The following is a 72089-nucleotide window of genomic DNA, read 5'->3' as shown; positions in this document are numbered from 1 at the left end:
ACTTGTGAATAAATGAGCTGATCCCACCAGACTGATGTGTCATTGCATGTATTATAATAACATTGATTTCCTCATTAATGAAAATATTCACTTACAGTAAGCCCCAATTAGTTTCAACTGGTCATCCAGTAATTGCAGCAGTGATATTTTTTATCCAAAGTAGCTTAAGTTTGACTGTTTGATGTAAAATATGACTATGTGCAAGGCAGAGTCGTCTTTTGTCCCATTGTGTTATGATATGGCCCTAATCCAGTATAGCAGCCTATCTTGCATGCATAATAATGAGTCAAAAATCATATCTTGGTGTAGGCATGTTACTTGTGTATATGCATATCAAGCATTGGCATTCTTAAGTCTCATCAAGTCTCATTAGCTGATTATAGCCAAGTTATCGAGTTATTTTCCCGCCTCGCCATGCGATGCACCATGCTGTCTGCATGCATTATCAATAGTAGCCTATACTTTGATTGGTGGTGGCAATTTGGGCATCATAGATATTTTTGGTAATAATAATTATATCATATTAAGGCTATAGCCGTTTGCCCACGATTGCCCCTTCCTATATCTTTTTTTTTTTAATAATAATTTTCTTTTTTTCCTCTTCAAACTAATGTTTTGTGGCAATGTGACTAATCAAATAACGGCTTTTATGACCAAGAAACTTCAAACCAAATGTGACTTTATTCCATGGGGTGTATTTGAAATATTTGATTGCAGTCTGGAGGCATATTTTCATATAGATGATCTAACATTTGATCTGACATCTTAACTCATTATGTTCTCCTGCATGTTTGCCGCCTATTTACGCCAAGAGTAATGAAGGGACTACATGTGCTTAATATATTAAAGTATTCATACATGGTCTAAGTAATAGGCCATGTGTTCTCATAACCTTTTAGCCTAATTGTCTTTCTGTACATCATAGCCTATACATTATACAGAAATGTAAAAACATGCAATTCGCAAACTATATTATAGAATAATAATATACATCATTGGTCAACTTGTCGGTTCGTATAGCTGATATTCATATAGTATACTGATACATAGAACACGATTTTGTTTATTTCAGAATTCAGATGCACGTGTTTAGGTATATAAATAATTATCCTATAGATTAGCCATAATTAGCCTATCAATAACTCGTATAATTTACAATAGGTTACTAAAATATCCATAGACTGCGTCTTGGATTTTAAATAATAAATTGCTTTGAAAATAGAATTCCCACGCCGCACGTGGCCCATATTCTATAGCATTTTCTATTTCTCCGAGGAAATTTCCCCGTGAATTAATCTGCTCTGCTGTTGTGGGATTAGCAATGTGCACAACAATGTGGAGTGGGCCTCGCGTCCAGCTGTCGTTTTTGAAGCCCTTTGATTCGCGTGTGATGATTTTTCATATAGCATCTGGAGATCAATTATCCATTCAGGCAGTGGTTGGGCAGAGATCATAGCTGGTCCGATATGAAAGCTATGTTCAACGGAGGGCTATAATACCAACCCCGATTATGTACAAATTTAGCTAATTTTCCGAGCGGCATTTCAAAGACAATTGTTTCAATATTATCACCGTTTTAAAAGCCTATTATGCCTATGAAATCCGTTGTTTCGAAATAGACAATCTAATCAGGCCAGTCATTTTAATTTCATTTAATTTTGTTTTTTTTAATAGCATTACTGCAGTCATATTGTTACCTCCCTTCATAGTCCGAATCCTCTCCCATTATCCATAATGATCGTCTTCGGAGAATGCACGCAGGAGAGAGGGGCGTAATGCAGCCACGATCCACAGGGATCCTGAAGAGCTTCCTCGCAGCTGATTGGCTACTGAGTCCTGACTCTTGTTGGGATGGACCTGTTGGATAAAAGGACCATTTTCTAAAGGGATCTCGTGTGTTACACTGTAGTGGATCATGCACCAGGGACCATCCTATATGAGGCGGTAAAATAGGAAACAGGCTCATGATCAAATACACCATGACAGGGAAACAAGGCGCTGTGCTGTCGGAAAGTTTGAATATATCGAAGACATCTCTGGGCGCAAACGGGGGGAATAATAACAACCACCTACAGTCGAAGAGCAGCGCGACCCATCCGCCCAGATGCACGGGGTTCGGGATTACAGAGATACTGGGGCTCAATAAAGAGCCGTCCGCGGCCCCGAAGACCGCCCTGGAGTGTCTGCCGGCCGGGGCGCACCTGCTCGCCGCCAGGTCCATGCTCGGTCCCGCTGGGATCGGAGTCGGCATGGGAATGGGATTAATCGGCCCCGGTGGGATTCCGTCGTTCTACAGCCAACCAGCGTTTCTGGAGGTGCTGTCGGACGCACAAAATGTTCACCTCCAACCCCACCACAGATCCAGAGGACCTCTGGACGCCAGCCAGTCTGCCAGTTCAGGTGCAATGACTTCCGACTATAGGCTTATTAAAATGGTAGTTTAAGGTGTTGTTGTCTCATGTTATCACCAGCATTAGGCCAATCTTATACACTGTTTTGCATAGCTTCATTTGTGTATGTTATTATTATTATTATTATTATTATTATTATTATTATTATTATTATTATTATTATTATTAGGCTGTTCTTATTTTGTATCATGCCTGGAATGTTTTTGAGGCCAAATGATACAATCCAAAATTGGGCGTGTTGGCCTAATACAAAATACGAATATATAGTGTTATGCTATGCTGATTGTAAACATATTTAATTGGAAATTAGAAATGTATCTAATGGTAAGTGTGATCTAAAAGCCTTTTTTTAATCACAGACTCCGAGGATTTGTCATCCAATGAACGAAAACTCTCAAAGTCATCAATAAGTCAGAGCAAGAAACGGAAGAAAAGACGTCACCGGTTAGTCACGGTTTTGTTTTTGATTCTATTGTTTTTCAGAAAATATTTTGTTTTGATCTATTTAAAATTAAATATAGCCTTTTTTCCTCTTAAAAGACGAGCAAATAAGGCTTGACTGTGGCTTGTAGGCCTGTTGCGTTTTGACCAGCTGTTTTATTTTTTTATTTTGGGCTAGTTAGAAATAGCCTACCAATAAATAGTCTATCAATAACTGAATAATAAATTGCCAATGGTGGTGAGAAAATGTATTGAAAATGTATTGCCACACGTATAGCCTATTCAATTATACGCCTGTTGAGGTTAATCAGCTCATCCACCGTTGTCTGATGCAAATAAAATGTTGAGTTTTTGTTGTTCTTTCGTCCACATTAATCATAGGCTAATAATGAAGATTCGTTGACACATCATTCTTGGATTCAAAATGTAATCAAAGATTGCATGTATTTTTTCTGAACTTGTATTTATTTGTTTGCTATTCGCGAGTATAGTCATTCTATTTACTGATTTATTCTATTGTCTTTCTTTTTTTTCTTTAATAAATTGTATAGATTGAGAGGTTTCACTCCTTTTTGACTGTTGCAGGAGCAAAATATATTGCTTATTTCCATGTTGACAAAACCTCTTTAAAATGGTGATTATTTTATTTTGCTAATTATATAACATAGGACCATATTCACGTCATATCAACTGGAGGAGTTGGAGAAGGCCTTTAATGAAGCGCATTACCCGGATGTATATGCACGAGAGATGTTGGCAATGAAAACAGAGCTACCTGAAGATAGAATACAGGTAGGTTATTTTTTTAATTGCTTGCATTAAAAAATTATGTTTAAAGGTTAGCCAATTTTTTTTCTTTAAATTCAAAATCTTGATATCCTACAACTGTGTGATTGCCATTTTTTGTGCTGACCCTAACCTATTTTATAATAGTAGGGGAGAGCAGGGTCGGTTGGAACAGGGCGACGGTTGGGATGTGTCTTTTTAGCTATAATGTATAGCTGTGACTATGCCATTCACTATGCAGTACGCAGCTACACCCTCTTCACAGACCTTCTGCCTGTTCCTCATATTTTATTATGATTTTGTAATTTACAGCTTTGTAGTACATTTTTGCCTGTTCTGTTATTTTTCTACTACCATACTGTGTTTTGTCATATCTCATACAAAATACATATATGTGGAAAGCTTATTTTCTGGCATCATTTGATGTTAGTGTTAGCTGTCTGGGTTTTTGTTGATGGTGACTCTGAGTGCAATGTCTGCTCTCCATGGAACAGTTGGGACAATTAACCAGGTCATTGGGACAGCATTGTGACTATTGAAAATGACTCCTGATTTTTTATTATTCAATTAAGATACTAATAATGATTTGGAAGTGGTTATTATGGTAACCAGATCCAGCTAATAAGTGTCTCACAAATAAGACTCAAAGACAACATTTTGTGTAATTTACATCAAGATATGTGAAATAATTTGACAAATGTAATATATATTTCTTTTTCAAAGGAATACGTCAACAAGTTATATTATAGGTCCAAATGTATATTTCAATAGCTGTTTTTGAGGTCGAAACAAGGTGTTGCAACCGACCCTGCACTGTCCCAACCTCCCTCGTGAGGAGGCATTTTGGGGAAATACACTTCTTGTATACAAAATTGTGCCTTTCACGTTTGGGCTCTAAAAAACACAACAAATTGTTATCAGACACCTGTTTTGACCTATTTTCATTCCTGTTCAAGTATTCTGTGAGTATCATTTCGTGTATACAAGTGTCCCAATCGACCCTGCTCTCCCCTATTTAATCAATTGCCAATTTAACCTACAACTTTTGTCGTCTATCCTCATGGTGGGATTGTCATGGATCCGTTGATGTTGTTGGTTTCTTATTCCTGCGAGGCTAATTATATTGTGTCTATTGCTTCTGAAGAAAAAACAAAAAAAATGATAAAGGTTAGCTATTGCATTTGAGGCTATTTATTTTAATCATATTGGGCTTTATTCGTGGTATGTTTTTATTTAATTAATTTATTTATTTGTAGATCATTAACATTATTGTTTTCGTTTGTTGCGTTGTTTTTCTTATGCATACCAGAACATGTTCAGTATGCAAAACACGTGTTTCAAAAACACGTCGAATAAAGAATCCTTTGCAGAGCAGAGTGACTCTTTGCCTAGTATGCACTTGACAAAATAGTTAGCCCTCTAATGTTCGGGGGGGGGGGGGGGATAAGTGAGCCCACGTAAATCGATCAATGATGCTCAGTCCCTGTCTCAACAAAGACACCTCTCCAGCAGCCTCGCCAGAGCACATAATCTCTCATCAGGCCCAGTTGAATGTGAAACAATTTGTTCTCGGAGAAGAGCACTAACGACCTAATCAAGCTATCAAGGCGGAAGAAGATTGCAGTGTGACCTGGACCATCCATCTACCCCGGCGCCTTTTAATTTCCTTCTCATTACGGCTTCTAGCCGCGAATAAATAATAAAGGAAATAAATAAATAAGCCCTTGCTTATTCCAATCCTAAATAAAATTAACACCCAATTTTCTCATTGAGTGTAATTAGTTAAATCAGACGAGCCTGTCTCGTATCGGGGGTTTGGTGGGGGACTGGCTCGAGACGTGGGGAGTTCAAATGAAATAACTACATTGAATTTATTAGCACGGGTCAATAGCACTGCTCCCTCGAGTCCCGCTAGTTTAATTTCCCGTGATATTTGCCCGCCTGCCCACCATCGATTGGGCCTGAAATTAACTTATTTTTCAATCAGCCTCGGCGTGCCCTAGGGGTCGCTCCTCGCAGCTTCCACACCGGCTTCCTTTGAGGGCCTGAGAAGCAATTTCTCATAAAAAAATATCTTGTATGAAATAAGGGTTATCATCAGAATTACCAGGAAAAAGGCTTGAAAACGATTTTGATCATTTTCTATTTAATATCTTTCCCCCTATAGAATTATCTTGCTGTCCATCCTTTTTTTTTCTTTTTTCTTTTGCACTCCAACAGAGAGGTGGCCAAGTAGACTGTTTAACAGCCCTGTGTTGTGCTATGAAATCAATTTGGCCTCTCACTGAGCTGACAGATAGCCTGGGGGCCCCAGGCGGTTGTTGGCTCTAGCCAAGTGAAGTGTCTTGAAGTGTCAAACCATCTATATGCCGCCACCGGTTGCTGGATATAGGCCTTGACAGGAGGCAGGGATCCTTCACACCTGTAGCCAGTAGGCCATGGGAAATCAATGGACTGAATCAAAGCACAGCAATTTTTATCTTAAGTAACTCCCGTCACACTTGAGATCTCATCGTAAAACAGCTGAGATACACCTCCACTGAAACGCAGACGCTGAGTCTTCGCGCTGAAACTCGCTCAAAGACCTCGGAATACACTGTAAAAACTGAGCGTCATCTGGTCATTTTTAAACTGTCAGCTAATTTTATTCAACCAAAACTGTGTAAAATGCAATTCATAAATGGTTCAAATTCATTGAATTCAGCTCAATTTGATTTCAAACGGCGCATAGTCTTTTTTATTATGTATAGGTTACTAATAATTATTTAATAAATATTAATTAACCCCAATCCCAGTTTTTACAGTGTAGGTGTATCTCTTCCCTTCCCTTGTGTTTAGAGAACTAAGCAGAAACCGGATAGTTGTTTGTGGTGTTCGAGACAGACGGTGACGCCGGTATACTAAACTGGATATTACTGAAGCCAAAGAGTGTTGATGCATATCTGCCATGAACTGATGTCTCCTTGGGTCTCAGGTCTGGTTCCAGAATCGCAGAGCCAAGTGGAGGAAGAGGGAGAAGTGCTGGGGGCGCAGCAGCGTCATGGCTGAGTATGGACTGTATGGGGCCATGGTGCGCCACTCCATCCCCCTGCCGGAGTCCATACTCAAGTCTGCCAAGGATGGCGTCATGGACTCCTGTGCCCCGTGGCTGCTTGGTAAGGCTTACTGACACACTGCTCCTCCAAGAAGCTTAATGCATGTTCACCACCACCACTGCTTATAGTTATTCTGGCTGGGTTCTGGCTGAGCTTTATTAAGATGGCCCCCTCGTCTTTGGCTATCTTCAGAGTATCTGATTTAAAGTTCATATCAACGATACTTCATTATCACCATTTCACCGTTCTGTAGTTCTTAGTATATAATCAGAGCTTGTTGGCATGAGCTTGCATATTGATGCACTGCCGTGCCGAGATGCAGCAGTACCGTTGACATTCTGGCCTCATTTGGGCTGATGTCTGCATGTGGATGTCCTCATTTGTTGAGCATGTCCCTTTTCAGGAAAAAAATTATTCCTTGGAAAATAAATTATGATGCATAAGATGCATTTTTTACAGTAGACAAAATACTGTCACCAAAAATATCTACCTGGACCATGCATTGCCATCCTCCATTCGAACGCTATGTTCTAAATCAGACCTATTCTTTGCTTACTATTTTCAGTACAAGAGGGCTTTCCAATCAGCAGCCGCTATTCTAAATCTGAATACCCGCAATTCTTTGCAGGGATGCACAAAAAGTCCATGGAGGCGACAGTTGCCCTACCGACGGGGAAGTGCGACGCGCCCCAGCAGACCACCACTACGAGGGCGGAGGAGAGTGAGGCGGAGGAGAAGAGGGCGGAGGGCAAGTCTTCTATTTCTAAAGAGGAACTGAGAGAGAACAGCATTGCCGCGCTCAGGGCCAAGGCACAGGAGCACAGTGCCAAAGTGCTGGGGACAGTCTCTCGCGACAGACTGCAGGAGGGCAAACAGCAGGAGAGGCCGGCCACCGAGGAGAAGCCTGTCGCTCCTCTGAGTCCAGCGGAGGAGGCCAAAACCCTGTAGAGACCCGCGTGGAGCTCTTTATGGACCGCGTCGCTCTCATGGGGCCACGCCAGGAGTGGCCTGACCGCTTTCAGCTTCTGTATGGACTTGCCTAGATTGATCAGAATTCACTGTCCTCCCAGGTCTGTAACGTGTTGAACTCATCCTAGATCACTCTCGATTACCCCCCCCCCCCTCCCCCATTACTTTGGACTTCCTTTAAGATAGTAACTGAATTGGCCATTTCTTGTTCACTACTCTGAGGAAAACACCAAATGCACCTTTTCTGTTTGACTCCCTAACTGTCACGCGAATACTGTCGCTTTATGTGTTGTACAGCGAGGCATTGGTTTGAATGGGAGTGCAGAGAGTCAACGATGGTAAAGAAAGTTAACGATGGTGTATATAGAACCCACAACTGTGTATAAAGCCAGATGATTGAGATTCTATCTATCAACAAATGATTATTATGCTGGACCAATTAGGTGATGACACAACAATCAGCAAAAGCTACATTTCATTCATGGCATCCATTTTAGTGTCTTTACTAAATTTTCCTGTACAGTTACTCAATAAACGACATTGGTAGAATGGTGACCTTTCAAAATGAGAAACGTCCCACCGGCAAGACTCTTTTGAAGAGGAAGATAGTATTTGATGTCCTATATATTGTCCTGTATATAATGATAGCTCACTGAAGCACAGTTTGAAATACATTTTCTTGTAGTCTTAAAAATGTGTTTGCGTTTCCATTTAATAATCTATATAATATGAAATACAAAGCATTAAAGAGAAAACCAGATTTTTTTTATGCAGCCTTTTGTCCGTCAGTTCTTTTGTGCATTATTTGACTCAAGCCAAGTGGTCTAAAACTGTAGATAAATCAGCAAAAGCACTAGCTGTGAGGCTACCGACGTCTCTCCTCTGTCTACCACCTGGGCATGTACACAACACTCGGTGGCGCAGTACAAAGCTCTAATCTCAGTATGCAGCGACTGCAGACCGCTGGTTTGACATGGCCACATTGTTAGAGTGACTACTTGTTGTCACTTGATGCTCTGCTGGCCACGCTCATTAGAAGGCGGTCCCCCGGCTGCATGCTTGGTTTGGTCTCTATAATCAGTTGCAGTTGAGAGCCTCCGATCTCAGATTAAACTAGGGGGCCGGTGCTTTGGGGATGGGGATTTGGGGGGGAGAGAGTGAAAGGACCCCCAAGCGGGACGGCCTCAGTCTGCATTCAAATAATTTATAGATAGATGCTACAGTATTATCGGCCTTCGGTCAAGTGGTTTCATCCTCTTACCTAAACGCTTAGCCGGTGTTTGTCAGCTTTATTGGGTAGCAATCTTCGGACCATGTGCATAAAACGTAACAGGCCACTTGAATTGAGCTTTCGGAGGACGTGGACCATAGCCTTAATCTGTGTCTCTCACTCGACATCACATCCTCTATTAGGTACGTCTTAATGAGTTGGACAATTGAGTTCTATTCCAATTAGACAGAGAGCCTTTTCAAAAGGGCAATGGGACGACTGTTATCAGTATGCCGCTGCGCGTCTCGCCGCTGAACGCCTCACAAATTGGAATCATAATGTCACCGGATGGGGGGATTTGGAAAAGGTTGCTAATTACATTGTTGACAGAGAGAAGTATACACTGAGTAATTAAAGATTACTAGGGAATGAACTTGAGACTGTCGGGGTACTAGAGATGTTGACGGTACACTGTGGCCACCTGGGAATGATACTGATTGGTCTCTTATGTTATAATGCGAGAATTTAACTGCTTGACCACTTCAATGGTGTCATTGTCATTAGTTAGCAGTGATATCCTAGAGGTCATTTTGTGAGTGAAAGGTCACCAGTTCACATCCCCCCAAGAAGAGTAAGGATGTTCGGGGTTGGAGTAGCACATTTAAAATGGAATATATTTGAATGCAGAACTTGCTATTTACTGAAGGGTACTGGCTGATTGATTGATTGAAAACTTTATTAACAGATTGCAGAATGGGTACAATACAGTACAGCTCAATACTAACAACTGCTAAGATGATGAAGACCAGAAAAAGACTTTCGTCTTGTTTACATAAGGGTTTTCATTGTCAATTGATCAAGACATTTATGACATACAAGACATACAAATATCGTTTCGTACCGTGTAAGAAAAAGAGATCATAAAAAAATATACATCCAAAGGGGAAGAAACTGTACATTGGAGGGGGTTGGGTAGGTGGGTGGCGGCGCTGGGGGGATTTGCCATTTACCGGGGCCAGTTTCTAATTGCAGCCACCCGTAGGTGCTCTCTGAGAACGGTTTTGAAGGAGGGTAGGGATTCACATTCCTTTACGGCTGTGGGTAGGGTGTTCCACATCTATTCAATAGATAGTTCCATCAGTGAGCTGGATGCAATCCTACCTGGAGGGGAGAGAACAGATGGTGGAGGTAAACGGTACACCTCATTACTTTTACCAAACGGTTCGTGCGTTTTGCGAATCTGATTGGCCACTGACGTTTCTGGTCATGTGACATGTGCGCCCAATTGTGTGACGGCAAGTTCTTTGGACGGTTAAGCTTAGGCGCTCTTTCGAAGTTGGTTAAGGTTAGAGTTTGTCTTAGAGCATGGCGATAGAACGCCAGCTCTGATTCCAAACTCTAACCGTAACCAACTGCGACTCTAAGCTTAACCAGTGATAAACTAGGCGTTAGGTCGTTTTCAGGCTGTTCGACGCGGAAATGGGCTAAGACACTGCTCGTCATGCGATTGGGCGCACATGTCACATGACCAGAAACGTGCATGGCCAATCAGAGCGCAAAACGGGAACGCGGAAACACGAACCGTTTGGTAAAAGCATAGACGCAAACGGTACACTATCCCCCCCCCCCCCTCCCAGTGAGCTGTGGTGTTTCACAAGGAAGCATACTAGGACCGTTACTGTTGCTAATTTATGCAAATTACATGTCATCAGCTTGTGACTGCAACTTGTTCCTGTTCGCGGACGACTCAGCCCTGCTGGTCTCTGACAGAGACAAGTTGCAGGTTGAAAAAGCCCTCAGCTCTGAACTCGGCAGAATCTGCACCTGGCTTGCTGATAACAAACTATCATTACACCTGGGTAAAACAGAATCCATTCTCTTTGGATCAAATAACAAACTCAGCAAGGCCAACGGCTTCTCTGTTACAGTGGGTGACAATATTGTCACAAGGAAAGATGAAATTACCTACCTGTGTTCCATCCTAGAGGCAAATCTTTCCTGTGACAAAATGGCAACCAATGTAATAAAAAAAGTCAACCAACGAACAAGATTCTTGTACCGGATCTACTCTCTGGTAAACAAGAATACCCTGAAGACTCATTCAAGGGTACTACGACTATGCTTGCACCTCATGGTACAAAAGCACCTCAAAAGCCCTAAAAACAAGACTACAAACATCACAAAACAAACTGGTCAGACTACTGCTTGACCTTACTCCTAAAACCCACCTCACCCCTGCCCATTTTGACAACCTAGGATGGCTTAGAGTAGACGACAGAGTACAGCAACTTGCAATGGGCCTGGTCTACAAGATACACTACACCACTAAGATACCCATGTTACGTACCCTCCTCCAACCTCTCCACCTCCCCTTCCCCTTCCCTACTTTCTCTCCGTCTCCTGTCCCCCCCCTCCCCTCGGTTTTCCTTACTTCCCTGACTGTTCCCCTACTGGACTGTATTGGTTACTTGTTACCCGTGGTTTTATGTCCTGCGTATTCATACTGTTGCTTATTCCCTGTGGTTCATTGTTTCTCTGTTCATTTGTTTTGCTCATTGTCAGCGTCTTCGGGATCTTGAAAAGCGCTTTATCAATACAATTTATTATTATTATGTCGAATTACTTCCCAAAGGTCAGTGAATTCCACGACCACAACACCAGCGGGAGTTCCACAAATCATGTTCAACCCAGATTCGGCTCAAACAAGGGACTAAACATGTTTAGCAAATATGCCACAACAATGTGGAACACCCTACCCACAGCCGTAAAATAATGTGAATCCCTACCCTCCTTCAAAACCGCTCTCAAAGAGCACCTACGGGAAGCTGCAATTCGAAACTGGCCCCGGTAAATGTCTAAACCAATGTACAGTTTCTTCCCCCCCGAATGTATATATTTTCTTTTAGGATCTCTGTCTCTTAAACAGTGTACTGTATATTTGTATATCTTGTTTGTCATAAATGTCTGGATGCTTTCAGTTTAGCTGGTCGTTCATACTAATACACATTGGCCGTATTAGGGGGTGGGAAACTGATGGGTGGGGATCGGGCGTTGTGGACAGCGACTCCTACAGGTCGGTTGGTGCGCCTGCGCAGTAGAATCAGGAAGTGTCGGGGGCAGCGTGAGCCTCCCACGCGTTACTCCTCGCCACTGAGAGATCGAGCTGCGCAGGTGAAAAGATGCGACTGCTGTTACCTCAAGTACCGGAGGGGACTTGTGCTATGTATGACTTAGTCCACATTGCAGCCGGCTTGTGGGAGGCAAGAAACAGCGTTCATGACAGGGGAGGGTTGAATTGGATGATACGAAATTGGGATGGGAGAAAATATAGAAAATGGGAGAAAAAGTGGATACAAAAAAAAAACAATTGTGTGTATTGAGCCGTACTGTATTGTACCCATTCTGCAATCTGTTAATAAAGTTTTCAATCAATCAATCAATCAATCAATCAATTGTGGCATAATTGCGAAATGGGTTTAGTCCCTTGTTTGTGCCGAATCTGGGTTGAACGTGATTTGTGGAACTCCCTCTTCTGGTGTTGTGGTCGTGGACTTCACTGACCTTTAGGAAGTATTTTGACAGGTACATGGGTATCTTAGTAGTGTAGTGTATCTTTTTTTTTTTATCCACTTTTTCTCCCATTTTCTATATTTTCTCCCATCCCAATTTCGTATCATCCAATTCAACCCTCCCCTGTCACAAACGCTGTTTCTTGCCTCCCACAAGCCGGCTGCAATGTGGACTAAGTCATACATAGCACAAGTCCCCTCCCTCCGGTACTTGAGGTAACAGCAGTCGCATCTTTTCACCTGCGCAGCTCGATCTCTCAGTGGCGAGGAGTAACGCGTGGGAGGCTCACGCTGCCCCTGACACTTCCTGATTCTACTGCGCTGATGGCCAATGTGTATTAGTACGGACGACCAGCTAAACTGAAAGCAAATGTGGAGCGCTGGGCTCGAACAGGCAAGCCCAGCGTCTCCAGATTTTGTGGCGAGCGCCTTGCCCACTACGCCACGTAGCCGCCCCAGTAGTGTAGTGTATCTTGTAGACCATGCTTATTGCAAGTTGCTGTACTCTGTCGTGGCTAGTATCAATGCTCTCTATTTGGAATCACCAAATAATATTTGATCCAGTCCCCAAGTGATGACTCATTTACGGATGAATAGGCCTGTAGTTTAGCTGGGTCTACTTCACATTGACGTAATTCTGAGTCCGGCTTGTAACAATTCAAAACACACTTTAATTTCTATGTAGCGTTTGGTGCATTTACTTTATAGCTGGAATTGTCATTCACAGAGATTGCCCCTCCCCCCATAACCATATGAGGCTGACTGACTGACACATGGGTTTGTAATAGACTGACCCCTCCACCTCCATAGACCCTCAGTCCAATTCGGTTATTGAGGCCAAGACATATTCAGAGAGGAGGATTATTAATCTAAAGTGCAACGCTGTTTAATCCCCTGAAAGTGGAATGGATGCTTATGATAGATCAGATTTGTCGAAGATCAAGCTGTTTGCGTTGGATATGAGGAGGTCATTCAGAATATCCCTTATGATGGACAGTGTGCACAAGGATCCTTTTACAGAGACTCATAGCTGCTTGGTGGAAACAGAGGCTCATACTGAAATGTAGTGTTACTCTGCCCTCTGCTGCAGACAGAAGTTAGTACAGCTAGGGTTGCTGTGTGGTACATTGTCTTGTACGACTCTGGTGCAGATTAGTTTCCTCATTTCTGGATGTGTCTGAAAGCTCATATTATGAATTATACAGTTTTATTTTCAATTCTGTCTATAGGGATCAGGGAAGGACCAAATTATCTCAAATATTTTATCCACGTTTGAAAAACCCCAGATTGTTCCACATTATTATCTATTTGGAAAGAATGTCTTCCTAGTTTTTAAATTACTGTGTGTGCATCACTTTTTCCACAACTGTTCTGTGTATTTGATTGTAAACAGTGGATTTCATTTCCTTTTTCTTGAAGTTTGATTACAAATATTGTGAGAAATAGTCAAGGCTGTTGGGTTCATTCTAAACTTGTCCCCCATAGAGCCTCTTCCCAAGCATTTACTTTCATCCTTCCCTGTTATTAATTTAAAAAAAAATACATGGTGCATGGTGCTGAATGGAGTATACTGTAGTACATTAAACTATCAGTTGTTTAACCACCTAAATCACCTTTGCGGGGAAATGTGTAAAAGAGGTAATTTCATGTAGGCCTACTACAAAAGTGGCCATATATGTTAAAGAAAAAAACATGTATTTTAAACCCTTACAATTATTTCCATATTGAATAATAATTTGTATACATATTTTTTCTCTCACCAAATTGTTCAATAAACTATTGAAAATGCTTAGCAGTATCTCTACACCTTTACCCTCATTGAGAATGCAAGAATCTGTGAATATGCAAATATGCAACAAAATCCCATTGATATTTTCCTTCAAGAAGTGTTAATACCTACTCTCCTTTCTGTGTATGCTGAAGCTAAAGGTGTCAAGTTACCACATACTGTATTGGACTATGAGAGTCTTTCAGACAACTCAGATTTCAGGAAAGTATAGAGAAACTCTCCTTCCATAGTACCAACCCATAGCTACCAAGCATGCCAGCTTGTTGGGAATGGGGCTAAAGGATCCTCCAAAGTAAAATTCTGACTAGGGAAGAAATGGCATGGCATATTCGAAGGGGTCCCTTGACCTCTCACCTCAAGATATCTGAATGAAAATGGGTTCTATGGGTATCCACGAGTCTCCCCTTTACGCTAATCGCATGCAGTTTTGATCCAAAACCACGTAGATACCCCCAGTGGCCCCTATTAGTATATTGTAGGCCTGTCCCGACAGGATTTGTATAGTCGACTTTGATTGGCCATAATTGTCGACTACCCCCTCCCCGAATGCAAAAGAAATTTAATAAAAATAAATTATAAAGATTAATATTATTATATATTTTTTTATCATTCCATTTGGGCTGTTTGGGGTTGAAGGATGTCGAGGTTTTTTCAATGTATATAATGTATATATTGGGGGAGATGACAGCATCTAAAGGGGCCAGGTCGCCTGAATACTTTCCACAACAAATTTGCGTTTCCGCGTCTCTAATTGGCCACGCGCGTTTCTGGTCATGTGACATGTGCGCCAATCGTGGGACCGCAAGTTTTTGGATGGTTAAGCTTAGGCGCTCTTTCGAAGTTGGTTATGGTTAGAGTTTGTCTTAGAGCATGGCGATAGAGTGCCTGCCCTGATTCCAAACTCTAACCTTAACCAACTGCGAAAGAGTCGCCTAAGCTTAACCAGTGATAAACTAGGCGTTACGTAGTTTGCAGGCTGTTAGACCCGGAAATAGGCGCAGAACTTGCTGTCCCACGATTGGCGCACATGTCACATGACCAGAAACGCGCGTGGCCAATCAGAGCGCAAAACTCGAACGCGGAAACACGAATTTGTTGTGGAAAGCATAGACGTGGCCAGGTCAGAGAGGTAGATGTGCATAGTGGTGGAGGCGGTCGGAGAGAGAGGCAATGTATTTAGCAGCAGACTAAGATAGAGCCCAGGGCATGCCGAGGTCGCCATCAGCACATAACAACTGATAAGAACAGCAGCAGGCAGAATGGTCAGAGAGAGAGTTTGACATCAATGAAACAGACGTTTTTAATGTGTGTGAAGGGGTGAACAGCAGTTGCCATGACAGCGCGTCACATGGCCACAAGAAGAGGGGCGGGGCCTGTCATTGCTATGCCGAGATGATAATGATGATGATGAATATTGTAAATGTGAGTTTCCTTCCGGGTGTAAGTTAGATCTAGACACGAAGCTGACGCGAGCGGACGTGGATCGGAGACTTTTCATCCCTCCCTCACCCTCGTCGGTGGGGGAAGGGAGATGACACATCATCATTAGCTTCGGCTAACGGGAGAAGGGTTTTGGCTAACGACAAGGCCTCAGCCACCATTGGACTAAACAGCAGAAGACGATAGAATAATGAATTTAGTGTTCCATCAAAGACTTTTCACGGACAATAGGAAATGGGTAACATCTGAGGCTTTTGTTTATGTAATAAACAACGATTCCAAGAAAGGTACTACGAGGCCCAGTGTCGAATTCTTATGCTTACGGATTGCATTAAAGGGGGATGACAAAGATTGTACAGCCAGTATGAGAAGACAGAGAGAAATAAACACAACGCAGCAACTACACAACGACAACGATGGAGAGGTGATACTGGCTGATTGATGCAAAACAGTTGGTGCCGTTGACAGCCGGATATTGCTTGCTTTGAAGTTGCTTTGAAGTAAGAGACTATGTGCAGTGCCAAGGCGTGTGGGGGTAGCCATGGACGCGAGCCAAGCCAGCGAGCGGGCCAAGCAAGGCCGGGGGGGGACCAACAACCGACGGTGAAAAGGGAAAAAGTGAGTCTCTCAACAACTTCACAAGCCAATAAAAAATGAACAAATAGTCACCCAATCTTGACAATGACAGTGGTCCATAACATGGAGCCTGAAAGAACTCACGGAAGTCTCATGACCAATAGAAACATGCCCAGTGACGTATTCTATGGCCGGGGAAATCCCGTGACCCACCTGTCCAAATATGGCGTGGGACCAGGGAACTCCCCTCCCCCCCTTTCCCCTCCCTGTGACGCGCTGACCCCACAGCGTGACAGGAAGACCGAAGAACAGGAGGTCCAACCCCCTGGCCAATCAGTAAAAGGGGGGAGGGGTTTATCAGTTCACCCCCTATGACCCCACACCCCGGATACGATGAAAACAACAAGCAGTGCATGATACCAGTTGTCTAGCATGCTACATGAAAAAGCGTATATCCTCTAGGATAAGCTTAACAGTTGCACGCCAGCCACAGACGATAAACTCGTTTGTGTAAAAAACAGGTTTTTATACAAGGCTTTAGGCTCATGTGCGAACTCGCCACCCGCATTTTTATACTTTACCAAGTAAAGAAAAAGAAAACAGACGTTAAAGAGAGGGTCCAAAGACCTCGGTACAAGCTACATATGTGATTACTTCTGTAGGCTAACACTTAACCTACTTGTGGACTCGATGCCATGTTTCCCAAACGTAACAGAATACACACAACCCCCTCAGATAAAAAAGGTAAAGTTCACTCTTACTACTGCAAGAAGAACACCGTCTTTTATGATGAGAGAAGACAAGTCTCTTGACCGAGTGCTAGCCACAGGCCTTGCTAAGCACACATATATATAGCGACCAGAAAGAAAACTGCCAGAAAGAAAACGGCCCTACTCCCTAAGCAAACACACAACCCCACAGCTAGGTGAGGGTTATACATCGTATCCCCAATATATAGTGAATAAACACACGTTTTGTAACAAAAAAACAGTCCCTCACCAGGAGGGACTTTTTATTTAATAACAAAATCATATGTTGGGGGGGGGGGGGGGGGGGGGCAGGGGTAAACAGGGGAGTCACTAGCGGCGCCTGCCACGTGCAGAGCGCTGTTTTCCCCCACGGGGAGCTGGCCCAGAGGGACGGTGCTGGGGAGCCTGGTCACGTCTATCCCTACCGTTCCCTCCGGGCGTGGGGCGACTGGCTGCAGCGGTCGCGGCACTTCCTCCACTCCTGGCCTTCTTCGCTGAAGGCCCAGCAAGGGCGGTGGTGGTGACGGAGGCAACGGTCACGGTCCTCTGCCGGCGTTGCTTCTTCCGGACATCACCGGTGGCATCAGGTCGGGGGAAATGTGGCTGGAGCACGGAGCGCTCCTCCTCCATCTCCCTGCACGCTGCCGTCATCTGCTGCATGGCCGACCCGAATAATCCAGCATCGGAGAGGGGGGCCATGAGCAGTGGAATCCTCCTCTGGTCCGGCACCCGTGCCTGCTCCAGCGAAAGGTGGCGCTGGATGAGAGTGGCCAGGGCGCGCTCCTTCCCGGCGGCTATCGCCTGCAGCTGGGTAAGGTGCAGGATGGCTCCAGCCACCTGGGCGTGAAGGTATCATTGATGGTCATCCAATACCGACCCGCCCACCATCAGCCCCGACATGTAGCGCGCCAGCTGCGCGATGTTGGAGGTCGCAGCCAGGCTCTGAGTCGAGGCGATGTACATCTGGTCACTCCACGATGCCAACTGCCTAGCCGATTTCCCCTGGGGAACCGGCTTTCTTAACGGCTCCCACACCATTTCGGGGCAAAGGATGGATGCCATCGGGCTATCAAGCCGAGGCACCCCGTCCTTAAGCCCCTGGACGGGAGGCTGCCTCGGGCGCCAACGTCCGACGCGGCAGATAGCTGGGCATCTTGTCTCGGGGTCAGAGGTTCTAACCCAACCCTGGAGTACAAGGGACCCCAAGGAGACGCAGTACTCCCTCTCTACTGGGGCTTCGAACAAGAGAGCTCCCACCCCCTCCATGTAATCCTCAGTTTCCATCGGAAATGGAAAAGAGGCAAGAGAACTCTTGTCTGGCTCCAGCACAACACTAAAACCAGGCCGCTCACCCCTGCTGCCCGCCGCCCTACGACGAGAGCGATCCGAGGCGAAGAGTCTGCGACGCAAATCCTCGGCCACCAGAGGAGCTGTCGGCCTTTCGGCCTACTGTCCACTGGCGGGGGAACCAGGGCCGGAACCCGGCCATCTCACAGGAGATGGAGGCTCAACGGCCCCTCGGCGAGGCAAACTCACCACCGGGCGCCGCCCAGGCGCACCTGGCTGCCACGACCGCAGAGCCAGAGACACCCCACAGAGGACGCTGCGATAGTGAAGCGCTGGTGGAGGGTAACGTTGTGAGCGTCTAGACCCTCCGACGGTGAAGACATTATCTCTTAGTTTTTTCGTAAATTTGCGAGAGAGAAAAAACAAAAATACAATGTCAACGTAGCTCCTTTCCAACAACTATTTCGGCACTAAACTTAAAGTGGTGTATACAGGCACTTTACGGTGGTGAAAATAGGGAAGGAGCTGATGGTGTGGCCACGACCCCGCTTATGTAGAGGAGCGGATGTGGGTGTCGCCAGGCGGATGGGTGTGTGCATGTAGAGAAAATTATTCATTATTAGATTGGATAAAGGGATAGTTCCAAGAGAGCAGAGCGTAAGCTATACGATAATATAACATGTATCAGGACATGAAATGCCAAGTGTTACATAACGGATGTGCACAAGAACACTTCAAAGTGCTCACCGGCGTGAAACAGGGCTGCCTACTTTCCCCCTTCCTCTTCCTCCTATGCATTGACTGGATCATGAGGCAAACCACAACCAATAAAAAGACTGGCATCCAGTGGAGTCTAACGGAGCACCTCGAAGACCTGGACTTTGCGGATGACATCGCACTACTCTCACACAACCATCAACAGATGCAAGACAAAACCCAGCTGCTAGAAACAACTGCAGCTGGACTTGGGCTCAAAATAAATGGACCAAAAACTCAATAATATAAGCACGAACCCCATAACCATCGGGGGCCAGACACTGGAAGAGGTTGACAAATTCACATACTTGGGTAGTGTTATAGCTGTGGTTGGCGGGACTGAGGAAGACGTAAGGGCAACAATAGGAAAAGCAAGAGCAACATTCAACATGTTAAACAAGATATGGAAAACCCGAAACATCAAACTCAACACCAAGCTCAAAATCTTCAACTCCAACGTCAAATCCATACTGCTATATGGCTCTGAAACCTGGAAAATCACCACTAACATCATCAATAAACTGCAGACCTTCATCAACCATTGTCTGAGACGTATCCTCAGGATCTTCTGGCCAAACACAATCACCAACATCAAGCTGTGGGAATGCACCAAGCAAGAATCAGTGGAGGTCCAGCTGACCATGAGAAAATGGAGCTGGATTGGGCATACACTTCGAAGACACAAAACCGCAATAACCAAACAGGCATTAACCTGGAACCCACAAAGCAAGCGAGGCAGAGGAAGACCCAAAAACACCTGGAGAAGAGACACTGAGCAGGAACTCAAGACGAGGGGACTGACGTGGAAACAGCTGGAGAGGATGGCTCAAGACAGACGGGGGTGGAAACTTTTCATCAATGGCCTATGTTCCGAAAGGAATAAAAGGCCTAAGTAAGTAAGTAAGTAGGTTCCCATATAGAGAGACAGACACAACAGATGGAGCAAAACACAGGAACAACTTTATTATCAACTTTATTGGGCTCAATAGAACCAAGGGAGTCTCACCTAACCCCATGTAAATGTAGGGTCAAGACTCAAGGCCATGTGGTTCTTTTCATGCCGTACAGGGATGTTATTTTTGAAAAAAAAAAAATTTGGCCAATCGCTGAGGGTAACAGTTATTGCAGGGATCTCAGGATGTCATTGTTGGTGCCAGATCACAGTGTGGACATTTCAGGAATGTTGTTCAGGGTCTTGGGGTCTTTCTGTGGTCTTCTGGAGGGATTTTCCTTACTTTTTCTTTTTTCCCTTTGGTTTTAGAGTGGTCAAAGGTGTCTCGACAATGCACCAGATCTGTGTAACTGATGATGTCAGCCCAGGACTCACTGCAGTGACCTATAGACCTGGGCCCTCATTTATCAACAATTCTTAGAAAGTGTTCTATTTTCGTTCTTAAGCACAGAATTTAGAATGTGTGTACGTACAGAGAAATCAGGATTTATCACACGTGCGTAGACGTGTCCCACGCACACCTGCAAGTACTCTGTGTTGATAAATATCACTTGATCTACGCTCCACGCTCATGCACGGTTTTACGTATTTGCATATAGAACCGCCCGTAATTAACCATATATGGTAATGAAACACCCCCATGAAATGTGGAAAAGTGGACTAAGCCGAGCGAACGCCTGGGAGAAATACGGGACAGGCTGACAGACATGTACACGGTGATGTCGGAAACAGTCGGATATGATATCTATTAACTTCCTAAAGACCATTGCTGCCTGGGCAGTGCAAACACTAATAAAGACCGTTAACCACTGTTTGCCATTGGTGTCATTAATAACCATGCTGGAATATGACTGCTTTTTCTTCGTTTCGTTCGATTAATATCCAGGGATTAAAGTTCTCCGTCAATTTCATTCCAAATCGCGATGGATTTTCCGTACATTTTCGACCTGCATATGATTTGTAGAGGCATACAATCTATTTTGATGTCGGTATTAGGTAGCCTATATAAACAATAATACGAGAGCATATACAAGAACCTTTCTATTCACATAACTGCATTTGTGATGGAGCTTTGACAGCTACATGGGTGGTACAGTAGAATAGAATAGACTTTTAATTGTCATTGCACAGTATACAACGAAATTTCAGGGGAGCTCCCACAGACCGTAGTACATAATACATACATGAACACATAACACATAACACTGTACATAACAGAATATTTTAAATAATAAAGTGCATAATGGGTGGTAATCAGAGATTATCAAGTGCAGTGGTAAGTAACAGTCTATTGCTCGATCCATCTCCAATATCACGATGGACCGTGCAGGTGGCACTTGAATGTGCACAGGGATGGCATTTGTGCGTTTTGTTCCACGCTCCAATTTCGGTCTTAAATTGCGGTACAAATGAAGGAGGTGTCTCGGGTATAGCGAACTCTAGTTCATATCTTTTATGTTCTCTCGGCAATTAGACTGCCCCTCATTCATTCATTCATTCCTATTTGCTATCTCAGAAAACAGTTCCTCGCGGAGCCCAGTCAGTGCACCCCATAGTATTCCGATTATATATAACCCTATATATAAACCATGCTGCATTCATTCGGAAAGAAAGACTTATTCCAAATGCTATATTTATAGGGTTTGACAATAATTACACTACTGTCGCTATTTTACAATGAACTATAATGAATTACGGGTCATACAGCAGAACACGGCAGTGTTGAAACTAATGCACGGAAGCTTATTTCCGCGTTGCAATAATAATATTCTACCACCGTGGGCGCCAGGTACGCATGCTGCGAGCTGTGCGTAGATATACACACAAAGTCAAGCACACGTTCAAATTGATAAGTCCCACACTTTGCTTAGAAATGATCGTACGCACGGGTTACGCACATATCTGTGCGTACGCACCATTGATAAATGAGTTTTTGTCTGCTTCTGAAACCAAACTTTTTTGTTTCATGAAAGGAATTTTACACTAACCTAGGTGTCGTATCAAATAGCTAAATTTTTTAATCAGTGTCAGTAGATACTGCTAAAGCTACAGTCATTGACAACATCTCTGCCAGGTTCCTGAAAGATGCAGCCGACACAATAGAGCCCCTTTTGTATCACATGTCATTAATCTGTCCTTTGAGCAGGGCATTGTTCTCTCTGACATGAAACACTCCAAAGTAATTCCGCTCTTTAAGAAAGCAATAGGTCAGACCCAGGGAATTATATTATTATAGACCAGTCTCCATCTTGAGTGTCACTTCAAAAATCCTAGAAAAGATAGTCCATAAACAGCTCTATGAATACATCAATGACTCACAACTAATGCACAAGTTCCAGTCAGGTTTCAGGAAGTCTCACTCAACGGATTCCTGCTTACTTTATTTAACAGACTTCATCAGAGGAGAATTAGACACGGGGAAGCTCTGTAGAATAATTTGAATAGATCTTCAAAAGGCATTTGACGAACTATCCGCAATAAGCATGAGTCCCCTAGCATCAAAATGGGTTGTCTCCTACCTATCTGACAGACACCAGTGGTCAGAAGTTCAGGGCCATCTCTGCAGAGAACAACCTGTGACCTGTGGAGGTCTTCAGTGTGATTTATATCCGTATGTTTTGTCCTAAAGTTGTAGTTTATGAACAAACACCATCTAAGGCGGCACGTGGTGTAGTGGTTATATTATCGTACTTGGCCATCACGTCCCGCTCTTAAGCCTATCGAGATATACCTCATCTCATGTACCTACTGTACTCCACTAACGAAAAACAAATACGCCCACACCTGCCGGGGTCCCGCCCCTATGGAGGCGTAGCCTATAAGACACTAGGCATGGTCACCAAACACTCTTCCTCTATTTCTTTCCATCATAACGGTCGCAGTGCGCCTTATGTAACTAGTTGTTATGAAAAGATTAGAGAAGTTGCGTAATGTTGAAAGCTTACCGGAGGTTTGCTTACCCCTGGAATCTTCGGGGCATGTTTCAGCGACACGTCGGGCCTATGTTGATGTTTCCTCGTCTGATGGCAGCAGACCAAGGAGCAGCGTACAAGGTTTGGCTATCGGGCCAGCTTGTACACAGGTAGGCCCTGTGTCATCAGGCATTGATGTTGGTGTTAGTAATGCTGTGAAGTGTGTTTCGGCACCAGGGCCGGGGTGGCTTGGTGAACGTTCCACTGCAGTGGACGATTTCCTGGCTATCTTGGAGCATGCTGCTTACACTAATGCTACTAATGCTACTGTTAATGCTAATGTTGATGCTGAAATGGGTCGTTGTTCTAATATTCCCCACTGCGGGACGTTGCCGCTTTTCCCTCCTCTTGCCCGGTTCATTGATGAAGGTCAGTCGGTTGCTAATGTGGGGGGTTTCGCTGAGTCTTATTTACCTTTTTTACGGGTAAAAGGGCTAACAACAGGGTGCAGGCCGAGTGTACCGTGGCTGCGTAGCCAGGTAGCTTTGATCCTGTGTCCCGGCGGGGATGAACGATGTCCCACCCGGCCGATGCTTGAGAGCGAATCGGCTCGGAGGGTGGCAGTATGGACGGATGAGTGGTATACTGCTGCAGGATGGTTTATAGCGGCGGCCAGTGTTATGGCTCAGCTGGCTAGTTTCCTATCCACATTGGCGTCGGGTAGTGGGGCTATGGGTCCAGCCGACGTTGTAAACATGTTGCATGTTTGTGGTGTTATAGAGATCTTGACTCAGTCGCAAGCTATAACTGCGGGGAGGATTAGGATGCTATCAACGTTTGTTGTTAGGCATGTTTGGTTGGAGCACTCTCCTCTTGGGGAAGAGGATAGGTTTTCTCTCCTCACGACTCCTTTTTCCACGGAAAGTCTTTTTGGTCATTCTGTGGAGGCGCAGGCGGTTGTTGATCTGGGTCCCACACCGCCTCACGCTGTGCAGCCAGAGGTGGGAGCACGGCCTCGTCAACAACTGTGGCGAGGCCCTCGACAGGCGGCCATGTTTCCCCCGCCAGTGGTGCCCTGGGCGGAGAGTCAACAGGGATCCACAAGGCCGACAGCCTTGGCGGCCGAGGGATCGGCCATTTTGGGTGTATGCGGCTTGGATAAAACAAGCCGTTGTCATTCTGCTGCGAGCAGCCCGCTCCCCGTTCAATCCTCTCTCTGTTACCCACGGAAGCGGGGCTCTGATCTTTTTCCTTTGGCTGCGGGCCGCGAACCTTCTTTGAAGCGCATGCGGCCCCATTCTTCACTTCTCATGGGGACAGGGGCTGACACCCAGTTGATGGCTGAGCCTGGGTCTGTCCGTGAGAATGTTGTGCTGTTGCGTGGCTCCTGCACCACACGTTGTGTGATGGGGGAGCCTGGTGTTACGGCTGCCACTAGCTACAGTGGTCAGCAGGGGGACTCGAGGCCTCTTCTGTTGAATGCACAGCAAGGGTTACCCCGGCCTCGCCTTCGCCAGGCGGGGTATCACGCTGATGCCTCCCACTCCCGTGAGAGCGGCAGTGGTCTGCAAAGAAGAGGCGAGCGTGATTTGGGTGATAGCAATATCACTGCAGGGCTTCGGCGTGTAGGAGCCCATGGGGTCCTCATGCCTTGCGTGTCTAGCTGTAGAACAACTCCTCAGCATGCGCTAGAGGGGTGTTCAGGGGGGGGTGTGTGTCAACCAGTTTGATGACAGCTTCACCCGTATCAAACCGGCCCTTTCTGTCGGGGGCCCCCCTTAGGTGCATCGCACAGCGGGAGGGACCGGGCCAACTATCTACTGTTCCTTGCGGCCCAGCGTCAGTTGACGGCGGGTGCGCTGTGGGATTATTTTCACATATGGCGACAAGAATGCCGTTTGGGGGGGTGGATAGAGAGAACGTTGAAGGAGGGGCTTGTGTTGCAGTTCGCGCAACCCCAACCTCCGTTCTCAGGTTTGGTGCCGACCCTATTGTCAGGGTCAGCAGTGACAGCCCTGGCCGACGAGATCCAATCTCTGTTGGCGAAGCAGGCCGTAGTCGTGGTCCCGAGAGAGGACGCGATGTCAGGCGTCTACTCCCGTTATTTTCTGGTGCCCAAGAAAACGGGGGGGGGTCAGACCTATACTGGATCTGTCCGCGTTCAATCGGTTGATTGTAGCGAGACCGTTCAGGATGTTGACCGTCAAACTCCTTCTGCTTGCTGTCAGAAGGGGAGACTGGTTCACCTCCATAGACCTGAAGGATGCGTATTTTCACATCCCGATTTTCCCTCCTCACAGGAAGTTTCTGCGGTTCCTGTTTCAGGGCGTAGCGTACGAGTACCAGAGGTTGCCGTTCGGCTATTCTCTGGCTCCCCGCACATTCACCACGTGCGTAGCGACTGCGCTGGAGCCTCTACGTCGTCGGGGAATACAGGTTCTGTTCTATCTCGACGACATTCTACTCCTCAGTCGTTCGGAGGAGGTTGCCAGGTCTCATACCAGGCTGGTGGTGGAATTCCTCACCAGGCTGGGTTTTGCTGTGAACTGGAAGAAGAGTACGCCTCTTTCCAGTCAACAGGTGGAGTACTTGGGCTTGACGTTGAGGTCAAGGCCCATGATTGTAACCCTCTCGGAGCATCGGCGGGTGTCTATCCTTCGCACGCTCGGGGGTTTCCGTCTGGGAGGGACGGTCACGGCGCTGCAAGTGATGCGCCTGCTCGGTATGATGGCATCTGCTCACACGGTGGTTCCTCTTGGCCTCCTCTTCATGAGGAGGATACAGAGGTGGTTTTTCTCTATGGGAATAGATCCGGTGAGGGACAAATGGAAGCCGTTGACGGTTCCTTTGTCGATATGGGGAGATCTCGCCCATTGGAGGAGGCTGGGTATCCTCACCATTGGGGTCCCCATGGGCAGCAGGCGCTCACATGTCACGGTCTTCACCGACGCCTCTCTCACGGGTTGGGGAGGGACGTGTCGGACCCACGCAGTGGGGGGCAGCTTGACGAAGGTCCATGCTGGCCCGTCTACCCCGCACATCAATGTGTTGGAATTGAAGGCGGTCCTCCTGGTCCTCAAACGGTTCGACCACCTGGTGGTAGGCGAGCACGTTTTGGTCAGGACGGACAGTATTACGGCAGCGGCGTATATCAACAGGCAGGGTGGGACTCGTTCCATCCGCCTGCACCGGGCGGCGGTCGAATTTGGCTATGGGCATCTCGCAGGCTGCGCAGTCTGAGGGCGCTCCACATCCCTGGTGCAGAGAATGTGGGCACAGATATGATGTCTCGGGGCGGTCCTCGTTACGAGTGGGAACTCCGCCCCGACATAGTCAGACAGATCTGGGATCGTTTCGGGGAGGCCTCGGTAGATCTGTTTGCGAGCCGACGCTCTCACAAGTGCCCCTTGTGGTTCTCGGTCAGTCGAGCAGATCATCCCCCCTTGGGGGTGGATGCCTTCTCGATCTTTCCATGGCCGCCCGGTCTTCTGTACGCCTTTCCTCCTGTACAGCTGTTGGGTCAGCTGTTGGAGCGGATACGGAGGGAGCGCAGGACGGTGATCCTGGTCGCGCCGGACCGGGGCACGGCAGTGTGGTTTCCGGTCTTGATCCAGCTACTGGTCGCTCCGCCTTGGGTTATTCCTTGGTCGGCGACGGCCCTCTCTCAGCAACACGGGTCGCTGTTCCAGTACCCGGTGTTTGGCCAACGTCTGTTGGTGTGGCTGGTGGGAGGGTAGGTCTGGAGAGGATGGACCCTTCTGTGGTTAATACCATCCGGAATGCGCATGCTCCCTCCACTGTCGCACTTTACGCGGGCAGTTGGCGTATGTTCCAAGAGTGGTATAAGGCGGGGGGCCGGGACCCAGTCTCCTGCCCCCTGGATGCTGTCCTTAGTTATCTCCAGTCTCTCCTTGGTAGACTGTCGGCTTCGACGGTGAGGGTATATGCAGCAGCTATATCCTCCTATCATGAGGGGTTTGAGGGGGATGTCTTGTTCAGCCACCCTCTTGTGAAGCGTTTCCTGCTTGGCGCTCGACGCGTTAAGCCGGTGCAATGCTCTTTGGTTCCGAGTTGGGATCTTCAATTGGTCCTCGTCGGTTGTCCTTGGCCCCGTTTGAGCCACTTGAGCAAGCGCCGTTGGGACAGCTGTCTTTCAAGACAGCGTTCTTGCTGGCTGTCACCTCCGCTAAACGCGTGGGTGAGCTCTGTGCTCTTTCGGTACGTCCAGAGTGCCTGTCTTTTCGTTCCGATTGCGGTGCCACTCTGCGGCCTAATCCTGCCTTCGTGCCTAAGAATATCCGGAGTTCCTTCCGCTCCAGGGATATTGTGGTTCAGGCGTTTCGTCCGCCCCCTCACGCTAGTGAGTTAGATGCGGGCCTTCACCTGTCATGTCCGGTTCGTGCTTTGGGAATTTACCTCAGCCGTACTCAGGACCTCAGGGTTACCGATCAGTTTTTTGTCTGTCACGGTGGTTCTCGTGCCGGTAAGGCACTATCGAAACAGCGCCTGTCCCATTGGTTGTGCGAGGGCATTGCCCTCTGCTACACGTTGGCCGGGCTGGATCCCCCTGGGTGCGTCAGGGCGCACTCCACTCGTGGGGTGGCTGCCTCTGCCGCTCTGCTGGGTGGGGCCTCGGTGGAGGACATCTGTGCTGCAGCTTCATGGTCCTCCCCGGGCCCCTTTGTAAGGTTTTACCTCATGGACATGACCGGGGGTTCTGTCTCCCAGGCGGTTCTGGGGTCTGTGGCCTTTCCTGCTTCCCGTCCTTTGGTAGGGTAGCACGAGTGTGTGGGTATGGGCCACAGTGTGTTATGTCACACGTGGTTCCGCCTGTGCTGTGTGTTCAAGGGGTTCTAGTTCTCTCTTGCTCGCACTCAGGTGGAGTTGACTGCACCCCCCCTTCATTAGGAAGGATGGGGTGACGGGACTCCCCAACCCCTTGATGTGGGCTTACGGGTCCTCAGGGGGTGCATCTGTCGGGCCTCGCGTCCGCTCTACCCCATATCTCGATAGGCTTAAGAGCGGGACGCGATGGCCAAGTACGATAATATAACGAAAGGTTATGTATATAACCTAGTTATAGGAGTACTGGCTAAGCGTTCCGCTCTTAACGGCCCTGAGTCCCTTTTTGAGGAATCTTTTCCTGGAAACGGGTTTTTTTGGCGAGGAAGAGTGTTTGGTGACCATGCCTAGTGTCTTATAGGCTACGCCTCCATAGGGGCGGGACCCGGCAGGTGTGGGCGTATTTGTTTTTCGTTAGTGGAGTACAGTAGGTACATGAGATGAGGTATATCTCGATAGGCTTAAGAGCGGGACGCTTAGCCAGTACTCATATAACTAGGTTATATACATAACCTTTCGTTAACACTGTCGCCTCACAGCTAGAAGGTCATGGGTTCGAGTCCCGCTTGGGGACCAGGTTGCCGTGTTACCCAGGTGGGGTATCTCCCAGGCCTTTCTGTGTGGAGTTTGCATGTTCTCCCCAAGCATGTTCTCCCCTCTTTACTAGAGAATGAAATCAGTGATGGGAGTCCACAGGGGAGATTTTTGGGTCCGCTATTATTTTTTATTTACATTAACGACATGCAGACAGTATGCCATAAGAATCTTTTTTTATATGCAGATGATTCTGCCATCCTAGCCTCACACAAGGACGATTCTAAGCTGCAGGACATTCTTAGAGATGAGTTCAATAGGATCAGGGACTGGCTCATTGCTCAAACTATCTCTTCACACAGCAAAAACAGAATATATAGTGTTTGGATCTCAACATAGGTTGCGCAGGCTCAAATTGCCTACATAGACCTTGGCGGCCAGCACTTTTTAGCCAAATCTTCAGTCAGATACCTTGGCTGCCTCCTAGACAGCAGCCTAAGGGGAGAGAGTATAGTAATAATAACTTTATTTGTATAGCACCTTTCATACTGGGATTGCAGTTCAAAGTGAGAAATCAGTAAGAAATAAGACATACAAGATCTTCAGAGTATGGCTCTCAGCATTATGGGCAAGGTGATTGGGAGAACCAGATTTTTTTGCGAGAAAAAAACAACTATTGGACGCTGTGTCTTAGGCTGCTGGCTAATTCATTGGTTTCCTGTTGTTTTGATTACCCAATGTGTTCCTGGTACAAGAGCCTAACTAAAGCACTGAAGGACAAACTCCTGGGCCCTCATTCATCAACGTGTCTTACGCACAGATATGTGCTTAACCTGTGCGTACGACCATTTCTAAGCAAAGAGTGGGATTCATCAATTTCAACTTGAACTTGACTTCGTGCTTATGTGTACGCACAGCTCGGAGCACACTTAGCTGACGCCCAGTGGTAGAATATCGTTACTACGGCATAAGCGCTCCTCAGTTCTGCATTAGTTTCAAGGCGGAAATAAGCTTCCGTGCATTAGTGTTCAACTTCTGTATGACCCGTAATTCATTATAGTTCATTATAAAATAGCGACAGTAGTGTAATTATAACGGGCTCACACGCGAACAAGAGGTTGGCCTGCTTGTTTGGCACGGGGGGGCAGACGCAAAACACCAACCTCCAAACGCGATTAAATATTGTTTCAAATAAAAAGCGAATTATTTTGTGTCATGTTTCCAAATAAGATTGGTCACGAAATGCTTTCTACTTCAATTTGTTGGTTAGAATAGATGACCTCCGTTGAAACTTCACTGAGACTAACAGTCTATTTGTGAGCTCCCGCTCAGATGTGATAATAATAATAATAATAACAATAATAATAATAGCTTCATTTTATATAGCGCCTTTCAAGAGACCCAAGGTCGCTTTACATAGATAGGGGGGGGGGGGGGGAATGACAAAGTAACAGACATAGTGGACAGACACACAACATATAAATATGATGATGGAATTCATTCAAGATCCTCTCCACCCTCGGGTCTTTGCCACCGGCACGGTCCATCGTGATATTGGAGATGGATCGAGCAATAGACTGTTACTGTAGCTGTCAAAGCTCCATCACAAAATGCAGTTATGTGAATAGAAAGGGATTCCACTAAGTCAATGTTGCGATGCGCATTTGCCTGATACATGTTGTTGCTGCATGCCGGGAGGAAGGCGATGCTGAATGTTTTCAATTCATTAAATAAAACGGATACTTTTTGCAAGGGTTTACTGACTGTCATACAAATAATCAACCAACTACATACTGTAACTTTTCAGTGCACGTTCTTATTTACATTGTGACAACAGCCTTGTGAGTTCCCGCAGTGACCCGCACACAGACATGATGGAATTCAAGTTCAAGTTTGTATTGATCACATATAGGCAGGCTACACATGGCGTATAGGCTACATCATTGGCAGTGAGATTCATTGTTCTTGTATATGCTCTCGTATTATTGTTTATATAGGCTACCCAATACTGACATCAAAATAGATTGTATGACTCTAGAAATCATATGCAGCAGGTAGAAAATTTACGGAAAATCCGTCGCGATTTGGAATAAAATTGAGGAGAACTTTAATCCCTGGGTATTAATCAAACAAAACGGAAAAAGGCAGTCATATTCCAGCACGGTCTTTATTAGTGTTTGCGCTGCCCAGGCAGCAATAGTTAATAGATATCATATCCGACATCACCGTACGTGTACACGTCTGCCAGCCTGTCTCATAACACGCTTCCCTCGGTTTAGTCCATTCTTCCACATTTCATGGGGGTGTCCATTACCGTATATGGTTAATCGGGGCGGTTTTGGTATGCAAATACGTGAAAGTGTGCACGAGCCTCGGCGCAGGGCCAAGGTGATATTTATCATGACAGGTGTGCGTAGAACCTGCGTACGCACGTGTGGTAAATCCCGTTTATTTTGTGCGTGCACTCATTTTTTTTTTTTTTTTTTTTTTTTTTGTCTTTTTCCCCCTCCATTTTCCTCCGATTTTCTCCCATCCCAATGTTAGTCGTATGCCAATTCCCAGTCCCTTCCTGGTCGCTGCGCTTTACCCCCCACAGTCAGATCATTTGGGAGAGTGGAGGCTACCACGTGCTTCCTCCGACACACGTCCAGCCAATCACCGCTTCTTTTCACCTGGCAGCGCGGATTCTCATTGAGAGGGCGTAGCGTGTGGGAGGACCACACTATCCCCCTCACGTCCAATCCGCGCTTAGCAGGCGCCCCGACCGAACTGTAGGAGTCGCTGTTTACAACGACCCGGACCCACCCCGCCAGCTTCTCCCACCCTCTGATACAGCCAATTGTATCAGTGCAGACGGCCAGCCAAGCTGGTGACAACCCCGGAGCTGTGAGCTGGATTCGAACAGGCGAACCAAGCTCACAGCTCCGGGGCTGGTGACGAACGCAATCTCCGCTCGACCACCTAACCGCCCTGCGTGCACTCATTCTAAATTCTGTGCTTACGTGTGGAAATAGAACATTTTCTACGGCACGTTGATGAATGAGGGCCCAGATCTCACAGAACAAACTGGTCAAGGTAGTACTAGGTTTGGGCCCCAGGGACCATGTAGGAAGGCAACAGTTCCGGCCCCTAGAGGCCAGGTCGATTCAGTTCCAGCTCAGGGTGGTCCATAATGTGTACCATGGTAGGGCTCCAGGGTACTTGGCAGACCACTTTAAGAGGAGTGGAGAAGGTCACAGTCACCACACCAGGGCCAGTCTAACAGACCTGTGCCTGCCCAGATATAAAACAGACCTGGGCAAGTGAGCCAATAACTTCAGCGGAGCGGCAAATTGGAATAGGCTGCCGCCACATATAAAGAGCATAGCTAGCCAACCTCTTTTTAAAAGGAGGGTCAAAACGTGGCTCACAGACTATATTAGTGCTTAGCCATGGGAGATAGGTGACCAATGGTGGTACCCAGGTGTAGGTCATTGGCACATAGCGAATGTAAGTGGTTATTTAGTCATTACATGTCATATGTTTGTCTGTTTGTTTTTTAAACATCTTTGGGACCATGATGGAATTAAGTGTTTGCACGTTTCACGTCATCCTTTGTGTAACTGAGGGGTACAATTCCCTGACTGTATTGAATAAGTATGGTATCATTAAACCACTACTGCGTTATGTACATTACTACTGGCCATACAGTACACAGGTATATGTGATGAACACCCCCACAATAACACGGCTTCACAAGAAATACTGTTTAGAATAATATTTATTAGAAGAGCACCAAGATTATCTTACATTACTTATCAAGATTGAGAGTTGCGCTTGTAAGGCGAAGAATGTGCATGAATAGGTCAAGAGCGTAAGTCCATGAGCATATTACGCAGGAGATAATTAATACCACCTGTAGCATAAGAATTATATATGGTACACTAGTAGGTCAGCTGGAGATACTAAGGGGGTTCCCTCCGGTTGTAAGCCAGCAGGGGGGAGGAATGTTCGAATGCAAAAGTCTGGATCAACGGGGAATCAATAAGCTCCAGCTACGGGAGGCGATACATTACTCCCTTGATCGGCAGACGAAAGCAGCAGCTATAATCCAAGTATGCGCGACAGCATAGGTGAAAGCCAGCCAGCCTCTCCTAGAGACGGGCTCGAGTAATGCTCCTCACGGGTAAATCCCACACGGTAGTGGGTGTAGACGATTATCCGCTCCAACAGCCACAGGACCAAAATCAATATAATCCAGCCGGAAAAGGCTCTGCATTCACCGGTGTAGATTCTCCGGTGCACGGTACTTCACATTTAACTAGGTCGAACTTGACGTTATTTCACTAAGCTCTGACACTTTACTATCCTATTCGCACGCGGTTCTAAGTGCTCTATTTAGATGCAAGGTTGCTCACTTCACTTGGTCGTTGACTCGTGATGAAGGCTTTACTAGTAAGGAACGAACGATACGTTGAACGAACGTTTTAGGATAAGACAAGACTACTGCTGTATCCACCTGCGACGTATTTATACGTACGGTGAATAATCTAGTGCCAACCTCATTTCTGTCTCGTATTCCTGCGCAAAACTGGGCATGTTGAGACAAGCCTTGGCGGTGGCTTTGAACTCGGCATTGGGGGGTATGGCCGTGGCGCCTAGGGGATCGCTTCCAATAGGAGAACGAATATTATGGTCTGTCCTGTACCAGGTAAAGGGATATTCCGTGTATATGTACAAAGAATATACAAGGGATATCAAACGATATACAAATAGTATACATGGGATCTCAAGCAATAAATATATATATTCGGTTTAATCTGACCCTTTGTAACACTTTGGATTATTTTGTCTTGCAATTTTCCATATATAAAATCAAATAAAATCAAACTGGTGCACACGAGACTCCGGGGACATCCTGGATGAAAGTGTTTGTACGGACAGGTTGTTGGATGTCACACGCTTTCAAATTGTGCGTGCATCCCAAAACACCATTGTTGTTTACAAACGTGTAAAAGGGAATATTACATGTGTGAGCTTGGGAATGGCCATTATATGTTTCCTTAAAGGGGAACTATTTAACTATTTCTTTCACTATTTGGGCACTTTTACACAATTCCTGTGAGTCTATGGAACACCTCTGTAATTCTTTATTTTTTTTATTCATTGTTTTGTATTTCTAATCAACTACTCAAAAACAGCATTTTTCTACCTCAAGATCTTAAGCCGTTTTGAGCCTGGGAGGCCACGGTGGTGCTGCAAGGGGCCAACCGGCAACCGTGCACATTATTATGCAGCTGCGACATCTCTGACATCACAGATCAGCACATTTTCAGATGACTCAGTTCAGTGAGGGTGAATATTGTGAGAGGAGAATTGGAAGAATGCGCCAATATGAGAATTAGAGACATAGATCATATTAATATAAGTCCACATAGCTATGAAACAATGCTAAACACTGAAAAGGCCATTTATAAGATAGTTCCCCTTTAACAACTAGGCTTTCAGGATTTGAAGAGGCTCAAATGGGAGGCTCACATTTGTTGCATCCCAGAGGTGTATCTGGGGATACTGGCTTTGGGATGGTGTGTGGCACCTATATGTGGCAAAAGCTAATATTGTGGAAAAACTTGACCATTAATCATGCAATTGAACAAGACACAGATTTACCAGCAAGGCACCATGGAGCAGCCAAAACCTCCTCAGTGGCTTTGGAATAGTGTAATCCATAAATGGAGACGTACTGTATTTGAGGAGCCTCGCATGAGTTTCTCACGTTTGAGATGCTGCATCACGTCTCTCACCCACGAGTCCAGCTCGGTGGGTGAGCAGACTTCCATTGAAGAATAATACATCTCCATGCTAGCAACATGACACATTTTGTTATCTGGAGTTTAGTTTCCGAGAGACTAATATTATTTTCTCCTACTATACCAAAAATAGCTATCATAGGATCTGGTTGAATTGCCATTTTGAACCATTTAGGTTTTCCCCCTGTTATTGGCTAGGAGTATTTTTGCCTTTCTTCCCTCCCTTGCTGTTCTTTAAAACGTTCCTATAGGATTGCGATGATGTCAGGGGTCAGTACCTGCTGGGACTTATAATGAGAAAGCCGATTGGTTCCACAAGGAGGTCTCACGACAACACGCAGACCGTTCCACCTGCAATCTACAACATTGTTCACCATCTGTAACATCCACTACAGACAGTCCAGCCACCCTACAGCAGGACGAGCGAACGGAGGATGGGTTTTAACTTCAAATATATATATATTATCTCACCAAAAGGCCAATATATATACCAAAAATAAATAAACAGGTCCCAGCCCCCAGGTTGAGTCATCTGTATATAAAGAAAAAGTTATTTTAAGAAAAAACATTATGAAAGAAGTTTATCACATAACATGCAACGGCCCGGGCCCTCTTTAGGACGATTTGCCCACCGGCGCGACACAGCAATTTGCGATGGTCTGCATTTTTTATAAGACATATAATATATAGAATTAAAGCCATATTTGTTGCCGTTCGAATGCCACCTCACCCGACCAATTCAGCGGTTCTCGAGTTACATGCCGATATGTCAGGCGTGTGACTTTGTACACCCAAGCCTCAGATTACCACCCCTGACTCCCGAGGCTCTGGAACTTTCAATCATTCGCCGATTGTGAGAATGATTAGATAGGGTTGTAGCCAGGGCTTGACATTAACTTTTTGGCTCACTAGCCACTGTGGCTAGTGGTTTTCCAAAGTCACTAGCCACTCAGCATTTTCACCAGCCAAAAATCACCACACTAAATTTTTTTTTCATCAATACGTTCCCATTTTATAGCGTGATGAATATGTTTAAAATCAAAATGCATATGATCGGTATTGTAACTGAGGGGTACAATTCCCTGACTGTATTACTAGATATGATACTTACTACCACTACCTTTGTACTTAATATTCGGCCACCCAGTACTCGGCATAAATATATTATGATGAACACTGTCACGTAGATGAAACGGATCCAACACAAATGTACGAATTAGAAATAGGTCTTTATTTCTACACAGCGATGGTGTGTAGAGCAAGCACTTAATCAAATCAATCACATTTATGAATGGGAATTAGTATGCACTTTTATGGCAAGAGTATTCGTCGGTATATCAATAGAGAATGTCCAATCTCTGAAGGCGCAGGTGGTACATATACGACCTGGAATAGTTAAGGAATAACAGCAATGATACTTTAATGATTATAGACTGGATACACTAGGGGGGGGTTAATCCGGTCGCTTGTAAGCCGACAGGAGTAGGAAGGGGGGGGGGGTAGAGTCCGGCTGCCTCATCCGGCCAAGGGTATCCCAGGTGAACCCACTGTAGTGCCGTTCAATGCGCCGGCGATCCTTGGACCACAGATGAAAGCAGATGGACTCTTTGTGGGCCGGCGTCCTCCGGTCCACGGAGGAGAGACGTGAAGCGACCTCGTCTTGCAGAGCGTCTCCTCACCTTGCGTCCTCTCCAGGGGGGGGGGGTTCCAACACACGGCAGTGTCGGGGGTCTTTATCCATGGAATAATCAACGTATACAAAGCATAATCCGTGCCTGGGAAGGCGGGCTGTCGTCGGTAGAATAATCCGGTATACAGGTCCACTCGCTCGTCGGCTCTGGGGCTCCTCGGGTGCAATCTCACATGGGGTCGATCATCCTGGATAAGCAGCCAGTTTTCTGCCCGAAACGATGGGGTGCTGACTACGGTAGTATTCTCACCGCACGAAGCACTATATATTAACAGACTATTATTAGCTTAATAGACTACGTCCAACTCGACGATATAGTGCCAAATATGACTATTCAAATATTAATATACACGATGTCTCAATACCGATGGTAGGCCGAACTTGGCCTTACTCCCACACGTGGCGTCGCGGGGAGGCTTTACGTCTGTGACTCTATTGGAGGGTAAGAAACTGGACTGAAAAGGAAGTCCTACTTTAGTAGCGCAGTATATATACGCACTATGAACAAATAGTCCCATTAGTGGTGCGGTAGCCAGATTCCTACGCGGAACTAGGACTTGTTCGTACATGTTGAGCGGTACGTTTGAACTGGGTCTGGGGGGTATGGCAGCCTGGCACCAAGGTCTCGACCAATAGTAGAATGGAGACTATTATGGGATGTTCAGTAGGCTAGAATGGATATTCAATGCATATTGTACAAGGAATATACAAGGGATATCAGGGAATATTAGAGAATATACAAATACAATTAAATATATATATATAAATAAATATATATATTCGGTTTAATCTGGCCCTTCACAACAGGTATCATGTTCCACCATGAATGCATGAAAGGGGAGGGGGGGGCGGGGGACGTTGTTTCTGATTATTTATTACCAATAACGGCATTCAAGGCCTGATCAGCATGAAATCTACGTGAAATCGTTCTTACCTGTGGCCGGTTGGATCCCAAAAAGGATTTCCCAGTTATTGATCGCCATCTGGTAGATCGATATGTCCATTGGCTGATGCTATATTCCTTTACTGCATACTGAATTTGGCGTCGCAAAAGGTATTCCATGCGATCTGATGAAGGCATAGCTTCACGCTAACAGAAAAAGTAGGCCTGAATGAATTTGATTTACATCCGGTCTGAAAACAAGGAGTACTCTATTCTCGAGACAGCACCACTACCAGGATCTGGCCGGTAATGCACTTTTCCGAATTGTTGTGGGAGTTGTAGTATTATGTAGTATCACTTGGATTGACTTAATTATTGCTGATGCCTTTTGTAGATTACAATGTTTTTTTTTCATCGAAAAAAAGTCACCGGCCACTGTGGCAGGTAGAATGACAGAGTTATCCGCCACAGCCGAATTCTACCCGCATTTGGCGGGTGGCGGGTGTTAATGTCAAGCCCTGGTTGTAGCCAATGGGTCTCATTCCTGAAAATTTTCCAAAGATATATTCTGGAAGACTTATCTTGGAACCACTGAGACATAATCTATGACAAGTACACTCTGAGTCCTGAACGTGCTGGAGATATGTCTTAAGTGGCTGAAACGGTCGCAGAAATTATATGATCTGATATCTGCTTGGAGAATGGCATTCTGTCGTAAACTCCAAAGCGCGTTCCCGTTCAGCTCATTTGCATACAAAACACCAGTGGTGCAGTGGCAAATTGACAGTAGGTCAAACGCTCCATGCGCGTGCGCGTGCGCGCGTGCGCGCGCATGCACAGTTTTTTTTGGCTGCTCTCGTCCTGCAGCTGGATACTATTGCCTCACAGCGCGGCCGTCAGCGCGCGGCCCAGAGAGCGCCGCTGGCTCTGCGGCTCTGCAGCTGCATGCTTCTCCGGGAGTCCGGTTGGATAATGCCATGTAAAAAGCGATTGCGCGTACTTCAGCCTCAGTGACCGAGGTATAACGCCGTTATACCGAGTTATACCAGCACTGCACCACTGCAAAACACTGCCTCCATAGTTCCTTATAAGGCAACTGATGACGCAGCTGTGTGAAATGGAATGGCGGAAGTGCTTTGCGAGCCGCGTGATTACGAAACCTAGCGTCAGTCAGTGCCAATCAGAGAGCGTCTCCGAGAAATGCGGCTAGGTTTCGTAATCATGCTTGCGCCCATCAAAACTAGATTAGATTAATGTATTGGCATCATATACAGCTCGCGGTACACACCTGCCGCAGCGCGCGCGCACACACAGACACGCGCACGCGCGCGCAGTACTGTATATGAATGAATGAATGACATATAATCAGGCATGCGTTGTTCATGGGACGGGGTCCCACGGTGTGGGACCTCACTCGCTATTTGCATAGCTCCGGTCGTCAGGTGTGTTAAATACGTTCTTAGACACATTCACACCTAACCTTGTTGTGAAGACGTGTTACATTCCATTCGTAGAGGCAATTAGGCACTGTCTTTAGTCTGTGCCCAAGCGAGGGGACATTAAATGCGCATTCGCGGGAGCGCGCGCACGCGCAGGGAGCGCGCGTGCACGTGGTGCGTGTCACCCCAGATGATTTCAATAACGCACCACTGCATATAATATATATAGCCTACGGCGGGCGTAATGAATGAACACAGTATGGCTTATTATTCCATAAGCCTATAGGCTACTGTTCATTCGTAGGCGCACACAAGACTTGTTATGGAATATTAATGCAGTCTATTTCCACCGATTAGCTTTAGTTCTTATTTATTTATCCACTGTCATTTCAGTGTTGGTGTATAGGCTATAGTGTATTTCAATATACGTTTAATTGATTAATGATATATTCGAAGGAATGCAGGTTTATATAGCTATATCAACCCCCTCCATTGTACAGTAAATGACCAAGTATGGTTGTCAATATTCCAATGTACAGTTTTGCTTGTACAGTGTAAGTCTATCCCCCACCCATCCCTACCCAACCTCCTCCAACAGTACGTCAAATGTACTCTCTTTTCTGGACTCTTTTTGTATCACAAACAGTACTGTATTTGCAAATCTGGTATGTCATAAATGTATAGATGTAGCAGTACTGTCTATCTGTGTCATGTGTGTCATATATGTTATGATGAATTGAAAATGGGGGACCCTGATGTAAACAAGACGAAATTCTTTCTCTGGTCTGCATCCCCTTATGTAATTGAGCTGTACTGTACTGTACCCATTCTGCAATCTGTTAATAAAGTTTTCAATCAATCAATCAAACAAAGGTCTGTCCCATTGTATACCAATCAATGGGATACATTGCAGATGTTGACCTGCATTCTTTCAAATGTATATAATTAATCATTAAAACAAATAAGAAATACAAATTCCACAGAAGGCATTAAATTATATTATTTTCAATCATTTCACAATAATTGCATAATTGTGTTTGAATATCTGAGTAATTATTTGTCCAAAATAGCTGGTTCAGATATGCATGGTTAATCCAGCTGCCCTGTGATCAGACGAATCCATATTATTTATTTTTCCGACATCAAATTCGTAATTTCTTATCGTACAAATATTGTCATATTTATTTTAATTATGATTAAGTAATTAATTCCAAGGAGGCCTGTAGCGTTGACGTGAAGGAATCACTATGAGAACACAGTCTGTCAAGTTATAATAACATTTTTAATTAGTCAATCAATCATGAGATTTGATCGTGGGCTGAGAGCAAGTGTGCTCCTCAGCACTCTTACTCTCTGCTCTCAAATAAGATCTCAGGAAAATTTGAAGACTCCCACTCCCAGCCCTAATATGTCTTAAATAGGCCGAAATCTGGCTAAGACAAAATATTTTGTTGTAACTTCGTTCGAGAATGAGACCCATTGATATAGCCTAGCTTAACAGGTGAACTAGCAGGGGGAAACTCTTTGTCTAGCTCCATCAAAAGTGAAGAAATACACTCTCCAACAACTCCAAAACTGTCTTATTTTACACATTGTATCTTGTGTATTTTCTATAAGCGTTAACCCTTTGTAGTGTGGTAGTGAAAGGCTTAACCGTCTGTAGTGTGGTAGTGAAAGATTAACCGTCTGTAGTGTGGTTTTTTAAAGGTAAAGTGCAAGGATTGTCTTGAGCCTCTGCTAGCTGCTCTTACCGACAGTAAGACCTGGATGGACCTAAACGTCCTCAATCTTAATGACGGTAAGACAGAGGTTATTGTGTTTGGGCATCTGGACTGTTTAAAAAACTCTGCTGGTGTTTTAGGGCCCCTCGATGCCAAAAATCAATCTTTTATTAACAATAAATTGTGGAACAGTCTTCCACAAAGAATTTGGTCTGCTCAGACCCTAGAGAATTTTAAGGCTCAGCTAAAGACTCACCTGTTTTATTTGGCGTTTTGAGGCTTGCCCCGGTCGTGTCATGATTGTTTTAATGTACTGCAGCTTTTGATTTAGTGTATACTGTATTTTGTATCTTTTTGTATTTCTCTGTTTTTATGTTGTATTTTTAGTATTTCTCTGTTTTTATATTGTAAAGCACTTTGGTGCAACTTCGGTTGGTTTTAAATGTGCTACATAAATAAAGTTGACCTTGACCTTGACCTAGTGAAAGGGTTAACCGTTTGTAGTGTGTTAGTGAAAGGGTTAAGGGTGGACTTGAAAAAATATATAATGTATAAAGTATACAATGGCTGGTACAGTGGTAAAACTGAAATTACCATTGTACTACAATGATACTTTCTTTTTTCTTTTCCCAAGGGCTCATTGGAAAATATATGAAAAAAGGAGACTCACAGACAGGCATGATTTCCATTGTTTGACTTCACAAAAAGTAGGCTGCACTGTGAGAGTCCTGTCAACCCCCTTTAATGCTGGTTCACCAAGTCCATAATAGGGTGAGATCATGCTAGGAATGTAGACAAGCCTTCTGGCTCACATGTTAATGGACACCTCCAATCTAATTCACCCCTTAACTTAATGTTCCATCAGTCAATCTGTTTGAATGAATGAATGAACTAACGAATGAATGAATTAAAGAATGAACAAATGAAAAATAACAATGAGAAGATACAATTAAAATACAAAGATAATTTGCAGTGAAAGAGAAAATAAGTTTAATAAGTAAAATAAGAAATATATAAAAAACAACAGTCTCTATAGGACGAAGCAAGATGTTTATCAGGTTTACAATAAACCCTTAACAAAGTGTCTCAAAATGGATCCAAGTCGATTAAAATGTACTATCACACTGCTCCCCGTTAATCTCTCACTTATTTCTTTCACTTGAATCTTTGCCATATAGCGAGTGACAGGATCATTTTGAATCCCACAGCATTATGCAGCGTTGTTCTTCTTCTCATTTGTCTAAAGTATTGTATACAGTAAGTACCGTACCATCTAACTGTACTAATAATAATTAGCTGGTAACTGCCCCGTTACCCTACATTTTCAAAAGCCTAGAAAAAGCTTGTCTTAAAGGAACACGCCAACATTTTGGGAAATTAGCTTACCGACTTCTCCAGAGAGAAACAAGAAGATAGATACCAGTTTCCTCTCTGTGAGTTCAGTAGAAAGCTATCTGGCTGCATGTTAGCCTAGCTTAGCACAATGAATGGAAGCGGACATGGCCGTGCTAAGCTAGGCTAACATGCAGCCAGATAGCTTTCTACTGAACGCACAGAGAGGAAACTGGTATCTAGCTTCTTGTCTCTCTCTGAAGAAGACGATAAGCTAATTTCCCAAAATGTTGGCGTGTTCTTTTAACTAATCATCGCGAGTTATGCATGTCAATTTGATAGTATTTTTCATTGTGTGCGTGCGCCTTTGGAGACCTATTTCAGAATGTGCTGCATCTATTCTATCCATGCTGCATCTATTCTATCCACTCTGCGTCTCCATCTATCCGACTCAGGAACATGGCATCACTGCATCACTACACACACTTATACCATCTTGCTAGGTTCAGTGTGGACAACCCAAAGAGGATCCATATTGCGGTGTCATTTCTGTGTGAAAAGGGCTACTGACAGATGACAGCTCATCCAGTGGGGGTGTGGTTAGGGGAGGATTTAACCTCTTAACAGTCCTGCCATTTTGCATAAAACGCCTGTCGATTGCACCCAAAGTAATTTGAAAGCTATATTCTTGAACCATTTATAGCACATGAGTCTGGCCGCTTTTGAAAGGAAACATTCTGAATTATCTTCCACAACAGGAACAATCACTCTGAGTGCTACTGTAATAGAGTTTGAACACACTGAAATAAAAGTAGTTTTTACTTACATCTGAATTGTTTTGCAAACAGATGCCTGCAAAGGGGTTCCAGCTGAGAGGTATTTTCTAATGGTATGTATAGGTATGTTAAACCAAAATGACCATTGGTACCAAAGCATTGGCATGCACAGGAGATGTCGAGCGAGTCTTTCTCTTTCGCCAGTGGGTGTCTGGCCTAGGGCACCAAAATGGTCAGAACAAATGCAAAAATGATAAAAGATTGGTTCCAACGCAGAGGCAAGAGACCTAAACGGGCCTATGAGAGACCTCCACTTGATTCAGGAAATACATTAATGTAACAATTTTACCATTTTTACTTTATAAGTGTTACCTGTTGGTCTGTGTGTCCCTCTGATATGAAAATAGTTGTTTATTCCCTACATAAATCACTGAGGTGTAACCGCTGACATCACAGGTGTCACACCTGACAGGTGTTTCTGTGATTGTGTGTTCAAAAAGCCAACTGTTGGTGTGTTGTCTGTGAGTGAGAGATAGAGCTGTTGTCAGTGTGACTGCCCCCACTCTGCATGCTGATTGGTGAGTCTACTGCCTCTCCAGAGCAGGTAGTGAGTGGCTCGTCAGCCCAATTGGACTCACCTGGGCAGTGAGAGCTGCCTATATGTATATGTCCCTCGTTAACCTTCTCTCTCTCTGCTTCTTCATCTCCATGAACAGGTTATTCCTACTTGCACCTCACCACACTTTTTTTCACTCATCCACACATTGCATTCATCACTGATTCTTAATACATATTCATTGTTTATATAAATTATTGTTTGTTAAATAAATTACATTGTGAAATAGCTTTTTTTCACGTGTCGACTCCCTATTTGTCACAATTGACCCGTTTGTGACAAATTGGGGCCTTGTTTAGTTGGTGGACCGTTCGTTGAGATTTACTTTGTTGGTTTTTGTTATTTGGCCTTGTTTTGTTGAACTATTTGTTAGATTCTTGCTGGCATTTGGTTGGAGTTCCTGTTGGGACTGTTTGCTTGGCTCTGGTTCTGGAAGGGCTAATTGGAAGGGTTAATTGTAGGGATGTCCGGTATTATCGGCCTACCGATATTGGCATTCAAATGTGATATCGGAAATCTATTTTTACATTTCTATAACCTTTATTTACCCAGGCAAGCAAGTAAGGGGGGGGGAACCCTGCATATATCTGTATCGGAAAATTAAGAGTTGGACAATATCGTTATCGGTAAAAAAGCCAATATCGAGCATCCCTAGTTAATTGGTTAATTAGTGTCTGTAACATGCTAGTGTTTGTAGCCTGATTTTTAGCATCTGTTTGGAGGCTAATTGTAATTAAAAATACTTAAAAAGGAATGTCTAAAAGTGAATAAACTTACCATATTATGTAAGGAATACAAACATGTCTGTGTTCCACTCTTGCAGTAGGTTGTTTTGCGGCAACTTAATTCCCCATCAACTGAAGAGGGCCAACTATCTGAACAGGTTTGAAATGTGTTTATATTTAATAAGTCTATTCCAATACCTAATATTAATAGTAAAGCCATCATCAAAGGGTATTTATTTAGTTAAAATGTGTTAAATGGCTCTACATTCTGATGGCCATCACTGATTGTTTGTTCAGTAGCATGGGTCTCCCAGTCCCTCCCTCCAGTAACCAGACTTTTTTTTTGGAATATCCCTTCCTGTATTCTATCAAGAGGATCCTAGATATTTTTTTTTACTTATAAGAATCTTTCAAAGACAAATTTGCTAACTGCATTGACAGATTATTGGACCATTTTGCAGTGTAGAGTTATATCCTGACTATAGGTGATGTTGGGATGGGATACCATACCATAACATTTATTTTATTCTTACTGCAGAACAGGTGGGACTGGGAGAGCCATCTTACTTACCAACATCTGTAAGTGATGGCTGTTGGATTGTAGAGCTATTTTAACATGACAAAATAAATACCACTTACAGCACCTTAATGCCTTGCTAACTCGCTCCCAGCGCCTTCATGTTAATGTGTGCGATGTCACTTTCTCTCATGTGAAGGCTGCTCCTGTGTACAGTCCCAAGGAGGCTTATTGAACCCCTCACCAAGTGCCATCTTAGAAAATGTTTTTATGTTCCACTTAAAATGGGTCAGGATATCTATTAGACGAGGGATATTTTTAATACATATATTTGTTAGGGCTGTAATGAAAAAAAAGAAGGTCCTTAAACATTTACAATTATCCTCTTCCAAATTAATTTTTTTCCCTCTTGTTTAATTTGTGGTATGGTTACTGCTATTGGCATAATGTTTAGGACCTTGGTTTATTAGGTTGTTACTGTTATTGGCATAATCAAGATGTATTGCATCCATACATGCACCTTTCCCCGGTACAGTACAGCTCAATACACACTTGTTAAGGGGATGCAGACCAGAGAAAGACTTTCGTCTTGTTTACAATCAGGGACTCCCATTTTCAATTCATCAGGACATGCATGACATACAGATAGACAGTACTGCTACATCTACACATTTGAGTATATACATTTGACGAAGAAACTGTACATTGGATGAGGTTGGTAGGGGGTGGGCGGTGGAGGGTAACATTGGATTACCTTACTTGGTCCCAAGATGCTGAACGTGTTTTCGTTGTGCTGTGTGATGACAATACATTTGAATCTAATCTTATTTACCCGTATGTTACTATTGGCCACTTGTGTTATGAAACTAAATGCCCAGTGATTAATATCTCACGTTGTCACTTGTTTCAGAAACTGGGTTTGGACATTTACGGGGGCCAGTTTCGAATAGCGGTCTCCGAATTGCAGTGCTCCTTGAGAGTGGTTTTGAAAGTGGGTAGTGATTCACATTCCTTTACAGCTGTGGGTAGGGCGTTTCACATTGATGTGGCATAATTGCGAAACGTGTTTAGTCCCTTGTTTGAGCAGAATCTGGGTTGAACATGATTTGTGGAGCTCCCTCTGGTGTCGTGGTATTCAATGACATTTGGGACATGGGTAATCTTGGTAGTGTATCTTGTAGACGAGGCCCATTGCAAGCTGCTGTACTCTGTCGTCTACTCTAAGCCATCCTAGGATGTCGAAATGGGCAGGGGTGAGGTGGGTTCTAGGATTAAGGTCAAGCAGTAGTCTGACCTGTTTGTTTTGTGATGTTTGTAGTCTTTGTTTTGTGCCTTTGAGGTGCAAGCATAGTCATACCCTTGAATGAGTGCTCCTGTTAGTCTTCAGGGTATTCTTGCTTACCAGAGAGGAGATCTGGTGGTTTGTGTTGAATCACACACTCTTGACAACAGTGCAGATCACAACCTGCTGAAGGACTTGGAAACGGGTGCTTCTTTTCGGCGCATATCAGTGTTCCAGTCCCCATCAGAATTTTTCCTACATCTTCAACCCCAGCTAAACACCCATCCAGTGTATCATAAAAGCCACTCTGTTCTGGTGGTCTGTAGATTGTGCTGACTAGTACAGTCTTAGCCCTTTCGAACAAAACTTCAACCTATACTGTTTCAATTGATTCAGGTCAGTACGGTTAATGCATTTGGTCTCTTTGTGTATGTACATGCAGACATCACCTCCATACCTGTTCTATTTTTGACGATTGACTACTCTTCAAGATGAGCAACGTTAAGGAGGTGAGCTCATTTTTATATGCGCTATAGAAAAGCGAACGTAAAAAATGAAATGGCCGTGTACGTGTCAAGGCTAAGAGTTTGTTTTTCTCTTTCCAGAACGTGTCCCGGTTACCTGTCATGTCTGCCAAAAGGACCCTGGTGGCCACCAACACTGACCCCCAACCAGCTAATGTTAGTTGGGAGTGAGACTATAATATATAGACATACAAACACCTGTGTGGGGACTTTTTATATCTGTTAAAGTCGTCATACATGGATTCCACCATAATGTATCTAGTACCAGTTATGTTATTACTATATCTTATCTTATCAAACCTTTATTTAAACTATAAAGGGAACTGGGGTTTCCATCTACGGTCAAGTAGAGTGTACTACAGAAATAAGCACATCAAATCACATGGCATATAAAATCTATTGCTGCTGTATTGTTCAAAACTGTTTTAATTTTGTTTCTGCAGAAGAGGATGCGCAAGGAGCCTACAGCCAGTGTCGCCCCTGTGGCGTCTAACAAGCCGCGTATTTGTAAGTCAACCTAAGATTTTCTCAACTATTTTGAGTTCCTTCGTCTTTCCCTTAGTTCTCTTCTGCTTGTTTTGATGCTGTGAAGCCAGATAATTGAGATTTTGGACATCACATTCTTACTGCGAGTGCTGATCTAGAGTTGGTTCCAACCTTGTTACCTTAACTACGGTCATGTCGCGAATTTCCCCTGTGCACTGACCCAAGACCAGCACTCTTGTGTGCTTTGTCGACGTAGTCGTAGACCCAGGTTGTTGTGCACCAAGAACCACTCGGCGTGTCTTGATTTCCTCTGTCTTGCAGTACAACTTGTGAACAAATGTGAACTCCTCTCCTCTCCTTGTCTCGTGTAGCCAAGCCGGTCCGGCCTCCACGCGCTGCTGCCGTCGTTGCCGGTCCTTCCGGGGGTGAGATGACATCAGACTCTTGTGTAATGTTTTGAATGTGTGGCGGGTCGGGTTCCACATCCGTCCCTGGTTTTGTTCATGTAGATTATAGTGAGCGGGCCCAATCACAATTATTACAACTGGTGGGGTTGCAACAAAAGTGCAACTAGGGCTAAAAACGCAATGAAATAATAATAAATAAAATATCCTTCTTAGCAGACTTCTTAGCTTAACATCCCAGGGAACTAATGGGATAACTGGGGAGTTGTTTGCTCCTGACAAGAGTCTCAAAGTCTGGGGTGATGGTAGACAAAGCAACTCTGAGGTCATGCTCAATGTCCAATCTGTTCCTCTGCTTTGTCTTCAGCTGGACCAGAGCTGAGAAGCTACTTTCACAAAGATAGGTATTGCAAAAAAAAAAATCTGCGTCGACTAGTTTGTATGATCGTCGTCAATTATGTAGACTAATCGTTGCAGCCCTACTTATAACACAAGTGAGCTGGACGCTCTTTCCATCAGACTTGATGGTAACTCTGTAGGACTGTCTGTCACTTTTAGAGTAACATAGGTCTGAACTTGAGTTGTAGAAAAACTTGTTACTCATGTCTTTCTGTAGTAGTTGGTGGTATTTTCTGAAAAAACACACTGGGTCCATAGCCCGAAGTCTTGTGTAGTACATGTCAACATTTTATAAGTCTGTTCGGAAATGAGTGATTGGGAGCGATTTTGGTTATAAAAAAACTAGGCTGCAGAAAACATTTTCCTCATTGACTCTAATGCATTCTGCGGCAATTTCTCTTCCCGTTTGCGCTCATGACTTTTCACCTAGATCCCTGATTCCAGACTCATTGATTACAACTAGGGATGGGCATTTTATTAAAAAAAAAATCCAGTTGATCGCATGATGTACTCGAGTAGTGATAGATTAGCCTTGTCTTTCCTCCTACAGCAAGTTGTTGACGCACACACACTGCTCGCAGTGCCCTCATTGCCCCTCCCCCTCACAGACCCATCTGTCAACATTCGCTCTGAAGATGGTGTGGTACCTTGACTGGCATATTGGTTATGAAATGCCGTCAATGGTACCACAATAGCAAGCATGCAGCTCCTTTTAAAATCACTGAAGCATTAAACAAAATGGCCCAGTAAACTTTCACTTTAGTTTAATACACAGCATTGTCTAATGTTATCTAGCTGGTTATAGCTACTGATCATAACATCATTGGCGTTTGGTTTTTGCAGCTGTTGGCTAACGTTAGCTACCTAGCAACTGTAGCTAACTAATACGGGCTATGCTGGCTGGCTACCTTAATTCGGAATGGAGTGGAGCTAACTAACTGTACAAATCGTGATTGTTGGCTGAGACTATTTTGTACGGCTGGCTGTTGTGGATTCGGGTAGCTAGCTGGCTGGCAGTTCATAGTGCAGTAGCTGGCTGTTGTTGGCTGAAAGATTGCATTTTCTCATAGCCGTGAGTAATCTGTCAATCGATTACTCACGCCCATCCCTAGTTACAACCCTGTCCAATAATTTTCAAGATCGCCAAATGATCGGCAGAGGCTCGGGAGTCGGAGTGGTATTTGAAAAAATTGTCTGCCGTGTACTTCGGCGCACACCTCTCATATCGGCATGTAACTCGAGAACCGCTTAACGGATTTTGGCAATCGACAGGCAACAAATGGGGATTTAATTCGATCGATATATTGTATTAAAAATATGCACACCCGAGACGCTTGAGGTCGGCAAAGTGGCACGTCGTGCCAGTGTGCAAATCGTCCTCAAGAGGGGCCAGGCCGTTGCATGTTAAGAGGTTAATCTGTAGAAGACATTTGTAGGCTGGATCATCTACAGCACAGAATTTACACGTGTACCATTTGGCGATTGCACTAGGGCCATGTTGTGGTTTAGATGAGATTCAGATTAATTGTTCAACCCTAATTAATTGATGGGATGGTGTAATTTATCTTCAGCCACAGGTGTTGGTGTTGCGGCCGGGGGGGCCACCCGCAGGCCATCCTGGGACCTGAAGGGCAAGGTCACAGACATGGAGCTGAAGATCCGGACCTACCGGGGGAAAATGGGCTCTCTCACGGAGGCGAACGAGAAGCTGACGGCTTCTACGGCCCAGACCTTGCAGATGGTTAAACTACTCCAGACCCAACTTGGGTAAACATCTGCATTTTGTAGTTTATTTTCACATTAGATTCACATGTATTATCATTATACAGCAGTACAACAACAAAGTTTGGCATCCAACCAGATCGAGTGCAAATGTAACCGTAAAGTGCAATAGTAATATAGAATGTACAGGTGATTAAACTGAGTATAAAATATATAAATTGGTGCTAATCTGATGTATTTACAGAGTTGTAGTATTAATATGTATAAATAAAGACACTATGGTAGTAAGTCATACTCACCAGCAGCGTAACTAGTAAATATATTAGGGATGGGTGTGAATAATCGATTACTTAATGGGGCTCAGTTTCAACGTAACTTAAGTGGTTTTTGAGGGTGCTCTATTCTTTAAATATATTTTTTTAGATTTAGTTACCACCAAGTACCGGTTTGTGTGAAACGGAAAACTCTCTGAAATCCTGCGAGGTGTGAATAGTTGCAGGGAGCGATGGAGCATGGATAGTATACCTGTTGGGTGTGAAACGTCTGCTAGCTTAGCATTATCCAAACGATAACAGCGGTTGGTGTTTGTGCGAAGATGGGGATAATCTGTTAACGGCAGCTGGTGTGGTCCTTGTCCTCTTTCAGTCACAAAGAGGAGGAGCTACAGTCTCTGTTGGGGGTGAGGGAGCAGCTGCAGCAGGTGACGGGGGAAAGGGAGGAGCTTCAGCGGGGCAACGCCAGCCTGACGGAGCAACACCGGGTCCTTCAGACCCTAATAGACAGCCTGGAGACAGAGCTCCACCATGTCAAGGTACATACTTGTCCTTATCTGTCCTATTCCATGTGGCTATTCATGTTTTCCCTGTGTTCACATGAATTTCTGTGCTGAAACGTGTTATTTATAAACGAATGCTCCTATTCAAATTGAGCCGATGACTTGCTTACAGCACAACATATAGGATGCATTGTGTTGCAGGGTGTTTGGCTGTCTGCGGTGTATTAAAGTATTGCATTTATAATTCTCAATTTAAGGCCTTTAAAGGTATTAGTATGGTTGTGCAATTGGTATTCCATTTAACTCTGTGGTATTACAATTCTTACATTTAACTTGTTGAAATCTGCAAATACCCTGTTCTATTCTGTCCTTTTCAGTCTGGACTGCTGTACCCATCACTAATAGTAATGATGGTAATAAAAAAGTCAAGTCTGGCTTTATTGTTTACGAACATCCTAGGAAACATGGTGATTTTATTGGTTTCGAAAGCATGAAGACTCCGTCGGAAACGTGTATTTTAACCGGCTGTTTAAATCTCCCAAAACATGAGTCACGCAAATGATCCAATTACAATATTTTATACATTTAAGAAATTGTAAAAAATCTTAAGGGACCCCCATCTCTCCCTCCAGACCCGGATGTCTGTTCAGAGCTCGACCTTGTCTGACTGCCAGGCCACTCTGGCCGACACGAAGGCGGTGGTCTGTTCCATGGAGGACACGATGGCCCACCAGAGGGACACGATCACCCAGCTGAGCGATGAGATCATCACCAGTGAGATGGCACGCCGCTTCCTCCACAACACCGTCCAGGAGCTCAAGGCAGGTTCACAAGACTAACACTGTACAAAATGAGGTAGCGGGGTAGTGCAAATCTTTTGGTAATAAATTGATCAAATATGGTGTTAAAGTGGTTCTCAACTGGTGGGTCGCAGGGCCATTTTGAGTGGGTCGCGGATGTGTCGTTAAAAAAATAACTGGTAGTTTCCGCCCCTCTGGTAGTCCAGTTGTTCCCCCCCCCTCTGGTAGTCCAGTTGTTAGTCCAGTTGTTTCCCCCCTCCTCTGGTAGTCCAGTTCTGCCCCCCCCCCCCCCCCCGGTAGTCCAGTTTCCCCCTCCCCATATGTTTTCAACAACCAAACTGGTGCCCGGCCCCTGACTAACCAGGTCTCTTGTCCCCTGCAGGGAAACATCAGGGTCTTTTGCAGAGTGCGCCCCCCAACGGCCGGGGGTCAGATGGACCACATCCAGCTGCCTGTCGATGACAACAAGGCCCTGACACTGGCCAAGACTGAGGAGGTGAGTCTCTACCCTGGCCAGCGCTTCAAATGTATTGTCGTCATGCAGTACAACGCAGAGAAGTTGTTTGGCATCCAACCAGAGTACAAATGTGCAATAGTAATATACAATGTACAGATGATCAAACTGGTTATACAATATATATACATTGGTACTACAGAGTAATAGTGCTAATCGGATGTATGTACAGAGTTGTAGTAACCTCTTAATAAAAGAATTGCCTAAAAGTACATACCCAAGTAAATTGAAGATTGTTCCACCCTATTTGCATGTTTTTGGTATCTATGGACCTCGGGGAATGTATTCCCAGTGTCAGAAATATTGAGTCTGTTACTATGCTTCAGTAAATTGTAATGAACCAAAGGAGAATATACATTTATTTGTTTCATCTTTGACGGTGAATAACACCATGCTAACATTAAAAGTAAAAAAATTGCCACTGAGCTCGTCCAGCGCCCTCTTGAGATGAAGTAAAAATCTAAGCAAATTAACAAAGGGCAGATATGTGGTGGTAGGTATATATATATATATAGTGTGTATACAGCACTATTGTACATGCTATCATACAGAGTTATATGGGTAGTTTAATCGGAGATAATAAATAAAGGGTGGTGTTCATGTGTGCATTATCTGGCATGTGGTGATTTCCATTTGAAGCCTCATCCTCCCGTCTTCTCCTCAGTCTCATGTGGGCCGGACAGGAGACACCCAGAAGAGCTACAGCTTCAGCTTTGACCGGGTGTTCAGCCCCACGGCTTCCCAGCAGGAGGTACACACACATGACTTATCAAGACCATAATATACATTTCTTGTTCATTTTCATAATTTCATTGAGCTGCATTTAATACTTCCTGGAGTGTGTATCATAATGACATCACACATTCCAACTCTTTAAAGCCCTTAATCTGTGTTTTGTGTGTTTAACCATGTAATTGGGTTATATCCTGTTGAGTTTATTGATGGGAAATAAACTCTAGCAAAACATTTATGAATTGTGTATATATATATATCAACAATTTTATTTTCCTATCTCTACCCATTTGCTAGGCTATATACTAGGGTGGGGCGAGTAATCCATTACTCAAGTACTTATCACCAAGTGCTCGTTTGTGCCACTGAAACAGAAATCTTACTCTGAAATCCTGCGAGGCGTGAGTTGTTGCAGGAAGAAACGCTAGTCGGCTGTGAGCATCACTGTGAACACTTTGTTGTGTTAAACTAGTTTAGACTTACTAAAAGTTAAAATAGCGGGTTTTGTTTGTTTGCAGTTCCAAATTGTGCCAACATGTCGCCCACTTCATGTAGCGTTCATAGACTATTGATGCAGACATCTCTAATGAAACCACCATGACTAATAGGCCAATACAATTGTATTCTGCTCCGTTCCCTCAGGTGTTTGAGGAGATCTCTATTCTCTCGGCTGTATTCTGCTCCGTTCCCTCAGGTGTTTGAGGAGATCTCTTGTTTTCCGCTCCGTTCCCTCAGGTATTTGAGGAGATATCTCAGCTGGTGCAGTCGGTGCTGGATGGCTACAATGTTTGCTGCTTCGCTTACGGTCCGACGGGCAGCGGGAAGACCTTCACCATGGAGGGAGGCGAGGAGGACGAGACCAGAGGAGTCATCCCCAGAGCCGTGCGGCAGGTCTTCAAGGTGGCCCGGAGCCTCGAGGAGCAGGGCTGGGAGGTCGGTTGATGAGCTGGTTAGGTCTTTAAGACCACCTGGAGGAGCATGGCTGGGAGGTCAGTTGAGGAGCTGGTTAGGTCTTTAAGACCACCTGGAGGAGCAGGGCTGGGAGGTCAGTTGAGGAGCTGGTTAGGTCTTTAAGACCACCTGGAGGAGCAGGGCTGGGAGGTCAGTTGATGAGCTGGTTAGGTCTTTAAGACCACCTGGAGGAGCAGGGCTGGGAGGTCAGTGGATGAGCTGGTTAGGTCTTTAAGACCACCTGGAGGAGCAGGGCTGGGAGGTCAGTTGAGGAGCTGGTTAAGTCTTTAAGACCACCTGGAGGAGCAGGGCTGGGAGGTCAGTTGATGAGCTGGTTAGGTCTTTAAGACTACCTGGAGGAGCAGGGCTGGGAGGTCAGTTGAGGAGCTGGTTAGGTCTTTAAGACCACCTGGAGGAGCAGGGCTGGGAGGTCAGTTGAGGAGCTGGTTAGGTATTTAAGACCACCTGGAGGAGCAGGGCTGGGAGGTCAGATGATGAGCTGGTTAGGTATTTAAGACCACCTGTTAGAGAGCACCAACTCTTGTCTCCCTTGTATAGGTCCACAAGAATGTATGGCATGCCCTGAATGAACACATCAGAATTCAGGGCCAACACAGTAAATAACAGTTGATTGTACACTCGTTTAAGTCATTCATGGAATTTATAGATGCCGTTAATTTGGTTGCTGGTTGTAGGGATATATATAATCTGTGGCTTGCTTCTCATCCTATATAAAATATTGTCACCTACATGGCTAGATGATGATTATATAGATATTAATTATTGGATGGTTGTAGGGCATACTATATATATTGGGTTGTAGGGCTATTTATATATTTCCAAAGGTAATTTGACTATAACGGTCCTCTACAACGCTCTCATGGGCCAGTAATTTATGAAGCCTTTCCAAGTGAAGACTAACTATCTTGGATGGATCGTTGGAGCTGGTTGACTTAATGTCTTTGTCACAATCACTGATCCCGGATCACCTTAAATGTAAATAAGATGTGTAAAAGACCAGACTACTTTTCGTTAGGGCTGGGTGATCGATTTTCAAAAATAATAATCGAGAGTCCTTTATTTTACAAAAAGTGATGTTTGGTGAAAGTTAGATTTGCACTTTATTAATCCCAATAGGGAAATTCATTCTTGTTTGATGATCAAGAGGCATCTTTTAATCAAGAGGCATCTTTTAATTTTTTTAAGTAAAGTTTTGTGAAAAAGCAAGTTATTGCACTAATCAAGTGAAGATTGGTGAAAGTTAGGTTTGCACTTCAATCCCAATAGGGAAATTCATCTTGGTTTGATTTGTGTCAAATAAAAACAAAGGTTATTTGAATGATTTCCTTGGCGTTTCTAGTTTAAAAAAAAAAATCACCCAGCCTTTTCATTATTGTTTTTGTAACTGTCCCCCATGTTGTCGTCTTCAGTACCGCTTCACTGCCAGCTTTGTGGAGATCTATAACGAAGCCCTCCGCGACCTCCTCTACACTGGCAAGGCCAAGGAGAGGCGCCAGTGTGAGATCCGCAAGTCCGTCACCAACGAGATCTCCGTGACCAACCTCGACTACAGGAGCGTCACCACAGAGGACCAGGTACACGGATCTCGGAGGATGAAGGACCGGTTAATCCTTACACTGCCACACTACAGAAGGTTAACCCTTTACTATCACACTACCGTTTGGTAGTGCGGCCGTGAAAGGGTTAACTTGTGTATTGTCGCAGTGAAAGGGTTAACCCAGGAAACTTGAGGCGTATATAAATATTCTTTATTGATCCCCTTGGGGAAATTCTGGCATCATAGCAGTAGGGGAGTTATGGGAAGGGTAATGGTAGAAAAACATTAAATTAGGAAAAAATGAAACTATATAATTAACTCTGAATGTGAGAGAAATTGTAAACAATATTATTATATAATTAAATGGTATACACAAGAGGTACCCTAATTGGTATGTTGTTTGTATTTTTATACCATGGACCATTATCCAGATTTAGTACATTGTGTGTATTTTGATTAGGGCTGTCCTCCATAAAGAAATTATTTTGAGTCCATTGATCGACAAGCTTGTAAAATTGTCTTTCCTACATGCTCCCATTTCAAGAAATTACCAATTAAGCCCAACAGGCCCGGTACAGGGCAGAGATTCATATCGCGCCATAAATCGATCAATACGGAACGTATTTAATGTTGCGTAACTCTGTCAAAACGGCAATAAACGTGTGTATTTTCAGCACTAAATTTGTTTACCAATGATTTTAAGCCCTATACATAAGTAAATGGAAGACTTCATACTTATGTGTCCGGATGGCAAAATTCAGTACTTATCTACAAAATCATCTGCCCTTTATTTATATTTCTTTGTACACCTGATCTCAAGAAGGTGCTGAATGAGCTCAGTCAGTGGCGTCTTTTTCACATCTGGTCAATGTTAGCATGGTGTCAAAGATGAGAGGGGGGAAAAAGAAAATGTATATTCTCCTTGTTACTATAGGCTTGAGTAAATTGTAATGAACCAGATGCAATATTTCTGACACTGGGAATTACATTCCCTGAGGTCCTTGGATGCCAAGAACATGCAAATTGACCTTATAGAAGTGGAGCAATCTTCCATTTACTTAGGTAGGTATTTATTTTTAGGTGAATTTTCTGAAAATATAGCTAGGTCCTAAGGTTAATTGACTAAGAAGCTGTAGCCATAATTCCCTAAAAGGGGAGATTAAATGTAGTGTCGTCGTGCAGCACAAGTACAGTACAACGAAAATAAGTTTAGCATCCAACCAGAGTGCAAATGTAACTGTAAAGTGTGAATATACAATGTACAGGTGATTCAACTGATGGTGCATTTATCCAAAGCACTTTACAATAAATAAATAAAATCCTCATTCACCCAAATTAGTACTACTGAGTAATGGTGCTAATGTCATGTACTGTATGTACAACAGTGCTAATGACATGTACTGTATGTACAACAGAGTTGTATTATTAAATGTGTACAGGTATAAAGACACTGGTAAGTCATACTGGCCAGCAATGTAACTAGTAAGAGATATCTATAGATGTGGTGAAAGGATTATATGCAGCAATGTACAGACTGATGTGGATATATATATTAGTGCTATATGCTGTCAATTGATTAAAATATTTAATCGCATTATTTTCTCATCTAATCAACATGAGTCAACAAATGCTTGCTTTATGCAGCCATTTAACACAAAAGGATGACCCTCATGCATTGCAAATGTGCATCAAATTCAAAACGGAGTGATGCACAAAATAACTTAAAAGAAAATAATAATTTAAAACTATGAATAAAGTGCATGAAATAATAGGGGAATGAAAATGTTAGGAACTTGTTACATTCACCCACACGGGCTGACGACTCACCCCCCCCCCCCCCCCCGCCCCCCCCTCTCTCACACACACTCTCCCAGCTCTTTCTCTCACCCCTTCCTCATCTCTCTCTCTCTCTATCTCTCACACACACTTTGCGTCAGAAACAAACATAGTATCACAGGGCTGGACAGTGCTACGAGGGCGTAGCATATTGCCCCTAAAAATAGCCTGTGCTAGTAGAGAGAAATATTTGGGGGCACCCTTGCTAGTACTGATTAAAAAAGTTAATCGTGAGTTAAAAAAAATAGTGGCGTCAATGGAATCGTGCGTTAACTTTGACAGCCTTAATATATATAATCAGTATAAGTATATGGGTGGACTATAGTATGAGGTAGGTAGATGGGTATAAATTGATCCGTTTTGAGTACATTTTACTCAAACTGAGTCCATTTGAGCCCAAGTGAGTACAATTTTACTCAGTTGGTTAAATGTACTCTGTTTGAGTAAAATTGTACATGTCCTTCTCACCCCCTCCTGTCTGCCAGGTGTACAACCTGATCGCTCAGGCCAATCGGAGCCGCTCCACGACGAGGACCAACGTGAACGAGCACTCCTCCCGCTCGCACTCCATCTTCAAGCTGGACGTCGAGGGGCGGCATGTCGGCAGGGACGTCAAGTGCAAGTGTAAGTATCTATTTTATTTTGCACCATTTCAGCAAAACTGTAAATCGAAAACATTGACCATGACAAATTGTATATAAAGGTGCTGAGTAGAGGCAAGAGACCCAGACGGCGCTATACAGGGCCGCAAATCATCGGATAAAAAAAAAGGAAAGTGAAATAAGTTCATAAAACATTATAATAACCAACATTAATATTAGTCTAAACAAATTAACATGAAACTGTAAAACAAAGTGACATTAATGGTTTTATGAGATTGAAGCTGAGCAATCTTTGTTGGATGAGGGTTTTGAATTCCAAATTGTAGGACCTAAATCTTATACTGAACTGACCTAATGTTGTGCGGAAGAAATTATTATTATTTGATTGCCTTGTTGGATATGAATGAATACTGGAGTTTGATATGAAAACAATTATGGAAAACAATAGGAAATAAATCTAAATTAAAAGTGCAGTTGAACATAAATACATATCAAAGATTGATAGTATTTTAAGTTGCTTAAAAAGAGTAGCAGATGGTTCAAGGTGATTAGAAGTAGTGTCAAGCCTTATCCTTCATTTGACTACAGTGCTGCTACAGGTAATGATTATAGATATATTCTACGTATTTCAAACATCAAGGCCCTGGTTACTCATTATCGCATGTTATGTCATTAACGGGATTTATAAAAGAGTCTAAAAGTACAGTCATGGGCTACATTCACATGGCAAGCCTTGGTGCTCAATTTATTGCTCGGGTCAGATTCCAGTGTGAACTGGTCACTGCTCCTGAACTGACTCATGTGCAAATGAACAATAAAGAAGATGGGACGTAAACATGGTCAGCTAAAACACATCTGACCTGTATCTGAGTGAAAGTGGCACAATAGAAAATATCAGATTCCATGTCATTTGTGCTGTTCACTGTTTTGAAGAAGAGAAAAATAACCCTCTTACACTCTGCACTATTCCTAATTATACTAACATACACTAGCACCCAAGTCTTAACACTTTGATGAACATGGTTACTGAGTTGTACCCTTCCTACTGACTTGTCGTACATAACTTGTAAGTCGCTTTGGATAAAAGCAGCCATAGTATCAGGCTGGAATGGCCACTTGGCACAAATGGAGCATAGTGTTTAATTTCCACTGGGGCTAAACAGGGTTTGCACTCGTGGTGCTTTAGTAACTTTAGACAACAGCATCTACCCAGTGGCTTTCCCTTTTATTCTGTTTCAAACTATTGCTATCAATGATTTTCACTGTATCTCGCTCTGTTTGTAGCCTCTCTGTGCCTGGTGGACTTGGCTGGCAGTGAGCGTGTGGACAAGAGTCTGTCGCAGGGGGACCGTTTCAAAGAGATGACGGCCATCAATGTCTCCCTCACCAACCTGGGCATGGTCATCCATGCCCTGGCCAACAAGGTGAGACCACATCCTGCCCTGTACTGAGGTCAAGAGTTCCTGCCACCCCAGCATTTAAAACCCTGTACTGAGGTTGAGAGGTCCTGCCACCCCAGCATTTAAAACCCTGTACTGAGGTTGAGGGGTCCTGTACTGGGGTCGAGAGTTCCTGCCACCCCAGCATTTAAAACCCTGTACTGAGGTTGAGAGGTCCTGCCACCCCAGCATTTAAAACCCTGTACTGAGGTTGAGGGGTCCTGTACTGGGGTCGAGAGTTCCTGCCACACCAGCATTTAAAACCCTGTACTGAGGTCGAGAGGTTCTACCCCAGCATTTAAAACCCTGTACTGAGGTTGAGGGGCCCTGTACTGGGGTTGAGAGTTCCTGCCACACCAGCATTTAAAACCCTGTACTGAGGTCGAGAGTTCCTTACCCCAGCATTTAAACGCTGGCCAAATCTGTTCTAAGTCTATTTAATAAACTTGTCTTATTGGGAGTAGAGCACTGACTTATCAGCCTCGTCTTTAAAATAACCAATGACATGGCCAATCTAGTATCGGAGCTTGTACTCTGATACTGATTGAGAATTTTCTTCGGTAAGAAGAGATTCATGATTATGATTTCAATGTCTATTTTCCTCAATTTATCCAAGACTACCCTTAGTTGAGCCACAGTATTTGGTTGGATATGATGAGGCGCAGCGGGAACTACCTGATTGGACCGTAGCTTTCTGTACTCTGGGTTCCTCCTCCTGGACTTCAGCCTGTTTTCTAACCAGCTGTCGGAACCACAGTGTTGTGGACTAGGTCTCTCAAAATGAGTTGTAAAAAAAGTCTACCTTCAGCCCAATAACCAACGCAGGAGATTGTGTTTGTGTATGCATGGAGTCGTTGCATGCTTTATACATATTGATCTGTCAACAAACGACCTTTTGGTTAAAAGTAGGGATATTCGATATTGGCTTTTTTACCTATACCGATATTGTCCAACTCTTAATTTCCGATACCGATATCAACCAGGGTTGCAGGGTTAAATAAATGAGAATTTCTTTTTTGAATACCGATAATTTCCGATATCACATTTTAATGCCAATATCGGCCGATAATATCAGACATCCCTAGTTAAAAGTATATCTCCTGTGATCATGTACATGGTAGTTCTACTTGAGTTGCATTAAGCTCTCGTCGGACCATCCTCACTTGAACATGTCGTCAGGCCTACATAAATGTCATCAGGCCTACATAAACACCTAGTGTTAAAAGGATCAGATTAAACAGAATATATATATTTATTGATCGATATATATTGCATAGTATTTGTATATCGTTTGATATCCCTTGTATATTCCTTGTACATATACACGGAATATCCCTTTAGCCTAGTACAGACCATAATATTTCATTCTCCTATTGGACAGCGGTCCACAGGCGCCAGGGCCATGCCTCCAGAGTCGGGTTCAAGGCCACCGTCAAGACATGTCTGTACATGCCCGGCCTTGCCCAGGGATACGAGACAGAAATGAGGTTGGCACTAGATTGTTCGCCGTGCATATAAATATGGCGCAGGTGAATACAGAAGTAGAGTTACCCAATAAGTTGAAGCCTCACCCACGATACTCCGTGCGGTGAAGTATGGCCTGTTTGGCCCCAAATAGAGCATTGAGACCGCGTGCGAATTAATAACTGAATTGTCAGAGTTTGGCGCTATACCGTCGAGTGCGACATATTTCTATTAAGTCAGTAATAGTCTATTTGTGTATAGTGTATCGTGCGGCTAAAGTTCTACAGTGACCAGCATCACCAACGCTTCCTCGTACCAGCTAGAGTGCTTATCCAGGCTGGTCTGCTTTCATGGCGCTTTCACCCGAGGAGACCTAGACGAGAACCGTGTGGACATGTACACTGGATTAATCTACCCGATGACTACATAGCCCTTTGCGGCTGTATTATATTTGTTTTGGTCCTGTGATTTATGGAGCGGAGAATCGCCGACGCCTACACGTGTGGGATTTACCCTGTGAGGAGCCACGTCGAGTCTGCGCCTCAGAGAGCCTGAGGCCGGCTAGCTTTCTTCACTGTGGAGCTACAGTCTACGGAGAACAGCTGTATTCGTCTGTGGATCAAGAGACTATTGCACCGTCTCCTGTACTTGGAGTCTCCTTAGTCATCGTTGACCAGACTCTCTACTACCGACAGATCCTCTACCCCTGCTGGCTTACAACCGGGGGGACCCTTCCAGTATCTCCCGCTATATATTACTAGTGTACCATAGATATAATTCCCTAAGATTCAGGTTGTATAATTACCTCCTGCGTAACCAGAGAATGGACATTCATTATTGATTTGCCTACGCACATTCCTTTGCCTTATAAGCGCATCCAAAGTAAAATAGAGAAGTATATTATGTACCTTTTGCTGCAATAAATACTTAATTACCACTTTGTGTGGAACCGATTCATTTTGGGAAGTGTTCATCATATTTATATATCATGTACTGTATGGCCAGTAATTAAAGTACATAAAGCGGTAGTGGTTTAATGATACCATACTTATCAATACAGTCAGGGAATTGTACCCCTCAGTTACACCTAGACTATCACTTATTTAAACTAAAACATTCACGTATCCAATTATCCACAAGTACATTTCATAACTAGTTAGATTTGCCACCAATTTTTTTTGTGCTTCGTTTGTCTTAAGTTTGTGGTCTTGTCTTTCAGGATAGCCATATTCCCTATAGGAGCAGCAAGCTGACCTACCTGCTGCAGGGCTGCTTGGGAGGGAACAGCAAGATGTAGGCTTCACTTACTTGACTTCTTTCAGTTTTGATGGACTCTTTATTTATTTTGACTCATGAATGCATACTAGGGATGGGCAGGAGTCATAGATGTAACTTTAGCAGATGGGCTGGATATAGGAGGATGTTAGTAAAGTGTGACAACTTTCGCCAGAGCCAGATTTCGGCTTCAGTGGCTAAACATTTATGGTGGTAATATTTTTAGCATGTTTTTGTTTATCCCTGTAACTGCTGTAAAAAATAATAATAATAAAAAAAAATAACTTATTATTTCCCCTGCAGGTTGTTGTTCGTCAACATCTCCCCGGAGCTGGACAGCTTTGGGGAAACTGTCAACTCTCTGCGATTTGCCAGCAAGGTCAGTGACCTTCAGTTTGACTTTCTAATATAGAGTAGGGATGAGTTAGAATATTAGAATTTTTGAATAGTCTTGACAGTCACCACATTCGATTTTCATGTCTGAGTCAAATATTTATCTTAATTTTTTTTTTTTTTAATGAGAAGCAAACCACCATTCTTCTTAATTCATTTTTATATTTAGAGGCAGCCTAATTTATCTAAAAGATGCACATGCTACTGTTTCTGTTTTATTAAAACTGGTTGATGGGCCAATGCAATGCTGTTATTATAGGATACGATGGTGAATGGTGTCATTTTGATTTATTGTCTGTCAGCTGAGCTGATCAACGTTCTGAAGGATTATCTGAACTTCCGATTCTGAAGTGCCTATTTATGTGCAATACCCTTTGAGAAGCAGAAAATAACTATTTAATATAATAAAAATTCAAAAATGATTTTGGTTGTCATGCACATCCCTAATATGGAGAATTCGTCACATCATGCATTCCAGAGCTTGTAATCTGGCCATGTCTTGCAGTGTTTTTTTTCTTTTTTTGTATAGTTGTGAATTTGGCATTCTTTTGCTCTAAGAGGTATTAAATGTAACTTGTTGAAACCTGCAGCTACGATGTTGACCTTTTAATAAGTGTTTTTATTTTGTTACAGGTGAACAACTGTGTCATTGGCACAGCCACAGCCACAGCCAACAAGTCGTCATCTGGCGAAGAGTTGACTGTCTAACCCTGACCAAGAGTCGACAGTCTCCCTTGCACCCCCCCCCCCCCCCCCCATGCACAACATTAAGGCATAGTGCTTCCACCCCCCTGTTTATGCTAATGTTGTTTATGTCTTACTCTTGTTTTTATATTTTTAATACTGTGTTTAGGATGTTTTTATATTTTTAATACTGTGTTTAGGATGTTTTTATATTTTTAAGATCTAGGACTGTGACGGCTAGCACCTAGGACTGCATTTTTCTTAAATTTCATTGTAACAATGACGGAGCATTCTATATTGAGTTGAGTTGGGTTAGATAGGCCAACTGACCCCCGACCCAGAAGTTGAGTTGGGTTGAGCAGCCCAACTGATCTTCTTCTTCTTGGCCCCTTAACTCAAAGCGGAGCATAGGCCGACTCTTCTCCATCCAGCACGCTTTGGGCCCTATTCTACGCCTTTCTGCCTCAGTGTCTCGCCTCCAGCTGTTTTTAATACTGTTTATATTAAGATCTAGGACTGTGTCGGCTAGCACCTACATTTCGTTGTAACAATGACAATAAAGAATCTTTTTGGCAGCATCCCCATTGTCTGTGCTGAAGGTTTGTTATGTTTGGTATTTTTCTTTGATTTTTAGTACTTTTAAACATCGATTTTTAGCAAGTAGTTTTCATTTGATCCTATATAATTTTTCATTCACCGATTTGTGGACTTTTTTTTTTAGTGTCTTGAAGGGCGCATTATAAATCAAATGCTTTATTATTATTATCATCCAGGAGGGAAAAGACACTTTGCATAGTAGGGACTGCATCTCTGCCTGTCCACTGTCTACTTGTCCACTGACAAGACATGCTCATGATACTGTGATAAAATATAATAAGATTTAATTTCCTCGGATAGTCCGGTTGGTTTGGGGTGGTGTGAAAGCTCATTCACTCTTGCAAGTGAACCCTGCTGCGGTTCATTTGAGATGTGGATGCAAAGCGGACCAAAGGCAGGAAAAGACTCCAATCTAATATTTTTTTTATGAGAAGACCAACATTATGTATATAGCTTTCCAAGGATACCCCAGGGGTTGTGCGAATCAGGGATCTAGGTGAACATTTACGAGCAAAAACAGGAAGTGAAAAACACACGGTCAATGAGGAAATGGATTACTGGAGAACTTTCTTTTTTGTACACAGTTTACCAAAATTGCTCTAAATAACCCATTTCTGAATGGATATTTATAAAAAAATAGGGAAACAATGTCCAGGCACGCACTCCAGGTTTTTCCAAATTTATTGGCAGCCTGTAATCATGACGTTTCGGTGTGAATACACCTTCTTCAGAATGGCTTGCATCGTTGCAAGCCATTCTGTTGCAAGCCATTCTGAAGAAGGTGTGTTCACACCGAAACGTCATGATTACAGGCTGCCAATAAATTTGGAAAAACCTGGAGTGCGTGCCTGGACATTGTTTCCCTATTTTTTATGTATGATATCAGGTTACAGCACCCAGTGTCAAGTCTAGTGAGGTGAGCGCGTTCTACTACTTTTTTCACTTGAATGGATATTTATGGACATATACTACATAAGACTTTGGGCTATGGACCTGCTTATTTTCCAGCTTATATTTCTTTGGATATTGCAACTACTACAGAAAAACGTGAGTACACAATTACAAGTACAACTCAAGTTCAGCCCTATGTTACTCTATTTCATTAGCACTAAAAGTGATTTCTCTTTATTGTGTAACAAACTTCAGAATGTTATCTTTCAAAAGAGACCAGGCTAATGCATGTGCTATAAGTATAAAGTATAAAGATACGCTTTTCAAGAAAAGTATGCAGTCCTCAAGTTCAAGTTTAAAAATTGCCACTTTTCTGGGTGCCTGTTAATAATTTTGTTTTTCCATTCCTGATTCAAGTAGAGCTTTAGAACAATTGTTGCATTTAATGTATAATTTAATTTGATCTTTTTAGGTTTAATAATTTCATCACACTGTCTTCATATTGATGAATATGCTTCTTATATCGGGAGACAGTGGTTAGGAGGTAAAGCGGTTGTCTGGTAAACCGAAGATTCCCAGTTCAATTCCCGCTCCTCCCGGGCAGCGTGTCAAAGTGCCCTTGAGCAAGACACTTAACCCCTACGTGTTCCCGATGAGCAGGTCGGCACCTTGCATAATTGCCTCCACCGTCGGTGTGTGAATGTGAGGAATGTGAGGAGCAAAAATGAAGTGCTTTGGATAAAAGTGCTATAAAAATATACTACGGGGCTCCGGCAATAAGCTGACATGAGGCAGGTCCACACAGATACACGCACAATTGGTCTGGTTGAACACAATATGGTTAATCTGAAATAAAATAACCAATATACAAGTCTCAGTCAAAAAAGATGCAGCTGAGCCACTGGAAACCTGATACAGTAGTTCTGTCATTATCGACAAACTAATGTTAGCTAGCATTACTTTGGCTAGTGGCATTATTGCAGTTAACAGGGTGGTACTCAGACCAGGCTGCAGAAACAAATTAGTGGGGGGGCATAAAATGTTCTCGGGGGGGGCACAATGGTTTTTCAACACAGGTTCCCTTTTATACGTTTCAGCTGGGACAACGGCGCTGTGGCTTGCTTGGCGCTGCCCACGGTGCTGAACTAAACAGCAGAGAGGCAATTGAAAAATCGAATTTCTCTATCTTAAGAACATTCACTTATACAAAAACAGACTGAACGGATATATATAACAGACCTGCTGGGGCAGCGGACTGAGAGCAGGGGACACAGACAGGCTGGATAAGATGGTCAGGAAGGCCAGTAGCGTGGTTAGGGTGTAGCTGAACGCCCTAGCGAGGGTGGCGGAGAGGAAGAGCCTTGCTAAGCTCCAGGCCATCAGGGAAAACCCCTCCCACCCACTATACACAGACTTGGCTGACAGGAGGAGCATGTATTGTTATAGGCTCACACTATCTAAATGCAGCACTGAACGGCACAGGAAGTCCTTCATTCCGACAGCCATCAGACTATACAATGCATCACTGTGCCTCACTGCATCACTGAGCACAGAGTGACAGTTACCATCTTCCTGGACTTTTACTTTTTAAACAGCACTGTGCAATATTACACCTGTAGACTTCAGTATATTTTTACTGTATTTATTTACTGTATCTTTTATTCTATTTTTATTCTATTTCATTTTATTCTATTCTTAGGCCATTTGTTTTGTTATTCTTATTCGTGACTTGTTCTGTCTAAATGTTTAATGTTGAGTGATTTGGAGTGTCAAATTTCCCTCAGGATAATACATTTCTATTCTATTCTATTCTATTCTATATCTTTGAAAAGTCTCCATTTATTCAACACTTCTGAATTCACTGACAAACTGAACTGAACTGACAAAAATAAGGTGCATAAAAAAGCAAACAAAATTCCTCCACAGGCTACTCACCATCATTAGTAGAGCAGCAAGCGGCGTTTGGGGACAGAGTGAAATCTTCTTAAAACACTGCCCCTCCACTCATTCCTGAACTTTTTTGTTAAGTCCTTCTCAAATGCCAACTGAATTAAATTGGCCTTGCGTCGATGAAGCATACTAAGGCGATGTTCTGTAAAGATGTTCTTGAGGGTAGAAAACGAATTCTCACAGAGTGCCGTGCTAGCTTCAGTAGTGTTGTTGTTGACATCAGTGCCCACTAGGGCTGTCCCCGACTAAGGATGTGGATAGTCGACTTTGATTGAAAAAAAAAAAAAAAAAAAAAAAAATGTCAGGGTGGGCACAGCTGACTCAGTGGGCGGGCCAGGCCCCCCAATGCCCGCCCATGGCGCCGGGTCTGGTGGTACTGTATCTAGCATTAGTACGTAATATTCTTGTGTACTTACAGTAGACAACTATTTCGTAATTGCTAGGTTAATTGCCAGCTGCCGCCTGCCTCTGCCGCTCTGGCGCTGCCGCGGGGGCGTGCTAGGCGTGGTCACGTGGGGCGCTGAACGCAAGAAGGTTGCCTGAAGTAATGAAGCACGCGCCCAGGACTGTTAAAACTGACTAATTAGTGAATGAGTGTACCCAGCTGTGGGTGGTTTGAATTGATTGTGGGATGATATGCCTTGTTCCTAGTCTCTCATAGGTGGATGATGATGTAATGACCTGGGCTTTATGATGGCAGCCCAGGATGGGGGCAGATGACGACTCCAGGGTAGGCGCCCACAGCACGCAGAGGCAGGTCTCACAACAGCATACAGCTCGTTCTACATCTACAACGTCAGATCCAGTATCCACTAGGGCTGACCCCGACTAGTCGAATAGTTGACTAATCGATCGAAAGGAGCCGTAGTCGACTGCCAACCTCTTAGTCTAATAAATAATAAAAAAAAAAAAAAAAATCTTTTGTATCATTCTTTCCAAAAGCAAATAGGCCTAGAAGCGTGGCTAAGGCTAATGGCATCCATACCAGCGAGGCTAACTGCTTAAGAAAACGGGCACAGAGGCACTGAAAGAGGATTTCACCCGTCTATGTGAGACTGTTGTTCATTGACTACAGCTCAGCGTTCAACACCATAGTCCCCACCAGACTGGTGGACAAGCTGATCGAGCTAGGTCTGAGCTCCGCCCTGAGCGCCTGGGTACTGGACTTTCTGAGCGAAAGACCCCAGGCGGTCAGGGTGGGGGGTCAGACCTCCAACACCATCACCCTGAGCATCGGGTCCCCCCAGGGCTGTGTTCTGAGCCCCCTGCTGTACTCACTCTACACACACGACTGTGTGGCCAAGTTCAGCTCCAACTCCATAGTGAAGTTCGCAGACGAGTCGACACGGTGGTGGTGGGGCTGATCTCGGACAACGACGAGAAGGCCTACCGGGAGGAGGTTGAGGTACTGGAACGCTGGTGCCAGGACAACAGCCTGCTCCTGAACATTGGTAAAACCAAGGAGCTGATCGTGGATTATAGGAGAGGACAGCAGGAGACGCACACACCACTGATGATTAACGGGGCTACCGTGGACAGGGTGAGCAGCTTTAAGTACCTGGGGGTCCACATCTCAGAGGACCTGACATGGTCAACACACATAGACACAGTAGTAAAGAAGGCGAAACAGCGCCTCTACCACCTGAGACAGTTAAGGAAGTTCAGAGTATCGGGGAAGATACTCCAGTCCTTCTACTCAGGAGCTGTAGAGAGCATCCTGACCGGAAACATCACTGCCTGGTATGGAAACAGCACGGCACAGGACAAGAAGGCCCTACAGAGAGTGGTGCGCTCAGCCGAGCGTACCACGGGTATTGCACTACCCCCCCTACAGGTTCTATACAACAAGAGGTGCAAATCCAGAGCCTGCAGGATAATGAAAGACCCTCACCACCCCAATAACAGCCTGTTTCAGCTGCTAAGGTCAGGCAGACGCCTGCGAACCCCAGCTACTAGGACAGAGCGGCTTAGGCTCAGCTTCTTCCCCCAGGCCATCAGAGCCATGAACAATGAACATTGAGTGCTCAGAACATTGAACTATCCACACACAAGCACACATGATCACACACACGACACGCACGCTGTGCACGCTCACACACGAGCAGCCACTTAACACTTTAACATGAGCGGGCACACACTCATGTCATGTCGCACACACGCACACTTATGGCCAAAGGAAAGGACACTTTAAATTAGAATAACAGGAACAGTGTATTGCACTACCAAAGCTAACTAGCATGTCCCATATGCTCTGTAAATAACTATGTACAGATACCGAGATACCATGTTACCTGTTTACTGCACAATGTTGTTTTTTCATTTTTTTATTCTATTATATGTTGTACCACTGTATTGCACATCGTTGCGGGCAAGACCACCCGCATTTCATTGTATACCTGTATGCCGTGACAATTAAAACTCTTGACTTGACTTGACTTGACTTGTCTAATGAACACACACAAATATCAAGATGTATCCATCAGTGGAGCAATTGCATGCTTTCGCAGAGGACAAGCCTTCAGTCGACTCCTTCAGACATTAAGCACCACCCAATACCAGTCGACTATCGGCACATTTTGGCCAATCAAAGTCGACTATACAAATCCTTAGTCGGGACAGGCCTAGTATCCACCATCTTCCATCTTCAAACCATCTATACGGCGGCGCTCTACAACCTCCGGAGAACAGTGATAGAGGCAAAAGGGCGGTACAAGGATAAGGAACAGGCTGATTCAATGGGGACTCTATGCAACACTAACCCATCCATTCTACATTCATTGCACACACATCCACATGCACACACTCAATTTAAACATTCACCTTCAACATTCACTTTAGACACTTTGAACACTTTTAACACTACACCATATTTGATCTATTCATTACTAAAATATTTGCACTATACTCTATCTATTTTTTGCATTTGTTTGCATTTTGTACTTTAGTTTTGTACATTGTATATTTTGTATAGTGTTTGGTCTTTATTCTTTTTACTTTTCTAATGTATGAAGCACAATCTCAGGAGGCTCATACTGAACCAAGCATTTCACTGTAATGTACCTTATATGTGACACATAAAACAAAACTTGAACTACACTGCTGCAGGTTCAGAGATCCACTCACTAGGACAGATTCCCCAGTTAAGTGATTTCTTCAAGACTCACATGCATATGCTTGGATATTTAACTGTGAACAGCAAGCCACTGATTAAGGTATTTCCTCGATCAATTGATTGCCTCTGTGGGACTGACCATGGCCAGAACCAACAGAGGATTCAACCACTTTTTGAGGTTTCACTAATGGATGGCCATCCACCTAGGATAGCTTAGAGTAGACGACAGAGTACAGCAACTTGCAATGGGCCTGGTCTACAAGATACACTACACGACTAAGGTACCCATGTACATGTCAAAATACTTCCAAAAGGTCAGTGAATACCACGACCACAACACCAGAGGGAGCTCCACAAATCATGTTAAACCCAGATTCGGCTCAAACAAGGGACTAAACACGTTTAGCAATTATGCCACATCAATGTGGAACGCCCTACCCACAGCTGTAAAGGAATGTGAATCACTACCCACTTTCAAAACCACTCTCAAAGAACACCTACGGGAGACTGCAATTCGAAACTGGCCCCTGTAAATGTCCTAACCCAACCCCCTCCAATGTACAGTAAATGACCTAACCCAAGAATACACGAGACCCTCTTCTACCAAGTATGGATTTGTCTAGGGATGTCCGATATTATCGGCCGACCGATATTATCGGCCGATATCGGCAGTAAAATGTGATATCGGAAAATATCGGTATCGGTTTAAAAAAAATAAAAAAAATAACAATATTTGTTATATATATATCCAGTGAAATGATTAGTTACCTGAAATTATTCAGTTTTTTGGACGGGGAAACCCTGCATATATCGGTATCGGTTGATATCGGTTGATATCGGTATCGGAAATTAAGAGTTGGACAATATCGGAATATCGGTATCGGTAAAAAAGCCAATATCGAGCATCCCTAGTTTTGTCGATATTCCAATGTACAGTTTTGCTTGTACAGTTGTACAGTTCCCCCCTGTAAGCAAGACTAAACATAGAATAACATAGAGAAATATAGAATAAATAAAACTGATAAAAGAAATTGGTAAAAGATTTTTTTAATAAAAAGTCAACAGAAGGCTCTACTAAAAAGGTGAGTTTTGCTATTGCTTCTCTCTCTGTGCTGGTAGGTCAGGGGACCGCCCTAATTTCCCCACAGGCTGCTGCGGTTGTGTGTGGTGTCCAGACACCATCTCTGCCCACGCAATTGGCCATCAGCAAGGGGATGTGTCTATTAGGAGATGTCCTACCTATACCCCAACCCCAGTTTTTATCCATTGTAATAAAAACTAATTTCCAAATAAATATTTCAGTCAATTTCCTCGACTGACATTTTGTCTCTGCATTATATTTCGTACCATCATGCCTTGCGGGCTGGTAACCCTGCCAACCTTCATAAACAAAGGCCGTAATGCCTCATCACTTGCTAGTGTTGCTACTGTAGCTATTTCTGTTTTTTTTTTTATTAATTTTTTAAACAGGGATATTGTTAAAATAGAGTACTTACTGCTTGTCACTAAGCTAGAAAGGCAATCTGTACAGTTATATCTTAACATATTTGTAGTTTAACCATAGAATTATACTGTAACACATGAAGTGTCATTCTATCACTGTAACTACATGTTTGATTTCTCTACTATTAGTTACCTACTAAAAGATAACATTTAAAGAGAATTTGGCACAGCCATACAACAATAAATAAACAATGACATTTTTTAAATAATAATAACATATATAAACAAGCTGCCTTAATTCATTCTGCGCCATTGCTTAATGCGCCAGAGGGCGCTATTACGCCAGCGCTGTAAGTCAATGGGGCGCTTTGTTCACTTGCGAGTGCTTAAAATATATCTTATATTATATCTATAGGTCTAATACACCCGTCGGTTGTCAGTGAGTTGCTTCCAGTCAACATCCACGAAACAGATTGTTTTTTCATCGGTACATTTCCGTTTTATACCGTTTTTGAATATGAATATAGTTTGGGTGCTTCTGAGTAATTCCAGGGAAAGACGCGATAATAGCCCTTTAGTGGAATACACTAAACACGTTGTAATTTTTAGCCTGATTATCGAATCTTCCTGAAATCAATGCTAGATCATCATTATTATCCTTCCTCATGCAAGAATGAAAAGAGCCCTGGACCGCGGGGCTCCCGCTGCCACCTCCTGCACCCAACGGCACACAGCCACACACACACACAGAGACAGCGTCGATCGTGGTAGAAAGAAATATCAGATCAACGCAAGGTTTTATATATAGTGTTCTTACCTTGTCTCTGATGTAATGCAAAAGAAATAATCCAATTATCTGATCGCCATTCCAAATACTGCTCGTGGAGGTCCGTCCCACATTACCGACCGTTACACATGAACGGGCGGGCGGGGTTACTGTTCCATACCATCGTTGCAAAGGCCTACCTCGCCTGAGCACCTAAACCCCGCCGGCACGGCTTGGATCGTCCCAGAAAAGAAACTACACCATTTCGGCGGTATTTGCCCTTTTGCGAGCTCAGACCCATTCCCAACGATAACATCAGGCTGGATGGATGAAAATGAATGGATATAGCTAATAAAAGAAATAACGATTAAAACCCGAGTTTTCTCGTGATTGGTGCTGAGCGGTTGGCGAGTTAACCCGACTTTTCTCGTGGCTGTCGTAGAATGAGTTAAGAATGGCTCAAGGCTAATCCTTCTGTGACAGACTACAAAATGTATACATACAAACTGTACACAATACAATTAATAAACGTGACTTATCTCGGGTCACACTTTTTTACGGTACACTAATGAGTAAGAAGCCATACTTTCAGGGCTTGACGTTATCTTTTTGGCTCACTAGCCACTGTGGCTAGTGGTTTTCCAAAGTCACTAGCCACTCAGCATTTTCACTAGCCAAAAATCCCCGCACTCGCGCCCCCACCCAAAAGGTTATAAATATAGGTAATTTCTTCTTCACTAACCCCTGCTGGGGACAGTATCATTGTAATCATACTGCTACACGCCAACTGTACAACTGTGCTTCTGACTGTTGACTCCATTGTTTACTACTGCCTGCGACCAGTGACTCAGCCGCAAAAGGAGCTCCAGTTGGGGCAACGGCTGACTGGGACAAGATGGAGGGTGTAGATGTGGAAGAGTTGTGTTGAACCTAGCAATTACATTGTTGCTCCAAACGCTGTGAACATTATCATTGACACACCTATGCCTTGGCTGTGTTGAACCTAGCAATTATATTATTGCTCCAAACGCAGTGAACATTATCATTGACACACCTATGCAGGGCTTGACGTTAACTTTTTGGCTCACTAGCCACTGTGGCTAGTGGTTTTCCAAAGTCACTAGCCACTCAGCATTTTCACTAGCCCTGGGCAGGTGGGCAGGTGTCAACGTCAAGCCCTGCATACTTTGTATCAACTTAGACAAAAACTATAACTAATAAGATGTAATGAGGCTTACTTTGTATCAAATTAGACAAAATTAGAAGAAGTAGAAGTAATATGTTCTTTAAACCAACACAATTATACCATAATTAGACACATACAGCTAAATTATGCTGTAATTAGAAACCGCATATAATGCTGTATTAGACCCATTTCGGTACACTAATAAGATGTAATAAGCACTACTTTGTAGCAAATTAGACAAAAACTAAAACTAAAATAAAGAATTATGCTATATTTAGAAACCGCATATAATGCTGTATTAGACCCATTTGTCGCTCATTAGAAAAAAACTGTAGGCAACTGTAGCCAAACCACATCATGCAGGTCACATCAGGTCGCTACTTCACACATGTCCCTTGTAGCCTGGATGTTCTCTGGAGTCCGGTGGAGTTTGTAGATAGTAGATCTAATACATCTATTTCCCACTGTTAAGAGACTTAAGAGGATAATTACAAAACA

The 72089-nt window shown here is 43.9% G+C and overlaps 2 protein-coding genes across 2 annotated transcripts; both read left to right on the top strand.

Annotated features, from left to right (window-relative positions):
- Positions 1–1979: 1979 nt before the first annotated feature.
- Positions 1980–7681, top strand: vsx2 (visual system homeobox 2; the record flags this gene model as incomplete). The annotated part of the gene is made up of 5 exons (XM_084311160.1): positions 1980–2400; positions 2771–2855; positions 3521–3644; positions 6613–6793; positions 7299–7681. The coding sequence occupies 5 exons, from the start codon at positions 1980–1982 to the stop codon at positions 7679–7681; spliced, it is 1194 nt and encodes a 397-aa protein (XP_084167286.1).
- Positions 7682–19467: 11786 nt separating this feature from the next.
- On the top strand, positions 19468–61670 carry LOC311225765 (carboxy-terminal kinesin 2-like; the record flags this gene model as incomplete). Its single annotated transcript, XM_084311159.1, has 16 exons — positions 19468–19707; positions 45694–45768; positions 46056–46119; positions 46470–46523; positions 48479–48668; positions 49269–49434; positions 50031–50219; positions 50581–50694; positions 51377–51463; positions 52180–52377; positions 53826–53990; positions 56275–56413; positions 57676–57815; positions 60514–60587; positions 60873–60948; positions 61596–61670. The coding sequence occupies 16 exons, from the start codon at positions 19468–19470 to the stop codon at positions 61668–61670; spliced, it is 2046 nt and encodes a 681-aa protein (XP_084167285.1).
- Positions 61671–72089: the final 10419 nt, after the last annotated feature.

Source organism: Notolepis coatsorum (assembly GCF_963971535.1).
Source record: "Notolepis coatsorum genome assembly, chromosome: 3".
NCBI lineage: Eukaryota > Metazoa > Chordata > Actinopteri > Aulopiformes > Paralepididae > Notolepis > Notolepis coatsorum.
Note: the sequence above shows the minus strand (reverse complement) of the source record. Positions and strands in the feature narration are given on the sequence as shown.